This window comes from Sciurus carolinensis, chromosome 3 (genome assembly GCF_902686445.1).
Source record: "Sciurus carolinensis chromosome 3, mSciCar1.2, whole genome shotgun sequence".
In the NCBI taxonomy this organism is placed as follows: domain Eukaryota; kingdom Metazoa; phylum Chordata; class Mammalia; order Rodentia; family Sciuridae; genus Sciurus; species Sciurus carolinensis.
In genome coordinates, this window is record NC_062215.1 from 25,625,613 (window position 1) to 25,696,278 (window position 70,666).

A 70,666-nucleotide genomic window follows, 5' to 3' on the forward strand; every position below is an offset into this window, starting at 1 on the left:
TACTTGAATTTGAAATATGGTAGCTATCATTTCACTGGCAAGGGAGCATCTTAAAGGAAATTGAGGTATCTTTTAGGTAGTTTACAAATATAACTGAGGAGACCAGACACAGAAGTAAGAAAATATATAGGACACACAAAACATTGTCCCCACAATCACTAGCTAAGGTTATTACAGAATTTTCACTGATTTCTGGCCTTGGGCCTCCCTACCACTTTGCTCACTCTCCTAACAGCTGCCAGAATGAGATCTCTAAAATGCAAGTCAGATCATGGGACTTCTTTGCTTAAAGTTCTTTAGAAACTGCCCACCACCTCTGTCCACCTCCTTAGCAGGACCCTGAAGGTCCTACATGAACTGGTTCTCAACACTACCTGCTTCTTTTGGCAACCACCTCATCTCTGTCATGCCAAGTCAGTCACCCCCAGACAAAGTGTTTCACTTCTTCTGTGTAAACCTCCAAATCAAACACTTCACTTTCTCCTCTGTACCACTTCTGGACCTTCTTCATCCTTGTTTTGCCATGTAATACTCTACAGCATTTTGAAACTGAGCTTACTGGTCTGTCTTCCTTACGGGACTCAAATCTCCTTCAGTGGGAAGATGGTGTGTTTGCCCATCTTGGTGTGACTCAGTGTCTGCTGTATAATACCTGGGTAATCACTCTGTTTCTCCAGTTGAAGTGAGGTTGAACAGACTAAAGCAAACAATCATGGAGACTGTGTAAAGACACAGTCAAAAACATTAGAATGTTACAGCCATGACTAGGATAATAACAACAGTCATTTATTGGGCACTCACTCTATTTCAGTAACTGTGAAGAGTACTTTACAACGCTCGTTTCCTTCATTCCTTACAACAATCTTGTAAAGTGACCATTAGTGTTCCTACTTCACAGAAGAGGAAACTAAGGCACAGATAAATTTTAAAACTTGTCCAAGAGCAGATAGAAAGTGGCAGAGCTAGATATTACATCAAGGCCTCACACTGGACACTAGTAGAGCAGATGAATAAAACAAACAAGATTTGTGTTGCTATTGTGTGTTTGAGAAATGGAGTGGGGAATGTCATCTACCAATTGTACAAGTATAAATACAGTGATCAATAAAAATAATATATTACTATGCTCTAATACCTTACAAAGATAGATGAGGAAAAGCCTCTCTGAAGAAAGATTTAAAGCATAAAGACAGGGAGAATGTGGCAAGTGCCTGTTTGAAGTTTGGTGGATGAGGATGGCAGAGGCTTTGAAACCAATGGCTCCTGCTTATAACTGTGTCATGATGAAAATGACTCGTAAAGATTATATGTAGTTAAGGAGAAAAAGAAAAGAAAGAAAAGTAAATAAACAAAAGAAAGAAACAGCTTTTAAGATTACCCTCTCTGTTCTAAATACACATAGCTGGTCTACAGTTGTTTTCCTTATGATCATATCCTGCTGGCATTAGTTTTTTCATCTTTCCAACAGAGCAAGTACTTTCTGAGGATAAGAACCATGTCCAAATGAAATTGTAAACTCTTCACTGTCAGCTGCAATGTTAGAGAATCTAGTAAAAGAGATTAGTGCCTAATGTTGAACATCTGTAATGCTAGAAACAGTAATGATATTCTGATTAACTAGCAAGCATATACTGCAGGTAAAAACGACTGGGAACTATTAGAAAGGATGGTACAAATTGAGATATGTTCTTAATATGAGGTCCTTACCACTAATTAGGGAGCCAGAACATCCAAGGGTGACCTCAGGAACACAGCAGTTGGTGTAAAATAACAGGTTAATAATGTGAAATTAAATGCATGAGTGCTAAAGGGACACAAGGAAGAAATACGAGACATTTTCAAATAATTTCTTATGTGCAGTTCAATCCAGGTAGTTATTCTAAGATATTTATACTAAACACTAAAAGCTAAATACTAAATACTAAAAGCTGCCTGTGTCAACAATAGCCCAGTATATCCCCAAAGAGAGTACTGGCTAAGTCTGGAACTTTTAACTCTTCAGAGTCCTCTGTTTAGCACTTCAGTCAAATTGCTTTGTTTTAAGTTCTGCGCCTGGGGCAAATCATCTTAGTCCGCCTCAGGCTGAAACTGAGGTCCAAGATCCTAACTTAGTGACTGAGCTTGCTTGGATTCCACCCAGCCACTCTAAGCCAAACCATGGTCCTCTCAAGTCTTTTCCTCCGGGGAGGTTAAATCTACTCTCCACTTTCCAGCCTTTTAGCTCTCCCTTCAACTTAACATCCTTAACCAACTTCTTCTTAGACCCTTTATTATTTAAATACCCATTCCTTTTTAGACTCCAGCATCAATAAAAATATTCCTTCCTCTTCCTCCCTTCCCCCAACTCTTGACTCATGCCTCAGGATTCCAAAGGCCATTTGGGCTAAATGGGGTTCAACGTTTCTCCTACCACTCCTGCAGCACCCTCACATTCAAGTCACATTCCCACTCTTGGCCACACTGTGCTTGGCCCAACAGTGGGGAAAGGAGGTGGGTGCTCACCACAGAGCTAAATTGAGAATTCTTTGGAGTTTCAGCTTTTGGAGAATAGCTTTGCCTCCGCCTGCAATGTGAACGACTAACTTACTGCTGTTCGCTTAGGGCAAGGACAATGTCTCCTCTACCACACGGGAAACTTCCTCATGACAGACGCCACTCTTTCGTTCCTTTTTTGATTCCCTATTCCCACTCTTTTGGGACACAGAATGACTCTTAAGATTAACAGACAAGTTTCTTGTGCAAAATATTCCTTCCCAACTGGACTTCAAATGATAAATAGAATCGTCTTTTAGTCCGGCAACGAAGGGGTTAAATTTCGACAACCTGATGGATTCTGGGGATTGCCTTCTCCGACTCCAGAAATTAAAACGACCGGGAAGGGAAATTTTGCCCAAGGTAAAGATGAAAACTGTTAACTTCAAATGTCAGGCTTCTGCCCCAAAGAAGAATGGCTACCCACGACCACAAAGGGTGCCACTTCCCTAACTAAAAATGGCAGGCCAAAAATTCCACTATTAATATCACTTCCTGCCCAAAACCAAAATGGCGATCACTAGCCTCACCAAAAGAAGAGAACCTCCCAGCACCCTCTCTGGCTCATAACGTCAGGTGACGCGAGCTCCAGCCGGAAGTGAAGGAAAAAGCGCTTCAGCCCGCCGCGCCTGCGCAGAAGGCTCTAGACGCTGAGAGGCAGGAGGCACTTGGGATCGTCCGCAGGATTGGGACTGCTACAGAGGCCGCCACGGAGCCCGCCGGAGCCACCGTTCCTGCTGCTGCTGCCGCCGCTGCCCGAATCGGAACCGTCGGGCCGCAGCCGCCGGCAATGCCGCGAAGGAAGGTGAGAAACGGGAGACGAGGGATGGCGGGTTTTTAAGGACAGTCGATTGAGCAACGTGACGCAGTTGGCCACGCCTCAAAGTGGTCGGGTTCCAACTTCCCGCTCCCCCAAACCTAGCTCAGCCACCCTCTCCTCAGTCAGTACCAACAGAAAAATGTGGGCCCGACCCTGGCCTCGGCCTATGCTTGCAACTATTCCCGCCCTCTGCTTGCCCGGATCGGAGGCGTTCTTATTGTTAATTGGTCTCTGAAACGTCTCAAAGCATATTGATTGGCTGCTGACGCCGCCTATTTGGGCCCAACGGTTACCTCCCCGCGTGCGGGGGCGGTGCCTGGGCCCGGCCCCAGCGCTCTGTGACTGGCTGCGGAGAACGATCCCTCCTCTCTGGATTGGACTAGCTTGGCAGTCTGTCCCGTGGGGGCGCGGTTGAGTAGGGCCTGGATTGGGTGACCCGAGTCCCCGCCCTTCCGGGTGGGGAAGCTCATAGTTGCGGAGGCGGGGTTTGTTGTGCCGTCCTCCTTTCCAGGTGGGGGGCACAACAAAGCCAAGCGCTGAGGTGGTGGAGAACCAGCGCCCACTCCCGAGGGATCCCATTCAGGCCTGTAGCGTCTAAGCCATCATCTTCCCGTATTTGCTTAGTTTGGCACAAATGCTGTTCGTGTAATTGAATAAAAACTTGGCAGTAATTGGAATGGTCTTAGGAGGACACTTAGGAATACCCTCTTCTCTTTTTGCAACTGAGCACACAGAGACCTACTGGAGTGCCCCAAAGCTACTCATCAGACAATAGCAGAGCCAGAACTACAAAACAAATGTAGTGCGGTTCAACAGATTTGCCTTGGCTGCTTGCTGGTTGCTGGGGAGTAAAAAATTCATTAAGATTTGATCTCTGGCTTAAGGGTATAAAACTGATGGGGAAAACAGATATACAAGTAACCATAGAAGGAGGTTGCAAATTCTTTACTTGGGGGAATATACACAATGTTAGAGAAGGGAAGGGAGGCGCAATTAAGTCTACTCTGGAGTTAGGTGGGAAGTCGATTGGCAAAAACCAGAGAGAGGAGCTGAGTTCCACGGTCAAACCAGGAAGAGCTGGTCAGAAGTTAGAGATTCATATATCTGGATAATTGAAGGGTAATTGAACTAGGTGACCTTTAAGATTTCCTTTCATCCTAGTGATTTTCTGTGACTGTTTCTGGGGCCTTTGTTGATATCTGTGCGGATTACCCTTGAAATATTTGGAAAGCTGGATGGGTGGTATTCTGCTCCTTTCTGCAGAACTCTTTCTCTTCCCAAAGGCTTACCAGGTTAAATGTTTACACATTTAATGGCTCCTAAAGTGACCTAAATTGGTAGATGGTATTTATGCAGGAATACTGTCAATGCCTTGGAATAAGTCCACAGTCTCTGCAATTCCCAAATGACTTGGAATAAGTTCGCAGTCTCTGCAATTCCCAAATGCAATGAGCTCTCTAAAATGTGTTTTTTTTTGTTTTGTTTTTTTTTTTTTTTTAAAGTAACTAGTGTGGTGGCAAATCTGTCCTAAAACTATCATGAGGCTTCATGGTTTTTGTGTCCCCGTTAGCATGACTATATATTTTGTTGCAGAAATGCTAATGTGTTTGATTATGGGTTTTTTTCAAGGTATATATAAAGTATTTATTTTCTAAATATGTGAAAAATTATGAATTCCAAATGCTTGGCCCTAAAGGGCTTATTCTTTGAATAGAGAATTAGGACTTGGGGTGCATCACAATGGTAGAGTGAGTGCTTAGCATACTTGAAGCTTGGTTTAATTCCAAGCACCAAAAACAAACAAACAAACAAAACCAACCCAAACACTGGGACTTACAGTTTGAAGCTAGATAGTGCTTTTGGCAAATATTCTTCCCTTTCTGGTTTAGTAAAGGGGATAGGGATAGTGCTCAATTGATAAATGTAATCTTTATGCCTGATCACTCTTTAGGAGGCTAATTGACAAATAATTATTAACTGAAATGTGTATGTGTGTTTTTTTAAACCTTGTTCTGAATATCCATGAATCTTCAGCACAAGGATACCTTTATCAGCACTTTCGTCAGTCATGTGGAGAAACTTTAAGGACACATGACGTAAGAAAGAAAAATTTTATCTCTTTATGCTTAAGTTCTATTGGGATCAGAAGTATAGGTTATGATGGTTTGAAATGGTGTATGGCTTTTTAAAAATGCTAAGCCAGACACAGTGGTCCATGCCTGTAAATCCTTACTATCTGGGAGTCTGAGGCTGGAGCATCACAAGTCTTGTCAACATAGCACATCCCATCTCAAAAAAAAAAAAAAAAAAGAAAAAAAAAGTGATATCTATTTATAGATACTGAACAAAACTACCCTGAAAGTTAAATGGAACATAGCAACATTTTTCACAGTAGTGTGGACCCTGATTTTTGTTTGTTTGCTTTGGTATGGTTATGTCAGCCAGACCATTTCGAGTGGGTGCTTTTATTTCCAGTTTGTGATACTAATCTCCAAATGAAATTGGTTCAGAATTAGTGATGATACAGTAAGAATTCTTTCTTCATTTACTCAGCAAAGGTATCTTATTTGTAGGTCATTTCATTTAAATGTCCTAAATAAAGGGAAGTTGGCTCTGGGCAGGGAGGAGAAATACTTGTGGAGTCCTTTCTTGGTCAGAACTTGGTGTTTCCAGCTTCGTGGTTTATTTTATTTCCAGTACTTATACAAACCCACAGAGTAAATGCTTCTGTGCTAATGTCTGGATCTATGGTATTACAGAGGAATGCAGGCAGTAGTTCAGATGGAACCGAAGATTCCGATTTTTCTACAGATCTCGAGCACACAGACAGTTCAGAGAGCGATGGCACATCCCGCCGATCTGCCCGAGTCACCCGCTCCTCAGCCAGGCTAAGCCAGAGTTCTCAAGGTAAAAATCTTTGTTCTTCCAGACCACTTTTCACAGTGGACTGATTGGTCATCTTTTTATTGGGCTAGTTAATGTGGAAACTGGTCTCTTGGCTTGCTGTAGATGACAGAATCTGGTAAAATGTAGGAAAAATACAGAACTATTGGACCTTTAATAGCTTCTGTTGGGCTTAGTGCCCAGAGGCAGGTATCAGGGATGTGACACAAGTTTCCTTTGAGTTTTCTTTTTTTTTTTGGACTGTGGTGTTAATAAAGTGGGAATATTATCTCTTCACTCTGTTGAAAGGGCTTAGGGGCTTAAAATAGTCTCTTGAACTTGTTGTTACATGAGGTCCAGAGCTTCTAAAAGCTTGTTTAAGTTCTGGAATGTAGTTAGATGCACATTTGATAGATATAACTAGTTGTACCCAAATATTGGTATTTAAATACCCAGAATTTTGCTTTGGTAGTGAAAAACAAGAATCTCAGGATTGGAAGATAGTTCAAAGGTTCTCTTGTGCATGCATTTACCCATCTGGGTTTAGGTTTGAAATGAATGCCTGACCCCTCATGATTCTGCTCAGAGATTACCTGGAAATGAAAATAAGTTACAGTTAATACAGAAAGCTGCTGATCAATAGACGATAATACATAAAGGGAAAAAATTTATACTATGCCTTGAGTAATTGAATAGTGTTGATTTGACTGCTGCTACATGAGTATGTTACAAAATGAGAGAAAAACATCAGTTTTTCAAGCAAGAAAGTAGGAATATTCTCTCAAGAACTGTTCCCGCTTTTGTTAATTTAAAATTTCAACTTAAATATAACTATTTTCTCTTGATTTCTCAGTTTATCCCCCCCACCCCAAGGTACTGGGGATTGAATCTAGGATGCTCCACCGCTCATCTACACACTTAATTCTTTAATTTTTTTGAGGCAGGGTCTTGCTGAATTATCTAGCCTGGCCTTGAACTTTAGATCCTCCTGCCTCAGCCTATCGAGATGCTGAGATTTTAGGTGTACTTCACTGTGCTCTGATCAACCCCTTTTTTTTTTTTTTTTAATTTACTACAGTGGGGCTCTTGATAAATGGTTCTTATAATTTAGGCACTCTGGTATGTACTGGGATACTATAATAGAAAAATCAGTTCCTGCCCCTCAAGGAGCTTACAGTTTATTTGAGGTATAGGTAGCTGGAATGATAATGGTAATGTACTGTGGCAGGGCTGTGAGAAAGGTTTGCCCAGACTATGGAAGCCCAAGATGTGAGGCAGCCAACTGAAATTCATTCTTCCAGAAGGAATTCTTATAAAATCTAGTAGAATTAGTAAGTTGAAAGTTGGGAAAATGTTATTCTAGGAAGAGGGAGCAGTAGATGCAAAGAAAAGGGCTTATACTTTTAGAAAGCATAATTGGCCATGCCTGAGATACTGGAAGGTTAAATATTCAAAACAGCTAGGAAATGCGTGGGCTCTGGGTCTTTTTCTAGTTATTTTCCTTGGTGACCACAAAATTCCCCAGCTTGGACTGGGGATATAACTAGGTGGAAGAGCTCTTGTTTAGCAAATGTGAGGTCCTGGATTTAATCCCCAGCACCAAAAAAGATCACACAGTTCCTGGATTCACAGTGCAGTCTATTTGAACCCATTCTCTCTGAAGTGAAATATAGACTACCTTGTGAGCAGAGCCTCCTGGAGGTGTACAGACTTATAATCTTACTTGTGCTAACTTCTCATCTGAAAGTTGTGAGAATTCCATTCTTCTCTGAGGATTTTTTTTTTTGGGGGGCGGGGTGCATGGTACTTGGGCATTTAACCACTGAGCCACATCCCCAGCCTATTTTTTATATTTTATTTAGAGACAGGATCTCTCTTGAGTTGCTCAGGATCTCTCTTAAGTTACTGAGGCTAACTTTGAATTTGTGATCCTCCTGCCCCAGCCTCATGAACCACTGGGATTATTGGCTTGCACCACTGTGCCCAGCTCTCTGAGGATTCTTTACAATTTATACATTATTGTAGGATTTAGTTTGTTGTTTGAAATATGATTTAAGTTCAGCTTTGAATTTCTTTTTATTTCCCATAAGTGTCATCAGTTTAGAGATGTAAAAGGGCTGCTGAGTGCTTCAGAATAGGTTTTGCCATCCAGAAGAATTCAAGAAGTTATCTGTCTTACCTTTAGGATCTGGTATCATTTTGCATGAGAGACTGAGAGTAAACAGGTGTGATGATGCATGCCTGTGATTCCAGTGACTCGAGATGGAGGCAGGAGGATCACAGGTTTGAGGCTGGCATCAGCAACTTGGCAAGATCCCATCTTGAAATAAAAAATATTAAAAAGACTGTGGATGTGGATGGAGCTCAGTGGAAAAGTACCCTGGGATCAGTCCCTTGTACTTAAAAAAAAAAAAAAAAAAAAAAAAAAAATGTCTGAGGATAATCAGAAAGGAAAAAATAATGAAGGGGAAAATATTTGTATATTGCTATACGTAGTAGTAGAATATTTATTTTATGGTGGATTAGAGTATGGAAGGAAAGAGAGGAGGAAACCAATATATATAAAGCACTTTCTTCAAACCACACACCATATTAAGTGCTTTCTATGCAGTTTTCTCATTTACTCCTTACCACATGTTATGAGGAATGTGTTACCAGTATTTTCCTTTTTTATGGGTCAGGAGACAGACTTGGAGGGATTAACTTGACCAAAATGCCACAGCTAGTTGCTATGGTAGGGTAGAATTGAATCAAGTTCAGTCTTGATTCCAGAACCTAAGCAATTAATATTATACTACATTGTATACCTGAGCTAAACTGTTTTGCTTATATGTTTTTTAGTAAAATGGGTATTTTAAAGATTTGTTGAATTTTGTGAAGTAGGAAGAAGAGAACTATATTTTAATAAATCACATGGATAGAAAATAAAATAATTTCCTTCTTTTTTTTTAATTTTATGGTCTTTTAAAATTGGGATCAGATTCCAGCCCTGTTCGAAATTTGCAGTCTTTTGGCACCGAGGAACCTGCCTATTCTACCAGAAGAGTGACCCGTAGTCAGCAGCAGCCCACCCCAGTGACTCCGAAAAAGTACCCGCTTCGGCAGACTCGTTCATCTGGCTCGGAAACTGAACAAGTGGTTGATTTTTCAGATAGAGGTGAGTGGGTATGATGTCACTTATACAAATTACAGAGAATATGGGCAGTTTGCTTTTTTTTTTTTTTTTTTTTTGGGTGCTGGGGATCGAACCCAGGGCCTTGTGCTTGCAAGGCAAGCACTCTACCAACTGAGCTATCTCCCCAGCCCCAGGGCAGTTTGCTTTTAAAGAGGGCTTGGGGCATTGTAGGTAGATACCTAATACTGAAAAAATTCAGCCTAGTGAACTCTGCTTGACTCTTTTGTGTTGCTGAGAACAGTTTGATAACCTTGAGTCTCATTGGTGCAGAGTAACTGGAGTACATATTAGAACCTGTAATAGGAACAAGGGAGTAGGGCCTTCTCAACCATAGATGAAGACCTGACACAGGTCTTCCTGTACTCATGCTTGCCATTGTGTTTATCTCTGAATTTCTGAGTAGTAGTGACTTTTATATGACTCTTGAGGTTATGATTTACCAGCCCAAAGGCCTGAGAGCAGAGCTTGGAAGATGCTGAACTGCTTCTAACTTACCAACATGGTTGGTTGGTTACCTTGCACAGTGTTTAAATTTTAAAAAATCTGTTGCCAGTATTTGGAAATATAAAGATGTCATATAAAAACCTGGATTAATAGTTCATTTAAGAAAATGGGAAGATCTAGGAACAGTGGGTAGTCATTTACCCATAGTAATACTTGACTGGAGCTGAATGGTAGCCTTCTCCTTTTGATGGACAGTGATCTCTCTATGTGATCTTGCCTTGCCCTTGTAAGCACTTAATTTCCACTCCTTGATTTTGAGTCTGGAATTTCAAGATTAGATTGCTTGACTATCAGTAAGCTAACTCAAGAGTCGAAGTCTCTTCACACGCATATCATGCTGTTCAGTGTCATCCAGAAAGAGAATAATTTCCATTTTTCTTCTGTAAGAAAAGTGAGATGGTTATTTAAAAAAATTATTTCCATCCAGGTGTTTTTTTGTACTCCAGGCCTTGTGCATGCAAGTCAAGCACTCTACCAATTGAGCTATATCTCCAGTCCTCCAATCCAGTTTTGATTACCCAAGACTATGAACTTAGGAGAAACATAAGAGAAGTGAAATATATTAGGTAAAGCCCAAGTTTAGTTTTAATCAGAATTTAAAGTTGCGCAAAAGGAAATGTTTTGTCTTATAGCAAGTAAGTAAGAGTTACTGGTAAAGTCATAGAGAACTGGGAAGCTCTTAAATTCTTCTGAGTAGTAAACCTCTAGATGAAAGAATCCCATTCATAAGTTCTACCAATTGCTTTTGCTCTAGAAACTAAAAATACAGCTGATCATGATGAGTCACCACCTCGAACTCCAACTGGAAATGCACCTTCTTCTGAGTCTGACATAGACATCTCCAGCCCCAACGTGTCTCATGATGAGAGCATTGCCAAGGACATGTCCCTGAAGGACTCGGGCAGCGATCTCTCTCATCGACCTAAACGCCGTCGATTCCATGAAAGCTATAATTTCAATATGAAGTGTCCTACACCAGGCTGTAACTCTCTAGGTTGGTGTGCCCCAGCTTCACTACTTCTTCATTCTTTGGTTCTGTCTCTCTGAGGAATTAGGATCAGTCAGAAATGTTTTGTGTTCTGTTGTGATCTAGCTTCTTAGACTTTTCAGTGGTTACATGTCGAGAGTAAAAGTGAGTTGCTCACTCGAATGAAAGCATTTCTGCTTCTTAGCCTGTTGTCCATAACAATAGATCTAGTGCAAGGAAATTAACGATGATGAACCACTCACTTTATCAAGAGCTCTTCCCAGTGAAAAGTTCCCTTCTTTCCCAGCAAAAATAAAACAAAATGATGACCAGTTACCTCCAATTATCTCATTATGTGGCACATAGTTCACACTGAGGAGGACGAGTAGAGCTTAAACTAGTGGAGAATAGTAGTTGCATAGCCATAGTTGTTAAGGAAATGAGAAAAACAGATTTCTTATCAAAATACATGTGAGACCCTGACCTTTTGTGACTTCAGTAGTTTTAGATCTTGTGGCTTGTATACTTAATAAGTGTAAACACGACAAAGTATTTCTTCTCAGATAAATATCTCATTTTTTATTAAGACTTAATTCTTAGTAACTTTAGGTATTCTTATAGTGACTTGAAGCTTATTTGTGCTGCTTAGGTGAGCTGAGGTGCAAATATTGTGGTTAAGCCTTTGTATAAAGTTGGAACACACCACTTGGGAGATAAGGTGCCTTTCACTACAAATTTTTTGACTTCCTAGTGCGTATAACAGTTATGTCCATACTGTAGTAGGATCTAGGGATAGCTACCTCGTACAGTAGCATTAGGTCTAAAAGAAGTTCATACCTTAGTTAAAAAGTGTGCTTGCCTAATATTTACATGACCCTGGGTTTAATCCCAGATAGGGGGGAAAAATCTGAAGAATACTGTATTGTTAAAGAAGCTAATGATCATATGCGCTGTTGAAAAAAATGATGCCAGTAGTATTTTTTGTTGTAGAGTTGCCACAAGCCTTAATTTTTTTTTTAAAAGGCAATATCTGCAAAGCACAATAAAAAGAGGTAATTCCTGTATCTGAAAGCACACTTGCATAGCAGTGATAATACATTTTATAGATGATGTTTGACCACGAAAGAAGTTTTTTTTGTGTCCAAGAAATAGTCATGAGTTGCTTAATGGCAGGGATGCATTTGAAAAGAGTATACTTACACAAACCTAGATGATATAGCCTGTTATACTTCTAGACTATATTGGGGGGGGTGTGCGTATAAAACAGCCTATTGCTTCTGGGGTACTGATGAACAAAACGAGATTAAATCAAACACAAGAAAAAATGGTGCTGTTGAGAGATGTGATAAACTCAAGGTGTGTGAGACTGTTGCCAGCGTCATATGGCACACTGTTTTACAGAAAACTTTTTTTTCCCCTCCAGTATTGGGGATTGAACCCAGGGGCACTAGACCACTGAGCTGTATTCCCAGCGCTTTCTTATTTTTAATTTGAGACAGTCTTGCTGCATTGCTGAGGCTGACCTTGAAGCTTTGAACTTACTATTTTCTTGTCTCAGTCTCCTGTGTAGCTGGTATTACTGGCATGTACCACCACATGGGGCTACAATAAACATTTTTAAATAAATAGAATAACTACACTCTTAATGTGAAAGACATATTATAGTAAATTCATAAACCAATAACAGTTGTTTATTATCATTTTCAAGTATTATGTACCCTACATAATTTTATGGGCTATACTTTTTCTGTGATTGACAATGCAGTAGATTTGTTTGCATCAGCATTAGAAACACATGAGTAATGGGTCTTAATACCATGTGACAATAGCTACGATGTCTCTAGGTGATAGGAATTTTTCAGCTATATTATAATATTATGGGATTACTACCATTGTTGACTGAAAAATTGTTTCACAGTGAGTGACCTAAGTTAATAATTTAGTCCTAAGGATCTGGCAACCTAATGTCATAGAATACCACCCCACCATTCTTGAACTATTTTTGCCCTTTAAAGTGTACTCTATAAATCATGTTGTATAATTTTTAGAATTGCAGCATCTTTTTTACTGAAAATTAAATTTCTTTTTTTCCATGAAAGAAAGGTGAAGATTTTTATAGACTTAAAATTCAGCATAAGCAACTTCTCTTTTTACTTCATTAGCATTGTTTCAGTTCTTTCAATCTCTGGTTTTTATAAGCCTCTTATTAAAAAGATGTATAACAAAGAAATAATGTTCAATTTCTCCTGTGTTTTCACAAAACCACATGAAAAATAGAAGAATGAAGAAAGTCACTCTTTTAGATAAAACAAGTTTTCTGTGTTACTTTTCCTAATGTTAAAGCCCATAAAGAAGGCCTTGTAATGCTTATTTCAAGATTTAATTATAGAAGCTTAAATCTTTAAACAAAACCAGTCATTCCTCCAAACAGTGGTATATTTAATCCTATTCACAATTATCAAAATATGTTTACTTATATGTCGGAAAAGGGTATTTTCTTTATTTTTAAGTTTCTTTTGATTATTGAAGGGAGTTAAATTCAGATTGGATAGCATTGCATTATAGAAAGAATAGTACACTTATTCATTATTATGACTTCATTAATTTAACATTAGTTAAATTCCACCAGAGGAAAGTGTTCTTGTTTCTAATTTTGTGTCTTATTATAAATGTATGACTTTATGACATTTTGGGATTTGATAATATTTGTTTCATCAGAACAAAAGGAGCTGCAGTTTATATTGAACATAACAAGTATGTTCAAATATTGACAGATCCATCCTGTGGAATAAAAAAGTTTATGGTGGGTGTACATGGTCCCAACATCACTTACCTTTGGTGCATTCCATCTGAGTGACATATATTTGATAAAAGTGACATAGCAAGAAAACAGATTTGTTTTAGAGAAAAGTCTCACTTTCTAAACTTAAATCTTCTTTCTGGAGATAAAGTTTTCCATCCTTTAACAGGGCATCTTACAGGAAAACATGAGAGACATTTCTCCATCTCAGGATGCCCGCTCTATCATAACCTCTCAGCCGATGAATGCAAGGTAATTGTATTCTCATTTATTCAGCATATACTTATTGAGTGCTTACTGTTTGTGTGGCACTTTGCTAACCACTGGGGATACAGCTGTGAACATGATGAGCAAGATCCTTGTTCTTGCATTCTAGTGGAGGAAACAATAAAAACATTTTTTTTTTTTTTTTTTTTTCCTTTTTTAAAACTACGCAGGGTATGGTTGCACATGCCTGTAATCCCAGAGACTTGAGAGGTTGAGGCAAAAGGATTCCAAGTTTAAGGCCAGCCTCAGCAACTTAGTGGGACCCTGTCTTTTTTTTTAAAAAAACCCAAAACCTGGGGATGTAACCCAGGGGTAAAATTCCCCTGTGTTCTATCCCCAGTACCACAAAATGAAATAAACACTGAAACAGACAAAAGAATTTGAATATATAATGGGTGATTTGGAAGTAATTAACAAGGAGATTACCTATAGGATATTAATAGTGTGTGTGGATATTTTCCATTGCGAACTGACTTCAAAGACTGTTAGGTGCTTGCCTTGCATGCACAAGGCCCTGGGTTCAATCCCCAGCACTGCAAAAAAAAAAGACTGTTAGGGACATGCCTCTTCTTCTATGGCATAATTTGCATAGATTTTTGATCTCAGTATTTATGCATGAAATTCTTTTGATTCCAACATTGTCTTGCTTTTAAAGTTTTTTTCATAATTCTTTTCCTATGTTTATTTCTGCGGAATACTTTCCTTTTTGTTACTCTCAGTTATGCCTGCTTTTGGCTAATTCTTCTTTTAAATTTTTGAAAAATACAGCTCCTAAATAACCCTTGAGATTTTGAGAAAACATGTTTGAAAGTAGAGACTAAGGTCCTACTCTGTATGTTTCTGCATGGGTTTCTGCTGCCATGGATAGAATTAATTATGGAGAAGCAAGAATTGGAAATGTTAAATAGATTGCTCGAATATAATTTGGACAAGTTTTACAAACTAAATACTTGGTTAAATTGAAGTATTAGTGTTTTTTTCTTATTTGCTGTTGAGGCCTGGACCACAGGTTTATGCTTATTTGAGCAGGTTTCATTTTTGAGAAAAATTAGATTTCCAAACCAACATTAGTTCTCCTTGATTCAGGAACTTGTTTTCTTATTTACCAGTAGGCCACAAGGGCAAAAGTTTGTGTTTTTAGTCGTTCAGCAAAGTAGTATATTTCTGATGCTTGTATGAATTTTAAGATCAAGAACCCTGCTTGTATTTTCCTTCATTCCAAATCTTTTTGTAAGCAAGACCGCTTCTTCCCTGTGTAGATTCTTCCTGTTGTCATCCCATTCTCTTGGGCTGACACATCTTGGACTGAGTAGCTTTTCCAGCTTCTGATTCAGAAACTGAGGAGACATGGCACTTCTTGCTCTGAAAACAACGAAGCTCTGTGTTATGTGAATTGTCTACTGCTTGCCTTTAAATATAATGATCAGATAATGTGGTTGGTTTTCCATCAAAATCTTCCTAAACTATAACTTTAAAAAATGTTGGCTCGTAGCAGTATCTACACATTACTTTGAGCAACTTATTTGAGAAAAAGAAAAAATTCATCCTGAGGAATAAAATTCTGAAAAAAGGAAAACGTTTCTGTTCTGAATTTTTCCTCTTTGTTTCCTCTTCTTTACAAGGAAAGGAGGCTTAGCATAATCCATCTTTTCTACTGGACCGTGTTGCTTAGAAGATCAGGAGAATTTCTGAAAGAAAATCTTTATTGTATTTGGAATCCCAAGTAGAAAGATTAAACTGGTTCTTCACATTTACAAGAAACTATAGAGGATTTTTTTTTTTTTTTCCTTCCTTCAGCACTGGCCTTGTGAATGTTAGGCAAGCGCTCTATCACAGATCTACACACAAGCCCAGCAAAAACTCTAGAGTTTTAAAATTACCTGCTTATACATCATTATTCTGTAGTTTCTCAGTAAACCTTTGTAGTCAGCGATATTACCATTTTTATTCAGTCATATTTCTGTGACTGCATGTGGTAAACAGTGAATAAGATAAAAGGTTGTATTTGGGGAGCTTACACTGTCCTGGGAGGAGGCAACACAAACCTGTAAATTGATAAGTAAATAAAAAGTATTTACTTATGTAGAGATAAGTACTATGAGGAACAAGGACTAAAGAGAGTGACTTTTGGGGGTGAGGGTAGGGGTAATGCACTGCTTTTGCAAGGCGAGGGCATCAAGGAAGACATTCTGAGGAGTTGACATTTGATCTGGCATATGGATGATATGTCAGAGACAGTTGTGTAAAGTTCTAGGAGAAAAGATAGCTAAGTAGAAGGAGTAACAAGCAAAGACCAAGAGATGAGGGTAAACTGTCGATTTTGAGGAATTGAAAATAGGCAGTGTGGCTGAACCATCATGGGAAATGAGAAGGCAGGATTCACATCTTGAAGGCCTCGTAGGTCTTGGCACAAGGAGTATGTTTTTATTCTGATGGCAGCAGGAAGCATTTGAAGGGCCTGAGCAGGCATTTGATACAATTTCATGAACATTTTGTTTAAATGATAACTTGCTAGCATGTGGAGAATGGACTGTTAGGGGATAGTTGACATGGGATAGAGCAATTGGAAAACGACTCAGAAGTTCTGACATTAACCATACTAGATGCGCCTACTAGCTTGGCATCAGTGGAGAATCAAGCATAGGTTGGATTCAGGTTGTATTTTGGAGGCGAGCAAGCTACTAGATTCACTGATGGATTCAATGTGAGTTGTGAGAAAGAAGAATCAAAGACATCAGCTTTTGGCCTGATCAACTATTGAGATGGTGTTGCCATTTATTGGGAACATTTGGAGATGGGTGGATCAGATTTGTGAGGAATACGAGTTCTGTTTTGATCTTGCTAAGTTTTAATGGTGAAATTCAAATAGGCAGTAGGAAATAAGGTCTCAGTTCCCAAATGATGAAGCTCAAACTATTGAGAGCTGATATAATTTGTTGGAGATCACCTGACTACAGAGTTCGGTTTTCCTGTAGACTTGATCTCAAGTTTTCTTTGTCCTTCACTCTCTTGCACTTCTCACAGTTTCTTATCTATGGTACAGTGGAAAGAGTCCAGGCTCTGAGTCATCAGACTTAATTAAAATCTTAGTTTTATCATCATTTAGCTGTGATCATTTCACTTCTCTGGTTCTTAGTTAATGGCTGAGAAAGCAAAATACGAAGCTTGCCTTATCTCTTTCTTATGGAGATTGTGATAATCAGTGTACTTTTACTTTCAAAGTACAACAGATTCAAGGGATTATTATTGTATTTTTATACTCTAAGTAAACGTAGTCTTAGAATCAGGTGGATTTATTTACATTGTTGATGGTTGCAGGTGAGAGCACAGAGCCGGGATAAGCAGATAGAAGAAAGGATGCTGTCCCACAGGCAAGATGACAACAACAGGCATGCAACCAGGCACCAGGTACGGGCCTTGTGAAAGCTCTGGCTGTTCACAGCTTGAGATCCGTGTCTTGGATCTCCTTTGCCCCATAACTGTCTTTATAGTTATATCCATGCCTCTTGTTTCCCATGATGTGTCTAAATAACTGCTCTTTCAAGTATTAAACTGAGAATCGTGTTTCTTTTTCAAATAGTAAATTTTCATCAAGCAAAACTTCTGCCTCATAAGTGGAGTAATCAAGCTCTTTATAATAATACTAGCAATAATATTAAAAGGTATTCTGATTATTTGAAAGATTATCTTTGCTGTTCCAGTTCCTTATTTCCATTTTTTTAACCCGTTGTAGTTTTCCTTCAACCCCCCTCCACTTTGCTAGCACATTTGCAAGATCCCCATCGACTTTTCCTCAGCATTTGACACTTGTTGACCAAGTCATTTTCCTCTTACAATGATTTCCAGGAAGCATCTTGGCTTTGTCCTAGTTCTCCTGCCTCTGTGAACATTCAAGCCACGTTGATTACACTAAATACCTCGTTCCTTCCTAAATGACTTTGATCTTTACTCTTGCTGGTTTCCTTTTTGAAACTCTACCTGTACCAAGAAGAAGAAATATTTTCCTTGAAGGCTTTGCACAGCTCTCAGCTGTTGTAGAAATTCTTTCCAAATCCTCTCCCACCAGTAGTGAATCTCTTCCTTTTGTATTTCCATGTAGTGTTCTCAAAATGTCAGCCTTTGTCACACATTATACATAGCTCATCATCCAGGTTTCCGTTTTTGCAGTTACATTATAGGCGGATAGCAAGGGAGGCATGTTGGTGAGGAAGAAATTGGCTTTGCCAAATAGATCTGAATCTGAATACTGTGATTGTGTAATTGTGTTTTCCTGGGCAGATCAGCCAACCTTCCTAAACTTTATTTCCTTTTAACAAGGCTCACCTGTCAGGGTAGTAGCTAAATTATTTATATGAAAGTACCTATCCCCAGTGCTTGGCAGGTAAAAGCCCTCATAAGTGGTAGCTGTACTCTTTTTCATCATCTGTCTTAGGTTCTAGTCTTACTCAGTTTTTGTTTTTATTCATTTTTACATTACTTTCGATCAGCTTCGCGAGCACAAGGCCCTGAGTTCGATCCCCAGTACCAAAAAAAAAACAAAACTAAACAGCTGCAGAGGTGTACTCAGTGGTACATGTTTAGCATGTACAAGGCCCTGGGTTTCAATTCCTAGCACCAAAATGAAAACCAAGACAAAACAGTAAACATTCAATGAATGCTTATTGAGTTGAAATGATCTTTATTTTATTTTTGTTACTTTGATGGAAATTTCCATTCTTAATTTGTATTAATATTAAAATAAATTTGCATCTCTGAACCCATATTTAACTGGCAGTAAAGGTAGTGACTTGGGTAATGAGGAAACCTAGTTTAGAATTACAAAATTGTCCTATTATTTAGTGTGGCCATAATTGTTTCTAGCAGTTTTTTTGTTATTATTATTATTATTTTTTTACATGGTGCTTTTGAAACTTTACTTTCTGATTAATTTTCTAGCTAGCTTTTTAATTTTCTCCTTTTTCCTTTTAGGCACCAACAGAAAGGCAGCTGCGATACAAGGAAAAGGTTGCTGAACTCAGGAAGAAAAGAAATTCTGGACTGAGCAAAGAACAGAAAGAGAAATACATGGTAAGGAAAAGTTTAGTACTTAATTCTCATGAACTCCTGCTACGGCAGTTGATTTCCTTTTGCTTTCTAAGCTTCTGTCTGTTAGATTTGCTTGTTTGCTATTCCTGCAATTTAACATCCAGTGAAGGCTGAGTGAATGCCAAAGTGACTCTTCTCTGGCACTCAAAGCTTACTGTAGTCCCTCAAACATCTGGGCTGTTGATGGATGGCGGGTTGTGGGGTAAAGTTGTAGCTGAACACCTGACATACCAGATTGTTGGGATTTGTAGACTAGGGAGAACTTTAATAGTATGATGTATGGTACTAGGTTTTATGCCCTACTCTGTCCTGTTCAGAGTTTGTGTCTGCAAGTTGAACAGAGGTAAGATTTGAAAGTTATCTAGAACTGAATTGTTTGTGTGCTTTTAGTTTTGTATGATTTTTCTTTTTATCTTGCTTAATTTTAGTAAGACTTTTTAAAGAGGCCCACCTGTTTTTCCCTTGCATTTGCAATTGCCTCGGCAATTCAAGTCAGAGAATTTACAAAGGACTGCTTATTAGCCTGACCACCCTCTACCTGCAGATTTTCTTTTCAGTTAAAACACTTAGGCTTGGAGAATCTGTTGCCATTTTTTGAGTGGTTATGATAATCCCTGATCTTGCAGCAACCCTATATGAATGATTTCACTATTTTATGTACAGGAAAACAGAGGCTTAGAAGATGTAAACTGGCCCCAAATCATATGCTTCAGGTAGAAAGAGCATCTAATGTAAAAAAGTTCCTGAAATTTTTAACCTTACGAACGTATATTTTTCATTATTTTGGCATAGTTTATTTGAACCTAGCCTTCCTGATTAAAATCGCTGTATAGGATTTTTTTTTTACAAGTTTTTTTTTTTTTTTTTTTTTTTTTTTTTTTAATGTTCATGAAACTAGAAGTAGTTTATACTTAGAATCTAAATCTTAGGTGACATAGTTCAAATATCAGAAAGGTGTACAGTAGATGAAACCAAATTAACCAGGTGTATTTATGTGTTGGGGATGGATCCCAGGGCCCCAGGGCCTTATTTTTGCTAGGCAAGCACTCTGCTATTGAGCTACATCCCCAGCTCCCAGAAGAAATTTTTTAAAGGGGTAAAGGTACAGGTGAATGGTTTCTTCAAATGCTAATGTATGTGGGAAACCTGGAAAGTTCTTCCTGGGATGAGCCATCCACTTAATTTAACTACCATTGTCTCCTCTGGGGGGAGAGGTGGAGTCTAAAGCAGAGAGGGAAGGGCTAGAATCAGAGATTTAAAAGAGAAGTTTCCATTGTCTGGTTTCTCTCCAGAGAATGGGTACTTGTAGCCATGGTAAGATTTCAAAGTTATCTAGAACTGAATTGTTTGTGTGCTTTTAGTTTTGTATGATTTTTCTTTTAATCTTGCTTAATTTTAGTAAGACTTTTTAAAGAGGCCCACCTGTTTTTTTTCCCTTGCATTTGCAATTGTTGCAGCAATTGAAGTCAAAGAATTTACAAAGGACTGCTTATTAGCCTGACCACCCTCTCTACCTGCAGATTTTCTTTTCAGTTAAAACACTTAGGCTTGGAGAATCTGTTTTGTTTGTTTTAAGTCAGGGAAAAATCTAGATCTCGGGACTCTAGGATTTGTAGTGCCTTTGGGTTTGTTGTACTTCATATGTTGCACTGTGCTGCTCATGTAGAAATAGCACTCCATCCTGGAGCTGTAGAAGCATCTCCAGATTGGGTAGTAGGTGTCCTTTGGTAGTACCTTACTAAAGAGTCTGTGTTTAGTCCCTAGCACCTAGTAGGTGCTGAGTACACAGCTTAATGACTGGTCAACATCCATTAAAATTAGACGAACTAACTTCTTAGTCGCAGAGAGTATTCCACTCTGGTTCTTTTCTTAGGAACATAGACAGACCTATGGGAACACTCGGGAACCTCTCTTGGAAAACCTGACAAGCGAGTATGACTTGGATCTTTTCCGAAGAGCACAAGCCCGGGCTTCAGAGGATTTGGTGAGTATTAAAACCTCCAAACTGAGAACCCTTGTGAAAAGCATTTAGAACAGCCAGGAAAAATGATTAGCCTTCAGTCTAATGGCCATGATATGTACCGTGCTGCTTAAGTCTCTTCCCTCTCCCCAGCTGGCCGCCTTTTGTGACTGCCCTTCCCATTCATATTTAAAACAAACTATCCCTCCTCTCTTCCCTATTCTTACACTAGTTCCCTCCTTTCCACCTCTGCTGGAAGTTCCAGTTTGACTTGAGGTGGTGAGACTGGATAAAACAGTAGGTACTCCTTTGTCTCAGTTGGGTAATTTGTAATTCTGAGGGCGTGGGGGAGGGGGTCCTCTTAGCTCCAGCTTGTTCCTTTAGCTCTAGTGGGACCTTCCCATTTGTAAGGTTTCCTCACTGTACTGGAATAGTTATTCTGAAAGCAAGGAAATAAAAGTGAAGGGGAAAAGGCAGCGGTCAGATTTTTTATTTATTTTTTGAGACAGAAGTCTTACTATGTTGCCTAGGCTGGTCTTGAACTCTGGGTTCACATGATCCTCCTCCCCTCAGCTTCCCCAGTGCTGGGACTACAGGTGTATGCCATTCAGCCACCACTTCTGTCAGATGTTTTAGAATCAAGCTTGACACATATAAGATATACATATGTATATGATACATATAAGATGGTTTCCTTTTGGTTTATATTTACAATTAGTTTGTAGTTAGGTTTGATGCCTGAGGCAGAATTTTAAACAAATAAGAATCAAAAAAATTCTGGGAATTGATTTAACAGATAAATGTGTTCCGGAAAAGCTTGTAAAGTGAATCTCATCTCCACTCTTCCCTTTTTTTCATTGTATCAAAATTAGATTGAAAACTTGCAGGAGGTTTGATGACTGCCCTGTGCTGGGAGAGGCTGCTACCACTGCTGCTGCTTTTCTGTTCTGGAAAAGCATTACCTGGTTGTGCTAACAGACTACTTTCATAGTCAGTTCACAGACACTGGAGGAAGCTGGGGATCCAGAGCTATTTTCTCCTTGCTTACACTCCAAAATTAAATTGTCCACATTTCAAATATATTTTTTAAGGTTGGGCACAGTGGCACACACCTGTAATCCCAGGGACTCCAGAGACTGAGGTAGGAGGATTCCAAGTTCCAGGCCAGCCTGAGCAACTTAGCTCTGTCTCAAAATAAAAGATACAAAGGACTAGAGATGTAGGGCAATGGTGAAGTACCCCTGGGTTCAATCCCTAGTGCTCAAAAAAAAAAAATTTAAGGCCCACCGTTTTTAAAATTGACTCTTGTGAATATATATCACTGAGATTTACACGGCTTTGTGAAAAAAACAACTTTCGCACATTAAAGGAGACATTCTAAATAATCTTACTTGTTTAGTTACTTACTTAGTTTTAGAATATTTTGGAAGAACAGACAGTTTGAATCTGTGGTAGATTATAATTCTGTTTGGTTTAGACCAGTAAAAATGCATCCAAGGACTCATTCTGATAAGACCCAGAATGTTGTAGGGAGTAGAGAAGCCATTTTGCTGAAACCTGTGCTCTGAGCAATTTAGATAAATAGGTAGTTGTTTCTTCCTTTATTCTTTGCAGCATTAGGGTTCAAACTCAGGGCCTCCTGTCTGCCAGGCAAGTGTTCTACTGAGCTACATCTCCAGCCCCATGTAGTAAATATTCTATAAGCCTGCCTGATTTTTCCATGCCCCTGTTACCTTCTGTAGTATGAGTATCTCATAGATAGATGCCAAATCTTTTTATTTTTTCATAGTCTAGCACGATGGCCTGCACACAAACTTACTACTACAGGTTTTTGAAAATAAAGACAGTAAATTCTAATCCTCCTTTGACTTTTGATTTCTTCTTGGCAATAGGAGAAATTAAGGCTACAAGGCCAAATCACAGAAGGAAGCAACATGATTAAAACAATTGCTTTTGGTCGCTACGAGCTTGATACTTGGTACCATTCTCCCTATCCTGAAGAATACGCACGACTGGGACGTCTCTACATGTGTGAATTCTGTTTAAAATATATGAAGAGCCAAACTATACTCCGCCGGCACATGGTAAGTTGTCTTGGGTTCCTTTGCCTTGACCGTGATAGCATTGTTATAAGAATTTTGCCCTAGGGATGACATCTGTTCAAGCAACTCAGCAGTGGTACAAAGGCATAGGGAATTGAAAGCTACTTTTCAGGGCGAGGCGGACAGCCTGTGGCCTAGCTTGTGCTGGTTCTATCGAGAACCGCTGAAGGCCCTTAACCACATCCTATCATAGGCATTGCTTTGTCTGCTTTTCTTCCTACTCTTCTGCACTTGTTCCTCAGAATATGAATTGCCTCTGCCCAGGGTTTTTTTGTGTGTCTCAAACTAGATGAAAATCCATGGACTTCATTAGACAGGGTAGAGACAAGAGTAGCTCATCTTTTGGGCAGTGGGTATCTGGAAAAAATGTATGTTGAATGGAAACCTGTAGTAGTAAGCTTGTGTGCAGGCCATCGTGCTAGGCTATGAAAAAAAAAGAGATTTGGCATCTATCTATGAGATACTCATACTACAGAAGGCCAGACTGACAGATTATGAAATTAACAGAATGTGTCCTTGGGTGCCTCACGTTGTGCTTTCTGGCTTCTGAAATTCTTCCTGTTAAAATAGGAATAAGAATTTGAATCTGGTTTTATTGTTGACGTATATGCTTACTAGATTTTCTGCAGCTTGAAGCCAGTTTTCCTTCCCTAGTTGTGGAACAAAAACCCTTGTCTTAAAGGGGATTTCTGCCGTGGAGCAGGAAAAGAAAGGGGAAAGGGTAGAGATTTATCTTTAGAGAAACACTTTTGTTCCTATAGTCACAACATATTTTGGCTTTAAAGTCTTTCAGGGTAACTCTCCTTCCTTCCCCATCCATCTTTATTTTCCAGGATTCTGTGTGCTAAGCATCTACAACCCAGGCCTTCTATGATTCCTGTCATGTACTTCTCCCTAGTTTGGTGATACTACTTTTTTGTGTTCCCACCTCTGGAGCAGATGGTCTGTAGCTTTGTGGTTCAGTCCTGCCATGTTGAATTAAGCCCTCCAGACTTCAGCACCGTTGCCTTGCGTGGGGATGGAATAATGGAGGGCGGGTAATGGGTGAGGACTGATGTGGACAGTAGGGCACAGGGATGTCAGAGAACTGATCACTGACACAGATGGTAGATCATGGAGATAAATAAAACTGATAATTTTAATGATATGAACTACTTACGTTTCTACTTTTTTCTTCCTTGTTATTTAGTAACACTCACTAGTGAAGGTAACCAAAAGGACAAGACAAGAAATACAGAAAACAAAGTATCTAAATAAATCTGGGAATCAAATAAATATTCTGCATATTTGGGGGCCTACTATATTATATGAGTTGTAAAAGCCAAATTTGAGGAATCGTAAACCGATTTTACTCCATGCCTATTCTGATTCCCATTGCATCAGATGTAAATGGTCTTTCTTTGACTTGGCTTTTATTGCAAAGCAAATAATTGTTGTGTTAGTTATTGTTGGAAAGAACCAGCATGAATAATGGGATAGAGATGGGAGCAAACTATAGGTGGTGCTCTGAAGCAATTCCATTTAATAGTATCTGGATTTACGTGTGACAGAATTAGAACATGATTCCTTTTTTTTAGTACTGGGGAATTGAACCCAGGGGTGTTCAACCATTGAGCCACATCTCGAGCCCTTTTTTATATTTTATCTAGAGACAGGGTCTCAAGTTGTGCAGTACCTCGCTAAGTTGTGGAAGTTGGCTTTGAACTTGTGATTTTCCTGCCTCAGCCTCCTGAGTGCTGGGAGGAACATGATTCTTGAGTTGACAGAGAGTCAAAATAAAATTGTTTAATTAAGAAATGTTCCCAGGCTGGGGATGTGGCTCCATGGTAGAGCACTTAAAAAATATTCCATATACATAGTTTTTTTAAACAATATTTTAAAATATTTTTACATAAAATCTTTACAGAATTCACCTGTTTATGCCAATAGTGGTTATATTAAAACTGTTGGCAGGGCTGAGATGTAGCTCTGGGGTAAAACACTTCCTAGCATGCACAAGGCTCTGGATTCCATCCCCAACAACTCAAAACAAAAACAGCAACAGATCTATTGGCAATTGAGTGTGAGAAAAGGGAGTGCCTTGTGCCCCCTTGTGGCCAAGTACCCCCATCTTCCTGCAACTTGCCTGATTTTTAAGCCATGGGACTTTCTCTTTGATGGTTACATAACAAGGAGAATGCATTTGCCTGGAGCTGGGGCAAATGGTAGTGGTTCATATGGTTTTGATCATTGTGGGTCAATTTTCTAATCTGGAAAAAGAAGGTAATGGTTAAGTGGTAATGAGAAGTTACTGGTAAAGGTGAGAGTGAAGTACTTAGCAACTCTAAGCTCCTGCAGATAAGCTGCTTAAGAGTTTCCTGTTGGCATGAGGCGTTTTATACTAAGTAAGGATATTCTTATTTATCTGGCTTTTACGTAGTAGATGATTTTAATCTCCTGGACTGAGACACTGCCAGAATACAATCTGTAAAACTTGTTTCAAATGGTTATAATGACTTTAGAAGCTTTTCTTTTGTTTTACTGGAAAAAAAAATGTGTAATGTGTTCTCAAGTAAGTGTATCCAACTGTCCCTCATCTCAGCCAGATTTGACCTAGGATTCCTCTTCTCTTTGAGAGCCCTTGATTCCTTGATGTGAATTCCATTCTCTTGCAGGCCAAGTGTGTGTGGAAACACCCCCCTGGTGATGAGATATATCGCAAAGGCTCAATCTCTGTGTTTGAAGTAGATGGCAAGAAAAATAAGGTAAAAAGTGGCAACTTAAGAAAGAGGGGCAGAAATGTGTGTTTGTAGGTTTCTGAAGGAGGTTTTTTTTTGTCTTTACCACACCTTGTAAACATCAACATTTTGTATACTTTGGCAGTAGAAGAATTATTACATGCACAATAATGATAAGATTTTTTTTTTTTTTAGGCCTTTATCTGATAAGTTTGGAATTCACTGGCCCATTCATAGAATCTCTTCCTCTCTTCCAGATTTACTGCCAAAATCTGTGCCTGCTGGCCAAGCTTTTTCTGGACCATAAGACATTATATTATGATGTGGAACCCTTTCTCTTCTATGTTATGACAGAAGCGGACAACACTGGCTGTCACCTGATTGGATATTTTTCCAAGGTCAGTAGGATCTGGGGATTAAGAAGCTAATGGCCAGAGCAGGGGTGAGGGGTGTTGGCATCTTGGGGCTCAGGTCCCTGATGGGGAAGAGACCATACCCCAGGCAATGATGACAGTCCTTCCTTTAAGAAAAACAAAGGTAAATGTATATATCAAAGGTGGTTTAATGAAAATGTTCAGTTTATTAAAAGCTTCTGGTTTATTCATTTCTGGACTTGCAGGCTAGAGCTGCCTAGTAATTGCTGGCCTCGGCCTCCCTGCTAATCCACAAGTACTCATCTTGTAGACAAGCCAGCTGTTCTGTTCTCCTCAATGTTATTAGTTTAAAACCAGGAATATATTCCATTTGCCTGGTTGGTTAACTGGCTCCTTCTAACATAGTCTTATCAATGATAATGCCTCTGTGCCTTTACCAACAAAGGCTGGATTTGGCCTATTTTTAGTATAGCAACTTAATTGAAATAAAATTTACATACCTTCAGAAACCATACAGTTCACCCACTGAAAGTATACAATTCAGGAATGGGGTATGTAGGAATGGGCTTAGTGGTAGAGTGCTAGTCAATGTGCAAGGCCCTGGATTGAATTCCAGCACCAGGAGGGAAAAAAAGTACGATTCAGTGTTTTTTTTTTTTTTTTTTTTTTTAATGTATTCACAGCTATGTAAACCACTATGCAGTCATCACAGCCTTCATTGTCTCAGAAAGAAACTCTGTACACCTTGGCCGTCAGTCCCCATTTCTAGTCAACCCCTTCCAGTCTTTCTGTGTAAATTTGCCTGTTCTGGCCATTTCATATAAATGGAATCATACAATATGTGATTTGGTCATTTTTTGATCACCTTCCAGAATGCATATTTATATTTATTTTCTTCCCTTCCAGTGGTAGTCTCCATTTGAAAAATTGCTTTTTATAAAGAGAGTGCTGTAGGGCTGGGGTTGTAGCTCAGTCATAGAGCACTTGCCTATCATGTATGAAGCATTGGATTTGGTTCTCAGCACTGCATATAAGCAAGTAAAATAAAGGTTCAGTGACAACTAAAAAAATATTTAAAAAAAAAGGGGGGGTGCTGTAGACTTGACCCTCTTGACCTATATTCTAGCTGTTAAGAATCCAGAATCAGGACTGGGGCTATAGCTCAGTGGCGGAGTACTTGCCTAGCATGCGTGAAGCACTGAGTTCGATCCTTAGCACCACATACAAATAAAATAAAGGCATGCTGTCCATCTACAACTGAGGGAAAAAAAGTAAGACTGGAGGTCTTAGAGCTGAGAGACTCTGGGATTAATACGTCAGGCATCATAAAGGGTATGGATGTAATAACTGAGCTTGATAGCCACTCCTTGGGACTGGTTAGCCAGATATTTTGCAGGCAGTTCTATTTTGTATCTGTAGGAGTGTATCTTTGGTTGCAAACTCTCAGTGACCTGCTCATTTGTTTGCTCTTTTTAGGAAAAGAATTCATTCCTGAACTACAACGTATCCTGTATCCTTACCATGCCACAGTACATGAGACAGGGCTATGGCAAGATGCTCATTGATTTCAGTAAGTGGGACTGCTAAGCCATCAGCTTCATAAGGCAGGGACCCTGTGACTGTTGTCTGTCTGTCTGTCTGTCTTGTGGTCTCTGTAATTCCTAGGAGGTAGTAGAAGTATACTGCTATTTAGTAAATGAATTTAACCAGTGGAAAAAACCTGAACACTCTCAGTCTGCTGATAACTCAGTTAACACTCAATGAACACAGGGCCCTGAGTTGGTACTTAATTAGGAGATACAGAGAATAAAAAAGTAAACTCTTGAGGATTATCCCAGTTTGAGACTTAAACGGAGCATAGACTTGAATAAGGCTTAAAATCTGTTTCTTTGATGTTTGGGATTTCATTTTTCAAGGACTTGTCTAGAGGTAATCCATGTACCTGATACAGACTTTGAGTATTACACTCTGTTCTCATTAATCGTGAATTCCATATTTGTGAATTTGTCTACTCACTAAAATTTAATTGAAACCCTAAAACTTGGTGCCTTTGTGGTTGTTCATGGACATGCACAGAGCAGGAAAAGTAAGGGTCATTGGATGCACATATACCCAGTCACATTCAAATAAATTGCCCTGTTTCAGTGCTCATACTGTGAACAAGTGTCATTGTCAGTCTATTAGGGCCATTTTTCCACATTTTTGTGCTTTCTTTTGGTACTTTTAAATGACCCTAAATGTGCTGAGTGCTGTTACTAAGTGCAGGAAGACCAGTGATCTGTTGGCTGGGATGAAATGTCTTTGAATCAACAGCATACATTAGATAAGGTGTATTTACCTGGGTTTTGGGCTTGGTTTTTTTTTTTTTTTTTTTTAACTGTGGTATGGGAGGTTCAATCCAGGGGTGCCCTGGTCTTTTTTTTTTTAATTTCGAGACAGGGTCTCTCTGTGTTCTGAGGTCACATTGAGCTGCTCAGACTGACCTTGAACTTGTGATCCAGCTGCCTCAATGTCCTGAGTCATTGAGATTACAGGCATGTGCAACCTGGGCTGGCCTGTCATTCACTATTTTTTTTTTTTTTTTTTTTTTCTTTTTTGCCATGCTTGCGAGGCAAGCACTCTACCAACAGAGCTATCTCCCCAGCCCCTGTCATTCACTTTGAATCTAAAAGTGCCAGCTCTGTGTCTTTTTTTGCTGCCTGCTGTTTCTTTTGTTGATGAAAGTTTAGTTGTCTAGTAGGGTTTCACAGATTATGTATCTTGCTGACCACATTCCCATGTATATTTTGTATAAGTTGAATGTTAGATGTTAAAACTGGAGGTATCTTCATTTGCATTTTCCCATCCCCTACTACTTCATGAGTGGTGCCAAGATAATCTGTTCAAAAATTTGAAAAATGTAAAAAGCTATATAATGAAATGGCTTCTCCTCTCTTTTTTTAACCTGTTTGCAACACATCACGACATAGAATCATTGTTAAAATTCCTACTAAAGGCTTCCAGAGTTTTTTTTTAGTGTTTATTATAAGTAACTGCTAATACACCTTCTTCCCATTTTGTTTATACAAAGGCAGCATGTTATACTTAATAACCATACAGTACATATTCCATTGAATGACTGAACCCTAATTGATACTGCAAAGCAAACTGTACTTCTTAAGCCTTCTTCCATGTTGGCACTGTTCTTTGCTATTAAGGTGAAATGTAGTGTTGCTAGAAAAAGTCTGTATTTGTTCCCTGACAGGTTATTTACTTTCTAAAGTGGAAGAAAAAGTTGGGTCTCCAGAACGTCCACTCTCAGATCTGGGGCTCATAAGTTATCGTAGTTACTGGAAAGAAGTGCTTCTCCGTTATCTGCATAATTTTCAAGGCAAAGAGATTTCTATCAAAGGTTGGTTTTTAACTCTTTAATGTTTCATTGTTAGTTCCACTTGACCCCTGTTCATGCTTTTTGTTAACCTGCAAAGCTATACCCCATTCTGTGTTTCATCCGAATATGAAGATAAGACCACTGATTATGGGTCATTATAGAGAGCCTCACCAGAATGCCTAGGATTCTAAGCAGTTGACCCCTAGGAATGGTTATGAACTGGTTTCCTAAAAATCAAGAAGAAAAACAAGTATTTTGACACATGTAAGAGCTTCTAAGACATCCCTACCTTTTATGCAAAGGTAGAATTTATTTTGGTCTGTTTGACCTTGATAACCTCTGATTAACCAAGAGTAGCTTATGATGATATCATTCTTCACTATTATTTGGACTGGTCAGACAAATACTTTGTAAACTTTTCTGAACAGGTAGGGTTGAATCAGAGATTCTAGCTGATTGGATTTCTAAGAGAAAGGAAACCTCAGAAAGGGTGGGGATGTATGCTTTGACCAGGTTCTCAGTGACTCTTCTGTTTCAGAAATTAGCCAGGAGACAGCCGTGAATCCTGTGGACATTGTCAGCACTCTGCAAGCCCTTCAAATGCTCAAGTATTGGAAAGGAAAACACCTAGTTTTAAAGAGACAGGTGAGGTTTTTATCAGCTGCTTGCTCCTTGCTTTATGTCCCTTGAGCAGAGACCAGTAGGAGTCTTACCACCTACAAGGTAACTTCCTTTCATAGAAGGGCTCAACTGTAAGTGCCTTCCACCAGCTTCCTTTCTTTTTTTAATTTTTAGATATTGATAGACCTTTATTTTATTCATTTATTTATATGTGGTACAAAGAGTCAAACCCAGTGCCGCCACATGCTAAGCAAGTGCTCTCCCACTGAGCCAAAACTCCATTCTCCTGGCCGTGAGGCTCAAGTGACCTTTGGTATTAAGCTTATTTCCTACCTTGTCCTTATCAGGAGCTTTTGTTAAGCTCCTGTCTCAAATTTGGATGACACCAGTTAAGCAGCTTTTATGTTGCATAGCACTCTTATCATTTAATGATTTTCTTAGATAAAGAAGAATGGCCTAGCTGTAGAGGGGAATCTTCACAGACTCTAGGCCTTGCAGAAATGGTTTTAAATACCATCTCAACTAATGACTACTTTTAATTTTTTTAGTTGACTTACACATGTAATAAAGGTAGATGAATAATGATTTTTGGTTCTTAACTGAGGGCAAAAATAGGAAGAAACTGATTAGGTAAGAAAGCAGTTTGCAGATCAGAAAAGATATTTTCTTATACCTTAATACATTATTAACCTTTGATGATTCCTTCTTGGCTAGTAGTTATTTTAAAATCTGTATGTCAAGGTGTGCTGATTGAATGTAACAGTTGTTCCCATTGTTTTTCCCAGGACCTGATTGATGAGTGGATAGCCAAAGAGGCCAAAAGGTCCAACTCCAATAAAACCATGGATCCAAGCTGCTTAAAATGGACCCCTCCCAAGGGCACTTAAAGTGACCTGTCATTCCGAGCCAGCGAACCCCAGCAGTAGGAATCCGTACCCTAGGGATCTGTCTGTCATTTCTGTTGCTCTTGTGATTGGCAAGTACAGTATCCTTTGGGAAGGCCATCCCCCTCAGGACTGTCCTGGCTCTGACCTTCATTTACACTGCAGACGCTGGTTCTGAGGAACTGTTGTTTCGGCCTCAGTGAGGTTGCCTGGATGGGATCTGTGTTAGACTCAAGTGCAGATCCCTCATAGCACTGACCCAAGGAGTTCTGTTATGGTACTGTACCTGTCCAGTCACTGGTTCCCTCCTCATGTTCTCTAGCCCCATGAGGTGTGTCTTGTCCTCTGAACTTTGTACTAGTGCTTCTTGCCACCTGGTCACCAGACCTCCAAATATGGTTGCCACTACCAGGACCTTTCCAGTTACTCCTTACAAGTGTTTTTGTGGAGGGGCAGGGAAGAGGCAGCACTTTGAGGGTTTGTGTGTTTGTGTACTAGGAGGGGTTCATTCACATGGGATTTCATCTCGCTTTACCTTTTTTTCCTCTGTTTTTATTGGAAGACTTGTTTTTTGATCAGTATTGGGCTGCCCAGAGCCAAATACTTCTTAAGAGTTTCCCAGAGATTAGTTTTGGTAACAGCACATAATCCATCCAAATGAGATGGTGAGAGGAATAAGAAAGAGGTGGTGATTTTGTATTTTGGTTTGAGTTCACCTGTGGGCAATGGGCAGTGTCTTGGTGGAAGGGAATGGATAATTCTTTTGCCTCACCACAAAGTGCCCAGCAGTAAATATTTTCTTCTCTCTTTACTCCCTGCCTCTTTTTACATCTGCAGGTGCCAAAATAATTTCCAGTTCTCCCTTTTATGCTCCATGTTGACTGGTTAATAGTACTGCAAAACCCTTTCGCTTGTGCCAGTCTGGTATAGGACCACCTGTACTTCCACATAAGTTGCACTGACTTTGTCCAGAGCATCCTGGGAGAAGTTGAAAGTGATTGAAAATGACTTCCTGTCTTAGCCCATGCCTCTCAGCGAGGCAGAGTGGCTACCTGCCAAGGTTTGCTACTCTTTTCAACAGTTTCTTACCCTCCTCTAGAACTGAAGTGCTTCTGCCCTTCCAAGAACTCCTCCTCCATTTCCTTTTTGGGATTTGACACCATCCTCCTCTTCTCTGGTGTCCTATTTTTGGTGTTATTCAAGTGAAGGAAGAGATGTTCCCTCTAATTTCTCCCTAGCCCTTTATAACCTGCTATCTTGGGGCAGCTTTTGATGTCTGACATGTCACTCTTCCCAACTTGGTCTCCTACAACACTGCTGTCTTCATGTGGCGCCCTTACCACAATCCCGACTCTGGTCATTTGTGCCTTTTTCTTGTCATCTCTGTACACTACTTATATTCACTGTGGGTTGGGGGGAGCTGATTTTAAGCATGTTCAGTGGCAGCTCCCCTCCAGTTTCAGTGTCACTGTTAAAATTTATCCAAAAGCAACTTCACTGGGGGTTTTCTTAAGGGGTAAAGGCCTTTTACAGATGCTAAACCCTTCCCCACATGTGGTAGAATGTGCTCTTCTATATCTATTCCTCAATAAAGCATGTTCTCTGCTCAAGTCCGTTTTATCTGGGACTCTCATTTGTGTATGAAAATGACACAGCTGACCTGCTACTAATAGTAAGTGCAGTGGGGACTTGTTTTCTCTAGCAGTAAACTGTTGAGGGATGTGGTTTGTGGCTATGGAATTGTTTTTCCCTGTGATGCTAGTCATAGAGGGAGCGCTTAGTCTGAACTTGTGTAGTTAGGATGAATTCAGACTGCCTTCTTTGGGTGCCAGCAGTGGCTACTTGGTATTTCACATTCTTTTTTCATCTGATTTTAGAGGCAAAGGAACCAGCAGGAAGGGAGTATAGGTAGGATATGATGAATACTTAAGAGAGGCAGAAACAGGTATCTCTTGTCTCCAAGCACATTCGCCAGTAGTGAGCTGTGTCACCTCTAATCCTTCCTTCTCTTCCATATTGTTTCTGAAAGCAGCTACATTTTCCTGCAGCTTTTATCCAGTGCAGGAAAAGGAGGACGGTGGGAGTTGTGTTGCTGGGATGGTTTTGTTCACTGTGGCTGGGAATGCTGAGACCCTACACCCCTGGGTACACTTAAGAGTCTTTTGCAAGGCTGGAGTCCTTGTGCACCACTTATTGGGGGTAGGGATGGGGTGGGGAGAAGCTGAAGGTTATAAAAAGACCCTTCCCGTCTCATCTTTTCCCAGAATGATGCTTGCCCAAATCTCCCTGTTGTAAATGTTTGTATCAAAGGGAAATTTTGCTCTTCCTCACATTTTGAAAAAAATTGACATAGGTAATATAAACCATGGGGGTGAAATGCTCAGAGGTAAATGTGCTTGAAGTTTTGTGCACAGTCCTGATCCCAGTCTTCTAAACTCGTTGCCACCCCTAAAAGTAAAACATTTCTGGTTTGAACCTTTTACAAGTATGGGATCAGAGTATTTACTTTCCTTGGCAACATCAAATGGGACTCTCTATATCCCCCGTGCCTTTCTCTATTCCCTTTGCATAAAAGAAGCTCAACTGCTCAGGATCCTTCATTAGAAGTCAACAGTCCTGGATCTAACTCCTGAAGTCCACTCAATGGAGTCATCTACTCCATCTTGGGAGGAAGAGAGCTGTAGCATGTGCTTCCTGTATGCAGGTGGCATTGTCACCTCTGACCCTCATATTAACCCTGTGTAGCTCTTGTTCACATCGATTTTGCAGAAGGAAACCTGGAACCCAAGGTGGCACCATAAGCAGTAAAGGCAAAAGTCTCATTCTGGCCCATTCCACTTGAGAACCCACACCTTTCTTCTAGTTTTTTTTTTTTTTTTTTTTTTTTTTTTAATGCCTTTATTTATGTGGTGCTAAGGATGGAACCCAGTGCGTCGTATGTGCTAGGCAAATGCTCTACCACTGAGCCACAACCCTGGCCCTCTTCTAGTTTTTTGATTCCTTAATGATTAATCATCATCTCTCTGCTTAGTTAGATGTCCTGGTTACAGGCACCCATGTTTCCAGAACTTCCATTATAGAAAGAATAAGGAAGCTAGCGAAAACTTTCAGAGTTGATTTTGGCTGATTTTACAAGTAGCATGTTGGACCAGAGAGGGAAATCAGGAAGCAGAAGATATGGTTCACTTGGGACTGCTGCTGATTTAGGGACAAACTGTCCCTTTGCCTATACAGTTGCCTTACAGCACTGGAAGATGGGTATTAGATGCTTCTTCCAGAAGAGAAGGTTTGAGGTTCATACAGTTCTGTTAATAGCAACAAGATGAGAGTCTTGCTCCTCTAGTTCCAAATCCCATATTTTGACAATGCTGTCATGAGGTCTGGTCACCTGATGCCTCTGCATCATATCAAGTAATTTTTAGCATATAGGATACTCTTCATATTGACAAGGTGATGCTTTTGACTTGCTTGACTTTTTTTAGTCCCTTTAGTTCTGGGCAGGTTATGTGGCTGGGGTTAAGAAGGACCTGGAATGGAGTTAACCATGTCAAGCCAGTTGGTTGAGATGAAGGTGGGGGCTACATAACATCTAAAACCAGTGTGTTAAAAAGCCACAGCTTGCTTACAGGACACATTCCTTCTGGAATATGAAGCAAATGAAAACCAGCCTTTTCTGGATGTATATTAGTAACTTTCCAAGGGCAGTCTTTATCTCCCTGCTTTTTCCTCCTTTGATGAGCAATTGATGTCAAACAGCATTAAAACAGTAGTTTTATGAGGTGAAGGATCAAGCAGCAGAGTTTTTAGCTGTATCTTTACTCCCTATTGTTTTTTTCTGACATTTGGGAATCTGATCAAAGCACTGGATTCCCCCCGCCCCACCCCTTTAAGGCAACTGTGTAGACTGCACACACTTATCTACCACTCAGAAAATCACCTTTGAAGACCATACCTGGACCTGGGGTTAAGAAAGCCTGGTTTGAGAAGCCCCAGTGAGAATAGGAATCTTGCTGTCTGCCTGCCTTTGCTTTTACTCCAGGGCCCTAAGCTGGTTCTTGAGTGTGCTTGGACTCCAAAAACCAATTCCATCTAGTGTGGTGAAATGGCTTGGCAAAGGCATGACTCACTGTCTCTCAACATTGGCTTCCCTCTTCCCTTTCAGTCTCACAGGTGCATAGATGTACAAAATATAGAATTGTACTTGTCATGAGAATAAAATATGAAGACTCCTTTGCTAAGTAATAGTATGTGATGTGTGCTAAAAATTTAGAAAGAGCCCTGCTGTTCACCTGGATCGTGAAATTCTAGAATTGGACCTCAACCTGGTTTTGCTCCAGCACTTACTGCCACAGACATGTAAGACAGCCTCTTCCAGGCTATTTCCTGCTGATGGGGGCAGTATAATTGCTCACTTCCTTTGTGGTGTCTTCAACAATGCCAATGAATGTCACTAAGAAGGAAACAAAAGGATTGCCCAGTGGTGAAAAATGCCTCTGGTGCCGAAGTATCAGTCTGCCTCTTCACTCTTGTGCAATATCTTTAGAGACAGGTCCTGCTGTCTCCATTTAGGGGCTTGGAAGTTTGTTTACTTGTGCCCAAGAGTGGAGAAAATAACCTGTGCTGTTGTACAACTCTAGCTTCATTGTTCCTCCCAGTTGTTCCATGTGAGATATAAACACCATTTTTCTTGACCAAGTCATGTTCATTCCAAGAAGCCAGTCTTTGTGCTTAATTGTTATTTTTTTTGGAAACAGCTTGCTTTATGTTTATTTCAAAGTTATCAGAAACTTATACTCAGATATCTCCAAAGATGGCCACTGACCGTTGCTCCCATCCCTGTGTGTATGTTGCTCCTTCCTATCAGTGGTCTACTTTTTCCTCTTATTGCATGTGGGCTGCATTTGTGACTTATTTTGACTGGCTGATAAAATGATATGGAAGTGTTTCTGGTAGCTTCCACCTTTGCTGTTGGAAATGTGCTGACATGGCTTCCAAACCAGAAGCTTGCACTTAACTACCAAGGAAAGGGGAGACCTTGTAAGAGAGACCACATGAAGGACAACAGAGGTGCTTTAGCTGGTAACTCCACAAACCTGCACGTGGGTTTCTTGAAAGTTTCAATTCCAGACAAACTTTTCACTGCAGCTTTGTGAGTGATCCGTGCTGTCACCACAGGAAACTAACAAAACATCTAGCTTTAATCCGCCAACCCAGAGAAATATTCTAAGCCATGTTTTGGAATGGTTTGACACAGCAAAGAATAAGTGAGCCAAGGACTTCTGAGGGCTGGGGGCATATCTTAGTTGTAAAAGCACTTGCCTAGCATGTGTAAGGCCTTGGGTTCCATCCCCAGTACTGGGGAGAAAGAAAAAAACAGGATTTCTGAAACTAGCTTTTTGGCTAGAATTCGTTGTGATCCTGTAGCTTCTGCTAACTGCCTTCCTGTTATTGGAAGGTACACAGGGGAAGACCACCACCTTGGGCACCCTCAGTCAGTTCAGCGCCAGTGTGGTCATTCAGCACATCTCAGCTGTCAGGCAAATTGTTTCTGAGGCCTCTAACTGGCTTTAGAATTCTCAGCCACTTCCTTACAAGTGGATTCATATACTCTTACTGCCAACACATGGCCCGTCACTTCCCTGTTTAAGAACTCACGTGACCTCCCGTGCTCCTTGGATTAAGTTCATGTTTATCCTGGCTTTCAAGTCTTTCCATGACCTGACAGCCCACATAGCCTTCATCATTCCCTTCCATATAGCCTCAGCTTACAGTTTGGATTAGTCCATTATCCCCTTCTCTTTGTTTACTGGGAAAGCCTCTACTTCAATATTCCCCAAATGTGATCCATTAAATACAAAAGTATGAACAAAAAGAGTGCTGTGGTCAAATAAATTTGGAAAACACTGAGGTAAGTACCAGTATATGTCTTGACTTCTGGGCTTCTCAAAACCCAGCAAGCTAATTAATGCATGCTGGGGTTTTCCAAAGAGAAGGGAGAATGTAACATTTCTGAAAATGATTTGATCTGGAAGGAGCCCCGTGAGATACTGGTATGCTGGGGTCAGACTTATTTGGAATTTTTTTCCCCTACCCAATTGAGGCCCCACTGACTTGTACATATTGGGGTTGAGCATGTGGAGTGAAGCCACCTTGGCCCAGGTCCTGGCTCTGCCATTTCCTGTGTAACTTCAAGCAAGTGGCTTATACTCATCTGCAGACCAGGATAGTGGTTGCGACGGTGAATTGTCTTGCAAAGTGACAGACATATTTATTCAGTCCCCAAGTATTCTTGAGTGCCATCAGGCCCTGGGACAAGTGACTTGCAATCTCCTTGATGAGGCAGATAATTTCCAACTGTGGTCAGTGTAACAGGAAAAGGACAAGGTATTGTGAAAACATAACAGAAGAGAATTGGTTGAACTTGGGAACTAAGAAGCCCTGTCTTAAAAAGGGCCTTTGTCCTAGAACCTGAAAGATGAATTACCTAGGGGAGGAGTAGAGGAACTGGGGCAGTGTCCAGATGGGGCAGCCTTTGCCCAGACCCCAGTGCAGGAAGCATTTGGTGTGTGAGAACCTGGTAATAAGTTTGACAATTGAGAGGAGAGAACAGAGAGCACAGGACCTTGGAGGCATTGACAATGTGCTTATCCCAGGACAGCACCGATCTGGTCAGTGAGGGATGGGCACAATCCATTTTCCTTTTTTAAAAGGTGATGGGGAAGTGGATGGCAGTAAGATGGAAAGCAGAGACCTGTAGGGAGGCCATTCCCTTCCAACAGGGTTAAAGTGGTTTATGTTAATGGAGATAGTGAAGATGGCCAGCAGTGGAGGAATTTGACATCCTCAACAGCTAGAGGACGCATCAGAGGTGAGGAGTGGGTACTCCCAGCTTTCTAGGGCAGCTGGGTATACCGTCATGGAGAGATGCAGATCGGAGGGTAAGGGTTGGGACATGCAGAGTTCAGGAACTTCTGACTGATTACCAAGCAGTGGCTACTATTATTTGCTTCAGTTACGTGCATTAAGTTTGGCTCTCTCGAGACAGACTCCTTGTGGACAGGAAACATGAGCCCTTCAGACCACTCCCCAAGGACCACTTATGGATCAAGCACTATTGTTGAGGTGAGGGTACAAAGACAATTACGATGAGGTCCCTGACCTTGAAGTAAACTGTTAATTAGAGCAACACATTTTCTATTGAGTGCTGAATGGAAGAAAGTGTGTAAGGTGCTTTGGGAATGCTAGCAGGCAATGAATGGGTGGTTCCCAAAGGGGGAACCTTTACAGATAAATCAACCTGTGAATAAGAACTCACAAAATGGAAAGAGAATGGAACTGGAGCTTGAGGGAGCATAGTAGGTTTGAAAGAGGTGATTGGAAAGAAGGATGTGGGCTTTCCAGAGTGAGTGCATCTTGGCCCTCATGAGGAGGATCTTAGGTCATCAGGGCACATTCCAAACTCACTTCTTTCACATTCCCAGTCCTATCTCAGGTCCCAGGGAAGTGCTAGTGTATAGAGGAAACTCACGAAATGTTTGGCAGGTCTAGTTTTTCCTAAACCTCCCAAACTTCAAACACAAGGGTAAAGTCTTAAGCCCTTTTGCTGGTCCTTGAGTTGGGTTACTGCAGCAGCCCACCCCTTGGGACCAAGCACCGGATCGGGGACTGGGGTGCTGGGAAGCACCTCGACAGGAGTCAGTGTCAGTCTCCTGGGACACCTGCACTGCCCCTCGCTCCCATATTCATCACTGGACATGAGGTAGGGTATAAGATATGGATCCAGCGTTTATGATGAGCAGGCAGTCTTAGGACAGTCACTCACTACAGGTCAGGTGGAAGGAGCCACAGGTTGTGCTGGCACCATTTGGCCTCAGCAGCCTCTGCTGTCACTTCCTGGCATCTAGACGAAGGTCCTGCCCTCCACACGCCTGCTTTCCCCTCTTAAATATAGCTTACTCCCCTCCCCATTCCCTGACAAGAATCAGATGACCAGAAAAACTAACTTTTTTTTTTTTTTTTTTTTTTTTTTTTTTTTTTTTTGAGAAAGCGACAGAGAAGCTTAATGTCTGTGGCCTGGTGAATGAATGGACTTCCTTTACAGCTGAACCTGCCCACATAACTCCCAACTGACTCCTGATTCAGAACCTCTTATTGCTTAGGTTTCCCCTGGGGTTTCCTTCTGGCTAACAGGCTTCTTTCTAGGCATTTTGGGTTCCTCTCCTCTGTGTCCCACCAGCCTATTAGGTCAAGGACAGGGGTCTCCCCATTACACTGGGGGCCTCCTGAGACTGGAAGCTGCTCTTCCCAAGGCTCAGGAATGGGATCACTGTCCTAAAAGCAAAGGGGCCACCTTATATGAAGAATTGATGAGTGACCTGCAACTCAGTTCTCCAAATCAGGAGGTGTGTGGGTTTGAACCCTTGAGGTCATGGCTGTTGGTGGAAGAGGATGTTTTCTTTCAGAGGGACTTTAGAGGAGCCTTAAGGGGAAAAGTCTTCTTTGTCCTCAATCCCTCCCACTCCAAATAGCTACTGCATTTCCCACCCTGTGGTCTCTCCCCTGTTGCTATGTGCAGGTCCTTGTGACCTGTGTCCCAAGCCTGAGAACAGAACCTGGGCTGGGTAACCTTTCTTTGCAATTCTGATGGGGCCTGCGGACATCATGCCCTCTACCCCCCCCCCCCCCACACCACTGGGAAGGCCATTCAGTGGTAATTCATTTATTGAGTCCCTTCTATGTACTGTGGCTGGCCCTGGTGATGCACAACCTGCAGGGGAGGGCAGGACCACTCCTGATCAGCAGGGTGACCACAGTGCATCTGTACCATCACAGCTTGTTCCTGGGAGTCCTCGAAGAAGCCCAGTGAGTTCAGTGCGGAGCTGGTGTGGCTTGCCAGCATGGAGGACAGGAGACCCAAGGAGAGAGCTGGTCAGCAGTGACATCCAGTGAAGAGGGTTGGCGTCCTCTGGGGGCTCACTCTGAACCTGGGTCCTCGTCCTCTGTGCCTGGGGAGAGTTCTGTACATAGATGGTGGTTAGGGGAGCTCTTACGTCTCCCAGGCCTTCCCTAGTCACTGCTCAGGGCCCTCCATTTCCCTCTCATTTCTTTCTAAAGCTATCTAGGGCTTCAGAATTACAGGCTCAGCTGCCATGTCTTCCATTATTCAATCATAAGTGCCTCCAGAACAGGATGGAGCCAATCCTTGGTTATCCTCTCTAAAGAAGAGGAAGTGGCATTCAAAAAAGTCCCAAAGGCCTGCCTGGGGACATGGGAGGTACCGTGTATCAGGAAACTGGAGACACAGCTTTCAGTCTCAGCTCTGTTATTAGCTTACTTGTGACTTGGAACAAATTGTTTTCCATCTCCAAAAAACAACAGCTTCTATGCTTCCTGTGCACAGCATGCATGAGTGGCACTTGTACTATTTGGTGTTGGGGTGACTTCCAGGGTCCTTTGAATGGAATGGCTCAAACACATCGAGAAAATCTCAGGGGAAAATAGAGATCTTTCCCAATTTCATTCCCAAGAGCCAATGTCAGAATAAGCAGATGTTCTATTTGGGGAGTAAGGGAGAGACTCCGAAGTCTGCAGCTCAGGGGAAGAGGTTAGGGACTAGAGTATCTTTGGTCACCCATTGCCCTTCCTCTTGTGTGGGCTCTCTGAATCTGTGACTTTTCCCCACCTGGTTCACTTACCTACTTCCATGTCTGGCACCTGCCAGAGGTGTTAGCTGATAACTGTTTAGGATAGTACCCATCTCGGGGTGATGTGCACTCAATTACAATTGATGAAGGCAGTGAATTTCTTAAGACCAGACACCACCCTCTAAATTGGAAGGACCAGGACTTTATGGACAGTGAGGGAATAAGGGGATGTTTCAGGATGGAGAACACACATCATTCTCTATGGGTTCAGCTGGCCCTGGGGGGCAGAGCAGTGTGTGCTGGGGCAAGTTGGGGTGGGGAAGGGTGCAGTTTCAGGGCCATGGCTAATTCTGGATCATCAGGGGTGACCTCCCTGCACCCCTCTCCCAAGGGGCCACTACTGGTGGCTTGTAGAAGCCTGTTATGTTTGATTGGCAGCAAAAGGCATGGCCACTTTCCCATAATGTCCTAGTGGCCCACCAGAGGCTCTCACTTACCTTCTGTGGATGATCCTCTCCTGTCCAGGAGGGCCTGGACCATTTGTCCCAGCTGATACCCTGGTGATGGAGAAAGATGAGGTAGGAAAGAGAGAGGCAACAGAGGACAGTTGCCTTGGATACCAGTGAAGGGCAGGACCACAACCAAAGCTGGGGCCATGGAAATGGAGTCACTTCTCAATCATCTTGGAGTCATTCTTTCATGTCTTCCTTGATTTCTTGTTCTTCCATTCTCCCATCTGTTCTTCCTAGCACCTAGTGGGTTCTTATGGAAGAAACTAGACTGGTATCTGGGATACAGAAGGATGGCAGGCCTGGAGCCTGTATACTGGAGAATTCCGGGCGGGGAACACCAGCTGTGTGACCTGGCAGGACAGCACAGTGCAGTGTGCCAAGGAAAGTCTAGTGCCCAGGCTGCGGAGACTGCACTGACTGGGCAGGGCAGGTGGTCAGGGAGGACAGCAGCCAGGAAAGGCCAGAGTCAAGTCAGCGAGGCCCCAAAAGTATGTGGGGATTGAGCTTGATCCCGAGAGTGCCCAGGGGTCATGGATATAGGCTGGTTTGCTTTCTTTTGATTTTGTTTTTCCCTTTCAGCTGGAAGGTTTTAGCAGGGTAATGGCTAATCAGATTTGTACTTTTAAGATCCTCCAGTATGCAGGGGATTGAAGCTTTGAGCACTTCTGATCTTTGATTCACTTTTCCAACTCCAGACTTCAGATCCAAAGTAATTTTTGAAACTTTGGCAGAACCAGACACACCCCTGTTTCCTCCTAGCCCTGCAAGCACTCCTGAGGCATGCATGGATCACCCTCTACGGAAACGACCAGAAAGCCCAACTCTTGGCCAAAACACACTGGCCCCACCCCCTACACTGGAATGCCAGCCTTGCATTTCTGATTTACTAGTGTATGGGACAACCTTCCCGTCCCCAGACAGCATGCTGAGGGAAGGCCTGGGCAACACTTACCTGCTCTCCCTGGCTGGATGGGAGGTATTCCTGGGGGAAGGAGAAAGAAGGGCTGAAGACTGTGCTGCCCCTTTAAGGACTTGGTGAGGTTGTGGGGTCTTCGTTGGAGCTATAGTCACTCCTTTGGTGTCCTCATGTGACAGCAGGAGTGTGCTGGGCAGGAGGCAGTGAGGAGTAATGGGACACATACTTTGACCTCATTAGTGCTGGGCACCAGCTGGGTGGGCATCTTTGGGAAAAGGACTTCCCCCACTGGATCCTGAGTCACTACTGGTGATAGTGCAAGCATCTGTCATGCTCAGGAAATCTTTCTTTTCTGTCCCCTGCTCCTCACGGGCTGTTGGACTGGGAAGAGAACTTTGAAATGGCCCATTCCCAAACTCATTTGTAGAGGAGGAAACCAAGACCAAAACTGGTCACTAGTTGGTTTTCTCTATTTTTATATGCATACTTTTTTTTTTTATTACAAAAGTAGTCCTTGAATACTCACCCACTATTTTAAAACTGAAGCCATGTAAAGATTTGTACAGTAAAAAGTAAAGTTCCTCTTCATTCTCTCTCCCTCATCTCCACTTCCTGCCCTAGGTATAACCACTATTTCCAGTTTGATGTTTATTCTTCTAGAACTTTTCCTATGAGTTTGCATGTGTACTTACGTAATTTTTCAAACAAGTAGGCTTCTATCGTGTACTTTTTTTCTGTAACTTGCTTCCTTTTAGCCATATATTTATATATCTTAGCACTCTTTCCATAGTCCACAGATCTGCCTTTTTTTTTTTTTTTTTTTTTTTTTTTTGGTACTGGGGATTGAATCCAGGGGCTACTGAGCCATATCACCAACCCTTTTTATATTTTTTAATTTAGAGACAGGGTCTCACTAAATTGCTTAGGGCCTCACTAAGTTGCTGAGGCTGACTTTGAACTTGCAATCCTCCTGCCTCAGCCTTTCAAGCCACTGGAATTACAGATGTGGACCATTGTGCCCAGCAGCCTCATCTTTTTAAATGTCTTTGAGGTTATGTATATGCCTAGTATATTTCAGTCTTTCCCCCATGGTGGTCTGTATGTTATTTCTAGATTCATCCTATTATAAGAGAGTTAACAATGAATACTTTGATCAGTGGCATGCACATTTCTGACTTTGATGGATATGAACAGTGAATAAAAGTGCCAGTTTTCTCACACCCTCACCAACACTGAGCATGACCACTTAAGAAAATAGAATGTGGAGGATAAGCAAAGAGAAAACAGCTTTACTCCTGACTGGTTTCTCCTTTGCCCCCAGGTAGAACTCCCACGTTGACAGTGCCCTTGGGGAACAGAAGTTCATTTTAGTAATTCTGTTTGAACCAAAGAAACGACAGAAAGCTCCCCATGGCTTTGCTCATGTATTGACTTTGGCCTCTAGCTTTACTGCCTCTCACCAAAGTCACCAGGGAATGGAAGGCAGGGGCACCAGACAGAGTGCAAAGTGTTTTTCCCACCATTAAGGTGGTCGTACTCCCCATGTGCCTTGACATTCTCTGTTTACACCTGTTATCTGTTGTCGTTAACACTCCCCAAGGATGATAATTTATGTGGATGGTCTACCCCACCTCATCTCAGGAGTGACCTTTTTTGGACTGGAGTAAGTGACCTAAGCTCCAGGACTTTAACCTAGGACCCTTGCTCGGTTTTCAAGGCCTACTTACAACCATGCTTTAGTGGGCTCCTGCCTGTGTTTGTCACTCACCTTCCACCTGCTTCCCCATCAGTCCAAAGAACTGGTTCGCCTTGCTCCTCTTCCCCTCCTGCAGCTGGAGCTGAATGCTGGGGACAGCGTCCTCCTGAAGAAGCAGAGAGTTAGCAGTGGGGGGGCGGGTGTGTGTGCTGTTGAGACAGGGAGGGAATCCTCAGTGGTAACAATCTCAGTAACAGCAGCTCAGTCACAGGACACTTGCTCTGTGCTGGCACTGAGTTCATTTGCGTTTTTACATCATATTGTGTGTTATAATATTTGCCAGTTAACATGTTACCTACTATGTTCTTGACACTGTTCTGAGCGCTTTAATATAGCAACTCATTAATCCTCACCCAAACCCTATGAAAAGAGTACCCAATACTTCTACTGTCACCATTTTACAAATGAAAACAGAGGTACAGAGAAATTAAGTAGTCCAAGGTTGCCCAGCTAGAAGTGAGAGATGAACCCAGCCCATCTAAGATGTAAGGTGATTAAGTGACTTGTCCAAGGTCACACAAGTGGTTGAACCAGAATTCAAAAGTCTGACTCCCAGGGTTCTGCTCTGGGAAATGTCTCCAACACAGGCAAGGAGGGGACCACCAGTAAAGGAGGCAGGGTGGGACTGCTTCTACTCTTAACTCTGGCTATCTTCCTTGCCCTGGGCACTTCCCCTACTGTCCCAGATTTACCTACCCTGGGGTCCCGGGAGCATGTGATCTGGGGTGGAGGCTGTTACCCTGGGCAAAGTCGTTTTAATCCTTGAACTGACAGGATAAACATGGGTTTAAATTCTCAGTCCTTCATTACCTTCGTGACCTTGGCTAAAGTCCTCTCCCATCTTAGCCTGAGCCCCAGAAGTGGGGGGTCCTTTCTACAGTCAAGAATAGGGTCCTTCTGGGATAGGGAAAGAGATGAGATCTCCTTTAAGATAGGTAGACAGGGCCCTAGAGTAACGCAGGTACCTGCTCAGAGGCTGGGAGCTGGGGTTGGATCAGGGACTCTTCTATCCTTTTTTCCACAAGGGCAGTGCTGGAGTCCCCACCCCTGTGGGACCAACAAGGACCCGTCTGGGGGTAATGGAAACCAACATGCCTTTCACAGTCTTTCTTGTCCCAACTTTTGGGATCAAGAGTGGATTGTTTTCTAAACCGTGGACTAATTCAGTCACTTCCCATCTGTCTCCTCCCTGGGACGTCAGTGGCTGGAGCAGCTGTCTCAGGCTGGAGTCGCCCAGCCTGGCCAGAAACCAGAGAAGTCTCTTTGGAGATTTGGACCCATTTCTGAAAAGCTCATGAAAACCACTTTGCCTTGGTAAAAGGCAGCCTTCAAATGCAAGTTGGAGAGAATGGCCCTTTATAGACTAAAGAGGACTGACCCTTTTTCCTACCCACTGTGTTTTGCTGGGGGCAAGAGCAAAGGAGGGACATTAGAAGCATCCATTCCTTTTCACTCAGGAAGGTCTCTTCCCTCACTCCAATCCCCAACTCCAGAGATGACTGTTACTGAACTAGGGAGCCAGCAGATCCTTGGGAAGGTGTCTCCAAGCACCAGTCATTTCGTTTGTAGTAATGCTCAGCAACCCACAGTGTTTGGAAGTTTTTCCAGCCTCCTAACCTGAATCCCAAGGCCTGCATCTTGGGAGGCAGAGGAAAGTAGGAGGAGACTAAGGACAGGAACAGCTGCAGATGAGTTGCAGGTGGGAAGAAAGCCCACAGAACTTGCTGGAGTTTCTGATAACCGTCCCCGTATGACTGCATCCAGGGTGCCCCATCACACAGCTGGGCTCCTCCTATGGCCAGGTACCCCAACATTTGGCATGGATTCCATAAAGCAGTCCCAGTTCAAGGAAAAGCTCTGGTATCACCCCTACTCCCCACTTTGCAGGCAAAGAAACAGGTCTAGAGAGAAGCAGGAGCCTGTGGAGAAGCTGACTTGAGCCCAGGTCTCTTAGGCCTGCTGCCTTCTTACTACGCCACTTCCATGTTCAAACCAGAAAGGAGACGATCACTATGGTTGCCCAAGTCATGGCTCTTCCTCTAGCTCCACTTCTAGAACCACAAGCCAAGCCAGTCCCAGCATCCTTACAATCCCAGGGCCATGAGCAGAAAGGCTCAGTCTTGTCCTCCTGCAAGCTTTCCCCGAGTGCTAGTTGGTTTTATTTTTTTGGTACTGGGAATTGGACCCCAGGGGTGCTCTACAATTGAGTCACATCCCCAGTCCTTTGTATTTTTTATTTTGAGATAAGGGCTTGCTAAATTGCTTAGGGCCTCACCAAGTTGCCCTCGCTGAGGCTGGCCTTGAACTTGTGATCCTCCTGCCTCAGCTCCCTGCCTCGCTGGGATGATAGGTGTGCTCCACCACACCCAGCTCTGAGCATTAGTCTCTTATTTACCTGTTTGTTCTCTTCCTGGTTGGATTGGGATTTATTCCCTGAATCCTGAATCTTTGTCTCCTGAATCAGATTTAATCAGATTTGATCAGATTTGGGTTGAGATTGGGGGTGGTAGCAATGCTGGGTCTCCAATTTTTAGATTTCTCTCCAGTGACAATACTCAGGGGAGTTCAGCAGACAAGACCACTAACATATCAGTACTTATCAAGAAATAAAAATGTTTCTATACACAAGACAAAATAGTAATTTTGCCCCAAGTTGATCCCCTAGAAAGGAAATTCTGGAAAATTTCTGATATACAAAATCAGATCTTGGACAAGTTGTGCAGTTGTGCTTTTAAAGCTAAGCAACTTTGGACAGACTACTTGACCTCTCCGTCTCAGCTTGCTTATCTGTGAAATAGGGATGGTAATGGTACTTTCCCCATGAGATCAAAATATGGATTAAAAGTGTTTAATGTTTATAACACACTTAGTACCAGGAGCACAATGTGTTAAATAAGTGTTTACACACACACATAAACACACACACACATATACACGCTGCTGCTGCTCTCATGCATGAGCCGTGACCTCTCTGGTCATTGCCTTGAACCTAGCCACAGAGAGGAGTCAGTTGACCTGCCTTGCCTTACAGAGTACAGTGTAGAGCTGTGGAAGGGATCTTCTTCCTCCCCTCCCCATGGGTCACCGCATGCCCTGCACAGAGTCTCTCCCCAAAGTTACCTCTAAGATCAGGGTCACCCAGGGCCTTGCTTCAGCGCTGAGTGCCAGTTCCTCTCCACTGTCCCCTGTTGCGGAGGACACAGACGGCCCTACCAGGAGAAGCAGGGTGAGGCAGGGCAGCATGGTGAGCATGCTCGGACTGAGGACCCTCTGGGAGCCCCTCTCAGCCTGAAGACACCGCCTCCAGCAGCTCCTGGCTGCCTTTGGCTGCTTGAGTATAGGTGAGGGAAGCTGCCGTCCTCTGGTCCTTCCAGTTATTCTGCTTCCTTCCTTTAGCTTATCTGACCCCTGAGACATCTCCTGTGACACCCCTGGTCTGGGAAGGCCAACGATAGGCCGAGCTGCTCGGGAGGAGGGATCAGACCACCCCCGGCTGTGCCCCCAACGTTTGATCCCAGGGCTTAACACTCTGATGCAACACCAGCCTCACCTCTAGCCACCTCCCTCCGGTGGCAGTGCACAATGGCACAGTGTGTGGGGTGTGGGGCTTCCGCTCCCAGGCTGGCAACCCAGGGGACCACCTGCTGGAAATAGGAAGAGGCGGGCAGGTGGACCCTAGGGCTCCTCCCTCTTTGGTGCTCCGCTCCCCTGTACAGAGAGGCCTCTTCCCAGAACTCAGCCAGCACCCCACCATCTAGCTCCCCTTCCTGTCTCTGAGCCCCTCTCCCTCACTCCCCATCATTAGTTCCTGTGTGGACTTAAAAACTTGTGTCTTGCCTAGAAGAAATAAGTGTTTAAAGAAGGGAGGCTCCTCACAAATTAGGCTCCTTACAAGTGGGAACTTGGATTTGCCTGGAAAATGGCCCGCTACTCAAGTGTCATTAACCCTAAGCCACCTTGCTACTCTTGTCAAAATTCTTTCTCTATATCCCTATCTTCACCCATCTCTCCTGCTTCCAACCTTCCAATGTCTCCCCGTCACCCTTGCACAAAATTCAACCTCCCTGTTCATTTCCTCCCGTTCACCCAGGTATGCATTCATCCATCGGTCTACCCATCCATCAATCTAGAATGAGGGCTCTGTTCAGAGACCTGAATTCCAATTCTAGCCTCACCTCTGAATGGTTGTGTGACCTTAGAACCCTCATGTAAAACAGGATTAATAAGAGCAGTCTTTCCAAAATTTGATGAAATGAGATAATGCATGTGGAACACTAAGCACAGTGCTTAATGGTAAATATTTAATGCCTGTTAACTATTATTATTGTTACTATTATTGACACTGGGGCACGGAAGAAGACTAAGACACTGTCCCTGTCCTGCAGTATTGCAAAGTCCAGGCGAGGAGACTTCCAGTGGCAGATAAGCTAAGTTCTATTTGGCATGTGCCAGCCCCTCTTGCCTTGCCCTGCCCTGACACACCGACCCACCACCTGCTCCAAGGACAGGACGAGACCTCCCACCCTCATGGTCTAGCCTGTCATTGCCTCTGCCTGGATGTCCCTTTCCACCTGGTAAACTCCCACTCATCCTTAAAGTTTGATCCCACTTACTGTGCACCCCCTTTTTAGGGTTTTTCTGTCTCCACTCCTGTCTCCAGCAAGAATTCATTGGCCTCTTTTCTAATACATCTCTTATGGTTCTCCAGAGACTGCTGTGAGAGGCTGTCCAGGTTGTGTACTGCACAAGGGTGTCTCCTGAGGGGAAAAGTAGAACTCAGCCCTTGCTTTGATCACTGAGCAATAGAGTCTGGACTGAGGCTGCACATCCCTAAAGAAGGGACTTGGCTCCAGTTCTCCAAATGGGCCAGTGGGGCACAGGGAAGCTCTGCTAGTTGGCCATGTGGTAGCTGATTGTGCTAGGAGCTCTTTGAGAAGAGGGCTATGGAAGACTGTCCTTGGCATGCAGTTGGTCCATAATAACTGTACAGTCACTCTGAGTCAAGGTCAACCAAGGCAGAGCTAAGTACTGGCTAGCATGGAGTATTTGGAGGGGACTCCCCTTTCCCAGGAATCTCTTTGGTGGGTTCCGGCCAGGATGGTTTCAGAATCCCAGAATTTGCTAAAATTCTCTGATTCAGTCTAATTCCCCAGAGCCTGTCCTGGCCTGTGATCCCTCTCAGCACTCCAGAGAGGTATCCCGCGGCTGTCACTCAAGTCTAAGGGCAGGATGCCTAATGCCTCATTCTCTTTTGGGTTTTCCACTGTTAGCAAGTTCTTCCTTACAAATGGAGTTTTGCTTTTTATTCTCTTCAATTTACCGAAATTAGGTAGGCTGGACTTGCTCTAGGTTACACTGAGAATTAGTGGGGGACCAGCTTCCCCACCTTCCAGTCAGTCCCTTTCCCATCTTCCCTGGGGCCTGACGCCTGGGCTGCAGGCAGACGCAGCATGGGGTCGGCCTTCCATCGGCAGAGGTAAAGGGGGGTCACCTTATCCCCAAAGAGTAAGCCAGTCTCAGTTTCACCATCTGTAAATTGAAGCTGCCACTCAAAGGGCATGGTGTAAATTTCATGCATTCCTGCTAGAAAAGTGCTCGGCACAGCGCCTGGCACGCAGCACGTGTTCAATTAATTCTAACTTATTGTGACTATTAGACCTCCGGAGTCCTGGACCGTGGTGCAGGTCTCCTGGCTCCGGTGCCAGTCCCGTCCCCGAGGGCGCAGGAACCACCCCGCGTGGGGCAGGATGTGGTGGGCGCCCAGCAGGGACGAGGCAGGAGGCATCGGGCAGAGAGGAGCGGGCGGCGGAAAGCAGGGAGAGAAAACCCCAAAGGCCCGGAAGGCCGGGAGGCAGGCAGGGCACCGACTGGAAACCGCGGCTATTTGCAGCATCGCCCTCGGGCTGCGGTCAGGTTGGGGCTGGCAGTCCTGCAGGCCGAGCCCGCCGCCCCGCCCGGTGCCCTCGGCCACCCGGGCACGGCCTTGGCTGCTGCGTCCCGCTTCGCTCGTCCTCGTGGCCGGGGCGACAGCTGGGGCTGGGCGCCGCTGCCAGCGGGAGGGCGAGGATGGGGAGCAGGGCAGGACGCGGGATGGCGGGGTGGGTGTGACCCGCGGGTGGACAGGGTGGGTCGAGGTGGGGCGCGACCTCGGGTGAGCCGGGCCGGGCCAGGTTCGGCTTCGGTGTGACCCGGGAAGCGGCCGGGGGTGGCGCGGGGGGCGGTCTGGCCGCGGGGCGGGTGGCGGCCGCGCAGAGGCTCCCTGGGCGCCGGGTGGGCGCGCAGGATTGCTAAAGGCTGCGGTTTGGCTAGCACTGCAGAGCCCAGAAGAAAAAGGGCGCAGGAGGGAGGGACTGGAATAAAAAGGAAAAGAACGGCGGGGAGAGAGGAGGAAACGGGAGCCGAGGGCGGGATGCGGGGAAGCCGCCAAGCGCCCGCTCCGGCCCGAGGAGGTGGGGTGATAGGCCCACTGTACAGGCAGCTTGGGGGATCGAGAGCCGTGGGTCAGGCCCCCACTGCTGCCTGGCAGAGGAGGGATTCGAACCGGGATCTGCTCGCCCCTCGCGTGCTTTTCACTTTGGGGAGCCCCAAAGAGGAATAGAGGGGAAGTGGAAGGGGACTGCCTGCGGGGAAGGGGTCCCGGCCGCCTCGTGGGGGCCCCCAGGGGAGGAGAATCTTTCAGGGAACAATCTGGGTTTTGCCATCGGGGCGACGCCTCTGGGCGCTGCTTGCATCTCTCCTGCGCTCTTCCAGCACCCCCAAGTGGAAGCTTCTGCCTCTCATGCCTTCCTAGAGAAGGTTCAAGAGCTGGGTCCTGGGCTCCCTCCCATGGCCCGTCCTTTGCCCAGAGGGACAGGAGGTAAATGAGGGACTGGGGTGCCAGAGGCGGGCAGTGCAATCCTTCCATTAGCAGGGAGGGTGGTGGGTCAAGGCACCCCAGAGATCAGGGCTGCGAGAATAGTCTGTATCCTGAGCTTGGACCCTTCCAGCTGTCATGGCTTGGACACTTTGGGGGAGCTCTTTGGGGTTACATTGGGACTCTCAGTCATTGGTTATGGATTTACCGAGCACCAGGCAAGATGAGAGTTGTCAGAGAACTGAGGTCACACATGACAGTTTTAACAGTGTGGAGAGTGCCATGCAGTCGCCTGGGGTAGGGGGAATGAGAATCCCCCGGCAACTTGAATTGGTTCCTGATGCACTACACTCACACACTGGTCCCAGACAGAACGCTGGGGGTTTAGACGTGGGACTCTACGCCCACAGCATAGATGGAGCAAACCCTGGTCCCCTAGGCCCAGAGGTTGTGTGGGCAGATTTCTTTGCCCACACTGGTGGCAAGCTTGCCTGGTTTGTTGGCATTTCCAGTGCCTCAGTTATGTCCCTAGGAAGGGCCTGAAGGTATCACCCTGTTTCAGAAAGAGATTGTCACTGCTAGCGGGTCAGAGTTCTGAGGTCCATGAGAACAGTCCCTGTCCCCACCTTAATGCCAGACCCCGCCCCTGCCATCAAAGGCACAGCTGGCCCAGGGGTGCAGGGACCTGGGGGCTGCTCACCCTGGCTCCTTCCTTCTCTATCACCTTTCTCTAAAAGGCCCACCCACCCACTTCTTTAGCAATCAGGCTCCATAGGGAAAAACAAACATGACCAGCCAGCGGATTACTTGTCCACATAAAGGTTTCAAGTCAAGAGAAGCAAAGTAGAGCAGAGTGGTGAAGAATATTCTGGGGCCGCGTTTGTGGCTCAGTGGTAAAGCGCTCGCCTAACCTGCATGAGGCCCTGGGTTCGATCCTCAGCACCACATGGAAATAAAATAAAGGTATTGTGTCCACCCACAACTAAAACAAAATATTAAAGGAAAAGAGAATGTTGTGGATGGGGGGCTGGAGATTGTAGCTCTGCGACAGACCACACAGGAGGCCCAGAGTTCATTCCCCAGCACTGGGGGGGAAAACTGGATTGGAATTCTGGCCCCACCAATCACCATCCTCGACCTTGGGCAAGTTATTTAACCATTCCGAACTCCCTAAACACCTTCACCTGATTCATAAAATGGGGGCAATAATATACAGAGCAGAGCAAGGGGGGAAGAGGGGATGGGAAGGGATGGGGGATGAGACAGACGAAGGTGAGTTATGTGTGTGTGTGAATATGGCAACACGAATTCCATGTATGCTTACGATGCACCAAAAATTAAATTTTTTTAAAAAAAGACATGACAGGGTAAGGGTGTATATTTAAGTTTTAATATTTAGTGTTCATTTCATAGAGTTGTCAGATTGAAAATAATAAATGTAGAATATTTGAAAAGAAAACATAAAATCTTATTTTCCATATTCACTTAAAATGTCATCAGAAAAATACAAACATTTTTCAGTGGAAAAAAATCATCATATACAGGGCCCATGGCAAAGGGTTGTTGGGATTCAATAAGATAATGCATAAAAGAAGTTCCTGCAGCATCTGGCACATTATAAGCACTTAATAAATGACATAATTATTACTGCTGTTAATAATATAATTAAATGATAACATCCGTCCACGTTCAATGGGAAAGCCCAGATTGAGGAAAGTCGTGTTAGGTATTCCCTGATATTTTCCCATCGGGACAAGTTTCCTAAGGACAGGAACTAGGTGTCTCCCATCAGATTAGGAGCTACCCGTGGCTGTAGCCAAGGTCTGAGGTGCCAGACCTTAGCAGTGAGTTTAGAAGCCTTGGGCTGAGGCTGAGGGAGGCTGGTGCAGCCCTTTTTGGGGACTGGATCCCAGCCCTGCCCCTTGCCTCGAATGCGACACTGAAGAAGTCTCCCTGGGGTGCTTGCTTCTCCCCGAGCCTGTGTGTAACAATGGCACCTGAGTCTGACCCCATTAATGAATGCAGAGAAACTCATGATTAAAATCGGCCTTTCCTTCCTGGCTCTGGGTTAGTGAGTGCAGGAGAAAAGTGAAGGGCTAATTGAAGATATAATTATAATGCATCGTCTTTTGTCTACCGAGTGGAGCCTCCAGACCCCACTGTCTGCAGAACAGTTTGTTCCTCCCGTCGGGGAGGACTCTGGAGACCGCTGCCGGAGACAGTGCCTGCGGGCGGGGAACCTGGCTGGTTGGCCGGGCTGGAGGGGCGCGTGGAGCTGCCCTTGCAGGTGATTCCGCTCTTCTGGCCACTGTCTGGGATCCCTGAGCTGACCGAACTGCGGGGGGCAGTTGGGGAGGCTGAGGGGCTGCCCATGCCCTCCATTCCCCTCCCCAGAGGTGCCCAAGTTCCCTTGTGGTCTGGGTAGAACAGGGGTCAGTCTTGGGGGAGGGGGAACTCCAGTCCCCTTTTGGCCTGATTGTGAGCAGCAGAGCTGCGTAGAAGGCAAGTTAAAGATCCTGAGTGCCCTGGGCCAGCGCCATCCAGGAAGAGCCCAGTCTGCAGTCAGCTCCCTGTTCCTGCAGTGTGATCCTGCAGAGGAAAAGAGCAAAGTCGGAGGGCACACTTGATCTATGCCTAGCACCAGAGGTGACAATTAAGGAACTTCCCCTCAGGAACTGTGCCGTCTTTCTTCCTTGGTACTCACTCTCCACTGGTCTCCAGACTCCTCACGTTTCTCTCACTGATTTCTGTTTCTCCTTCTGCTCTGAGTGATCCTGGGAAAGATCCTTTTCTCTGAGACTCATCTGAAAATCAGACAAGTTTGTTGAATGGGAAGATCTGAGATTCTCAGTGAGTGGACAGAGATGCCATTTGCAGGATGTGTACATGTATCTGCACAGTGAGTGAGGATGGGGGTGAGGGATGAGAGGAATAGTCCGAGTTCTACCTGAATGGTGAAGTACACCATCCCAGACAGGGCTGCCCTGTGCAGTGGTGCAGGCTGAGTACTGCACAAGGATACCTTGGTGAGGCTGAAGGTGGAAGCTGAAATTCAGTCCCTGCTCACTACACCAAACAAACCTCTTGGGCTTGGCTGCACCCCCTGGGCAGGGCTTTCTCCAGTTCTCACAGAGATGCCTCTGGGCTAGCATAGGCCTGGGTAAAGCCAAAGAGGAAGATGAAATATATACCTCAGAGCACACTCTGTCCCTAAGAAGGCATGGAAAGCCTGCACCAGGCATGGGAACTTCAGATAAAAATAAGCTGTGACACAGCCCCGAGGAAGCTTAAATTGAGTCTGGGGAGAGAGACGAGCGGCCGAGATGAAGCACTGTGGCATCATGGCTTCATCTGTAGTGATCATCGGAACACAGCGTGGGGCGGTGTAAGTGGCATCCGGGGCTTGTGAAGAAGGAACTTTGCCGTCGGGGGTTTCTGGTCGACCGGGGCCCTCCACCTTCAGCAGTTAGAGCAGAACTGTGTGCTGTGCACGGTGGATGCACAGAGGCGGGAGTGTGGCTGGGAGGATCAGGAAAAGTCTCAAGAGATGTGGACCAGTGCACTCGGCGCAGCAGTGATGGGGGTGGCCTGGTGGTGGGGATGGCGCAGAGGCACGGAGGCTGGAGACAGGGCTGTGTTCACAGGGAGGCTGCTGGGCTCTGCGCGGGAAGATGGCGAGGCTTCAGGTGCCCTCTGGGGACCGTGGGTGTTCCCAGCAGGCGTCAGGTCTCCAAGGACAGGGGACTTTGGTGGGATTTATCTTCCCCTTCGAGTCTCTTGAGCCCTCTTCTTCTTCAAGTGGCACTGAGGAGGAGGGTGGACGCGAGAGGGGCTGGAGACAGGGAGTCTTTTCGGAGGTCGTTGTAACCTTCCAGGGGAGGCCAAAGCTGAGACTGGGGCGGAGAGGGCTGGGTTCCAGGACAGCAGAGGGAGTCCCAGGTGTGAGGCCTGGCAAAGGAGAGTTGAGGCCCTGGGATGCCAAAGAGGAAGGCTCTGGGGCAAGGAACTGAGCATGGCTTTGGATAATGTGATGGTTTGAGAGGCTCGTGACTATCCAAGGGAGAGGCCAGAAGGTGCACCGAGCTCAGGGGGCGAGGGCCTGGAGTTTACGGAGATCGGGGTGCAAAGCTGGTGAATTCTGGGGAGACTAAATGGACTGAAGCTGGAGACCTGGGCAGGCTATGGGTAAGGGGGTGGGCTGAGGGAGTCTAGGAGACAGCAGAAAGAGGGGTGCAGCAGAAGAGCAGAGGGGTGCAGCAGGAGAGTGGTGAGGTGCAGGTATCAGGGAGAGGGATGTGGTGGAAGGTCCCTATATGTGAGAACAGACACATACATGGAAGTTTCTAGAAACAGGACTGGGAGGAAACTCTAGAGTGATCGATTGGGGTTACTTCTGAGATGAGCAGTAGGTCCAGGGAAACTTCCATCTTCTATTCCATATCCTGCATTATTTGAATATTTTACAATGAGAATATGTGCATGTGTCACTGCACAATTAAAACAAAAGAGATAGAAGTCGATGAAAGGTTGCCTAGCATGTGCCTTGCATTCAGGATCTAGCACCACATTCAGGGAAGAAAAACAAAAAGAAAGAAGGAGGAGGAGGAGGAGGAGAAAGCTAGATGTTCATTAACAGGCGAACAGGTAAATCATTGTGACAGTGGATTATTACACGGTCGTGACAATGGATGAATCAGAGTACTTGCAATCAACATGGATAAAACTCACAAAATGTTGAGCAAAAAATGCAAAGAACAGGAGCTGGAGATGCATCTCAGTGGTAGAGCACTTGCCTAGCATGCTTGAAGCACTGGGTTCCATCTCAAAAATTCTAGTAGAATTTGAAAATATGAAAAACATTCATCTGTATTTTAAATGGATACGTACATAGGTCACAAAAGTATAAGATACTCCTGGGAATAATTAATCATTTCAAAAGGGAACTTACTTCTGGGGAAGGAAAGAGGAAGGGAAGGAGGAGGGGCTCAGGAGGGGACACAGTTGTTTTCTGTTTTCTCTGTAACTATTCATTCTTTATTTTATTTATTTTTTTTTGCAGTACTGGGGATTGGACTCAGGGGTGCTTTACCACTGAGCTACATCCCCAGCCCTTTTAATAAATGATCAATTTTATAAATAATAAATTTATTTATAAATAAAAAATTTTGAGACAGACTCTCTCTAAGTTGCAGAGGCTGTCCTCCAATTTGGGATCCTCCTGCCTCAGCCTCCCATGTTGCTGGGATTACAGCACCACTTCCGGCTTGTTATCCATACTTTTCCATGTGCCTTTCCCACTTTGAAAAAGACTGGAAGAGAACTCTGGGAAATCGTGGGAAGAGGGTTTTAAGAAGGAAGATAGGGCAGCACTGTGGAATGAAGAAGAAGGGTTCCAAGTGAAGTAGGGGGTGGGCAGGTGCTGGACCACCCTGGAGTAGCGGTGCCACCAGGGGCCTGGGCCTCAGGCGGGGGGTGTGCTTGCAGTTTTCCTCCCAGCTGGAGAGCCCTGAAATGCCACCATCAGCCAACAGCCCACTTGGGGCTTTCCCAGTGCTGCTGGGACTCACGGAGAAGCACCAAGCTGGAAGTTATTGACAGCGATGCAGACTTGTCCTCTGCCATCTCCACCCTGTCGTCACCCTGCCCTCGACTCCCTCCAGGACCCGAGGGCGTGACAGCGGGCCTCCCAGACGCTGCGGCTGGAGGTGGAGGTTGACCCCGAGGCAGGCAGATGACCATTCTGACTTTTGCAGGAGCCAGTGAGTCTCCAGAGCCCGGGGATGGGTGGGCGAGGACAGTGTTGAGGCTTGAAGATTTGGGGAGGCCGAAGCCAAACTCCGGTGCCCAGGCATGGAGAGTGGGTGATGGCCAGGCTTGGCAGACAGCAGGCTGAAAGATGCAGTGCCAAGCTGGGGCAAGGGGCCGCCAGGGCAGAAGATCAGAGGAGCCGGTGGGGGCAGGGCGCCGTCGGGGCTTGAATCAGAGGCCGCGGGGTGGAGTGTGGGGGATCCCTGAAGCCAGGGGGAAGCCGGCAGGAAGCGGCACTGCCAGAGAAGCAATGGGAAAGCGTCAGTGCCAGCTCAGGCCTGGGGCAGGGGGCAGGAGGAAGGAGCCCTGGCACCTGGTTTCTCCCCAGGTCTCCTTTGTTGCCCGGTGTTGGAACACACGCAGATGCATCTGCTCACATCTGTAAAACCCTGGAGTTGCTTTGCTCAGGAGCTCTGGGGGTCCGATTTTCCAGTCCCCTCTCATACACATGGGGCAGTCGTGCCCCTAGGCGGGGGATTGAGTTGAGCAAGGACCACCGGTGTGCCTGGTGACAGGACCCACCGAGCCACCACATCTGTACCCACACCTGTCGTTGGAGGGCTGGGGCTGGGGTGAGGCAGGCCCAGAGTGAAGGGCTCCAGTCTTGACCACCAGGAACCATGAGTCCCGTTGGGGAGGGAAGTGAGGCCCCACCCCACCCAAAGGTGGAAGGTCAGGGCTGGAAGGTCAGGGGCACCACCGGGGGATGTCCCGGGGCAGAGCCTGTGAGCGGGGGCCTGGGGGACCCAGGGCCACAGCCTCACTGGTAACACGCCACGTAACGGGAGGGTTTCCACTCCACCAAGCAGGGCTGCTCAGTGGGAAAACTTTGAAAGACAAAGATATATTACCAAGGAGAGATCACGGCTGTGTCTCAGGCTGACCTTGGTTGCTTATCCTGGGGACAGCCAGGGCCTCAGTCTCTAGCCAGCAAATAACCTGGAGGGCCCCCGTCTGCAGGAGACAGGTGAGGACCTCCTTGTGGCTTTCGTCAGCCAGAGCGCTACTGGGCAAGGGCAGAAGTCACCCCAGTTGTGTCCCTGGAGAATGTCAGGCCTCCTCCGTGTATCATCACAGAGCAGACCGAAGCCCAGAGAGAATTCACCTAACGTCAACATTTCACTTATTTCCAAGATGAATTTGGAGCCTTGCATGTGACTAAAGGAGCGTGTGACATTCTAAGAGGGCGGTGACCTGAGCCAGGATGCCCCAGAGGGCAGTGAATGGCTCTGGGATGGGTACTCGGGGGAGCGGGAGCAGGCCTGGTTGGGTAGACGTGGCTCTGCCCTGTTGTTCTCTGGTCAGGGGAGGGGCAGGCAGTGAACTTTGAACCCTCTCCGCCCTCTCTTTGGCCTGGGAGTGCCTGACCCCTTTGGAAGGGTGGGGTGTCCCGCAGCTCCCGGGGGCTGCAGGATGGGACCCATTTAGCTTCTGCAGTCATCTGACCCCCATGACTCAGGCCTGGCCCTGCCCGTGGAGGGCACGGGGCCAGTCTGAGCTCATCACCACTGCCCGGAGCAGGAGTGGTAAACAAGTTCACACTGTGCCTTCCACCCCTGCGAGGGAGCAGAGAGCAGGGCGAGGGGGGATCCCACAAACACTCCCCAGCCAGGCCCTCTGCACAGCACAGGTGCACGTCTTGGGTCTCCCTGGGGGCCAGCTGCGTGTGCTCTGGGCCCTTGCTTGTGGGTGACATGTGTAGAATACGCTCCATGCTGGAACCTGTAGCCAGTCTTTCCAGGGACTGGGACCGAGCTCATGGGGATGGCCTGGGCTCATGGGAATGATTTGACCCCATCCCTGGTCAATCTGAGGTCCCCGTGGAGCAACACCTGATTTTGCCTGCTGCACCCCCGCCCTGTTCTTTGGGCCTTGAGGCTCACAGCCACATACTACAGGTCCCCTGTGGCCTCTGGGAGCCACTGAAACACCACAGAGAAATAGCCTGGTACATGGCTCTGGCCTGCCTGGCCCACAGTAACTTCTGAGGGCTCAGCCTTCTTTATTGTCCCTCCTGCTGAGCCCTCTGGACCTCCCTCCTCCCATGTCCTCTGGTCCTTCTCTCCTTGGGGCCTTTCTCTGTCTTCCTCCTTTCCTTTCACACCCTCTCCCCATCTCTTCCTCCTCCCACTCTCCCTAGGGAGCAGTCGTTGCTATTTATAGCCACCAGATGGCGCCAGCGCACCATGTGTCCCCTCCTTGCTGGGGGCGCTCCCCCAACCACGCTCACCCCACGCCAATGAACCGTCCCATCACCTCAACACTGGCACCTTGCCAGAGCCTCCGGGACTGTGCACGAGGAGGAAAACAAGCAGCAGAGTTCCTTCAGGGCAAGGGTTCAGGCAACAGCCCCAGCTCCCTTGGCCAGAGGTCTGCGTCCCCTCCAGGTGACACCTGCCAAGGGGGTCACGGCACTCACTCCTCACAGCCCTGTGAGGTATGGTTATTGTCCCCACTTACATACAAAGGGAGCAAAACGAAGAGATGGAGTCCCTTGCTGAAGGTGGGACAGCAACTGTATAGCAGGAGGGACTTCAAGGCCAGGATGGGCAGGTTCCAAACTCTGGGGGTCCCTGGGTAGGGGTGGGGGAGTACTAAAGTCTCCAGAGCAGATCACAGTCTGCCATGGCTCAGTCCCTGCCACCACATTTCTGTCTCCGGGGTCGTTTTCTTCCAACCTGGCTCAAGATGCTCCTTCGCCCAGGGACCTCAGACCCTTAGACCTTAAATCTTCCAGGAGCAGACTTCTGCACAGGAACGGTTTCTCTTGTGCCCTTTGGTGTCCCTATCTTCCCTGATGCTAATTAGGCTGAAAAGTAGAGGAGGCAGCTCATGCGCTCTGGGAACCCCGCTGACAGGGAAACAGCCCTGTCCCAGGGCCAGCTGGACAGCAGGGACAGAGGTGCAGCCTTCTGGGAGGGACCCCTGTTGGTGCCAGCTTGAGCTAGGGGGAGTATTGGAGGAGACAGGGGACTGGAGGGACGAGGGGAAGGTGGGCTGAGTGAGGGATGCACCCTCTGCGGTCCTCTCAAGCCAGGAGTTGCTCAATGACCCTCGTGTGGGGGCAAAGGTGAGGGGGCTGTCACAGTCCTGTAGTCAGGGCAGGGCACTGCATGGGCCCTAACTTGGTCTAACTACCTACTGGCCCACCCCCACCCCCTCTCTCCTTGTCCCACTGGGAGGCTGGCTGTGGGCTGGGGCCAGGGGAGCCAGGGTGGGGTCCCTTCCCCAGGGCCTGAGCAGGATCCTGAGCAGGCTGTGGCAGTGCCCAGGAGCCAGAGAGGAGCCGCCACCCCCCACCCCCTTGGGCCCCTCTGTAATTAGGGCTATTTTTAGGCCCCTCTTCCTTCCTATTTCAGGCCTCTGGACTGGGCCAGAGAGTGGGCTGTCCTGGGGCCGAGGGCTGGAGCCGCTAAACTGGGCCGCGGCGTGGGAGCTGCAGCCACAGGACAGACCACAGCCCGGGGCGGAGACCTGGCGGGGGAGGGGAGCCAGGACGTGGCCAGGCCAGGCCAGGGCTGGGGGTGGGGGTGTGTCTTGGCTCATGGACCCCTCCCTGGGTTTCTGGCTGGTGTGCTCTACACTGGCCATCCCTGTGTGTGTGTGTGTGTGCGTGTGGCGGGGACAGCCCGGCTGATGTGAGCAGAGAGCCTGGACCTGCATCTCTGTGTGTCTAAGATTGGGCAACCAGCAACTTTAGGACAGTGTCAGCCCCAGGAGAGATTCTCAGAATGGTCACAGAGATGACCAGCATTTACTGAGCACTTACTGTGTGCCAGGTCCCACCCGGACACTGCCTATATTTACTCACATTTATAACACTCTGAGGTCAGGGGTACTTTATCCGTTTTTTACAGTTTAGGAAAACTGAGGCTCCAAGGTACTTCGTTGTCACATGCCAAGCTTGGTGTCCCATGACCTGCTCTGAGGGAGCACCCTGGTCCTTAGTGGGGTTTGGAGGAAAGGGGTGCTGAGATGTGGTCTCCTTTGGTCTGTTGCTGGCCTCTGGCCTCGGGTCCGAGGCTGCCTGGCATGACTCCCAGGCAGCTGTCTGCAGATGGCCTGCCTGTCCATCAAGTGACGGTCCACGGCCTGTCCTGCAGGCGGAAGGGTGGGTCTTGCCCAGCTGGTTCCAGTTAGGCACAAGAAAGCAGGCGAGGGGTATATTTAGCCCTGGTTTCTGGAGGAGCCAGAGGTCTTTCATCCTTGGAGGCGCCGGCCGCAGGGGGACTCTGCTTGCCAACGCTGGGCTCCTGGGCTGCAGGGCAGACAGGCTTCAGGCAGGGAGGAGAAGGGGCACATGTGATCCTGCCCATCCCTGGGGCTGGGCTGGGGGTTGGCAAATGTTGATGCCAGTCAGGGCAACTGAGTCTTGACTGCAATAGTCAAAATACGTCCCTGAAGTCCCAAGGCTCCTGCAGGTGTCGGGATGCCGACACCTGTTTCCTGTGCCTGCCAGCCCAGGCCCAGGCTAGGCCTAGCACCTCCCTGACTTGGACTTATTCTCTGGTGCTTAGCCCTGGCCAGGGAGTCCAGGGTCCTGTCCTTAGGTGAGGTGGATAGGGGGCAGAGTTCAGGGAGCAGGAAGGAAGTGGCCTTTTTATGCTTTCCAGGGAGACTGACAGATGCTTGGGTATTTATTTATGTTTGGAGAATGTTAGAGGGTGGGGAAGCAGGTAAATGCATGCAGGGGGAAAAGAAGCCACCAGGAGAGGCCATAACACGTGTGTGTGCATTGGGGTCTGTGAAAGGCCCCAGCGTTTGGTCTGCACCCTGCACTGTGGCCTCCTGGAGTCTGAACACGGCAGCGGGGAGCTGGGAGGCTGGAGCCCTGGGGGAGTGGGGGATTGCATTGCTGGCTTCTGGTGCTGTGCGGGTGTGAGGTGACCCACAGGGACTGTGGCTTTGCCCGCCGAGGGCAACTAGGATGGCGGCGACTCCATCGTGGTGTTCCTGGGGGGCGGCCTGTGAGCAGAGCAGCAGAGGAGGGATGAGGGCTGTTTGAAACGGCGCACTGTGATCTTGTGGGGCTGTGTAATTACCCGCTGGATGCTGGCCTCTGCGTGTGAGGCTGTCAGTAAACACATGTATGGAGGCAGCTTGGGGCTCGGCCGTGCGTGTGTGATTCTGAGTGTGACCGTGCAGTGGATGTGCGGCCGCATCTCGGCCTCCCAGTGCAAACCAGGCCTGCTCCCTGCTGAGGTTCATGCCCCATTGCCCTTCCGGGGACCCCCCACCCCAAAGCCACAGGGCCCCTGGGCCTGGGGGAGGGAACCCTAGGAGTTGTAAGCGCCTGTCTCTCCCCTAATCCTTTCACCCCACTCCCTCGACCCGTCCCCACTGAAGGCAGGCTTCTACCTGCCCCGGGCGGAGGCAGGGGAGAGAAAGAGGAGCCGGCTGCCTGCCTGCCTGCCCGCCGCCCTCTGTCGTCTCCGCATGCAGACAAAGAGCTCACCCTGGTCTCTGTGGGCGTCTGGGAGACGCTGGGGGGATTAGCTCCCCGCGCCGCCCTCTCCCCACCTCGTGCCAGCCCACCCGGCTGGCACCGACACCTGGAGCCCTGGGCGGTGCCCTCACCCCTCACCGCAGCCTCTCCAGCAGGGAGTGTGTGTGTGTGTGCGTGTGTGTGTGTGTGTGTCCCCTGCCCAGCTCCCCTGGAGGCAGGGGTGCAGGCCCACGCCTTTGTGGCCCTGTGATGTCTGAGTCCATCCGTGTCCCCCTCTCCCGTGACTGTGACCGTAGCTCAGACCTCCCATTCTTTCCCCTGCATTCCTCGGGGAGACCATGATCCTGCCAGGAAGCTTGGAGCAGAGGGAGAAGGGAGTGGCTTCCCCCCTGAGGGCGGGGCTGTGCACCCCAGAGAGGCAAGGCTGTGTCCACTTGGGTCTGGAGGGATGGAGTTCCATGAGGAGACTTGGCAATGACGTTGGGTCTGGGTGGTTCATTGGGTTTCTGGAGAGCTCCGTGTGGCTTCCAGCATCTGGAGATGACGAGGATGGCTAGAGTGACTGCCCCTGACTTTGAGGCCGTAAGTCTAGCACTTCCTTGGTCTTGTGCAAAGCTAGAAACGGTTCTCAAGTCCTTTCATGTGTACTCATCGGATTTTGCAAGATAGGGCAGGGCTTGCTGCTGTTCCCATTTCGCAGGGGTTTGAACCAAGGCCCCGAGGAGCTAAAGATTTATTCACAGTCGCACGACTGGTGAGCAACCGAGGCACGCCGGAGCCCAGGTCTTGCGCTCAGTGTCAGGAAGAGAGATGCTCCTAATTCCTGATGCCTGGCCTTTGCCTCTTCCATGCCCGTTCCTTCCCCCCCTGACAAGCCTGCTGTTTTGAGAAACTGGAATGGAGACAGGCCAGGGGGAGCTGGGTGAGATGGCTGGCCCATCCCTGAGTCACACCCTGGCCTTAAGCAATCAGGGGCCCATTCCGTTCTTGCCATCCGTCCATGCTTTGGGGATATTGATGGGAATCTTCTTCCTGCCTAATGGGTTGGCATCTCCTCTGTTCCTAATACCCTTCCATATTCTTCTCTTCTATGCAAATGTCAGTGCGTAGTGAACACACACTCGCACACACACGCAGGCGCGCACACTGATGCTGCAGACTTGTCCTGCCCATTTGTTTGGCCTTCAGTGGAAGTGGTGAGGTGCCAGCCCCAGTCCTTCAGGGGTGTGTGCTGCCGAGGAGGCTGGGATTTCCCAGTGCCTGGGAGGCTGCGGGTTAGGATCCGGCTCAGCGTCTGGGATAGAAGAGAGAAGAGCAGATAGGGGCGAGTGGGTGGGTGAATAGGTAGAAGCAGGTGCTGGACAGGTAGGTGAGTGTGGGGAGCAAGCACACAGGGGTGGGTCAGTGAGTGGATGGATGGATGAGTAAGTGGGTGGGGTGTGTGGATGGGGGTGTGTGGGCCCCGGATGGCTGGGTGGGTACATGGGTGAGAGTGGTGAACCCGAACCCGTGGGTGAGTAGATTTGTGGCAGAGATTGAAGAACCCGGCGAAGTCTTTGGAAGGCAGGCTACCTGTAGGGAAGGAGTTTTTCATAACTTCCTCAGTTTTTGTCAGCTGTCAATCATCTGGACTGATGGAGAGAAACCATATGGAAAAATTGAGAAGATGCTGGCTGGTTCCAACCTGATTTGTATCCCATTCAGGAGTGAGTTTTGGCCCTGGCCTGTGAGTTCTGCAGCCCTGGTTCTCTGGCTCGCTTTGGGAATCTGCTCCCTGCTCTGACACCCCCAGTGCCTGCCACCACCCACTGCCTCCCTCACTGGGAGGACAGCTTCTGCCCAGACAGAGCAGGTGTGATTCTCCTGCATACCCCACCATGTCCCTAGGGAAGCATGAGTGCCCCTCTGAGCATTTGAGGCTGCTCCTTTGGGTGTCCCTGAGCAGGGGAGGGTGCAGGGTAACAGAGACTGACCCAGCACCTGCAGAGCGGTGTGATGCTGACAGAACATCAAGGTGGCAAAGCCGCCTTGGCAACAGAGGGTGGACATGGGCAAGAACACTCTGCCCTTCCTCCCCCATGGAGGGGGCAAGTGGAAGCTGTAACAAGACATGGGGAGGTTAGCTACGGGGGCGTGGGAGTGCTGGTGGGGGTGCGTGGGGTGGCCTGTGGAGTCACTTCTCAGTCCTTCCTGGGAGTAGCCTCCCTGGCTTTCTGCTCGGCTCAGTTTTCTAGACAATTGTAGAAGCCATCACGCACTGAGCCCTGATGGATGCTGCGCACCTCGTATGCCTTACTGTATTTAATTTTTACTACCCTCCCTTGGAGGTTAGGGAGGCGCCCCCCTTACAGATAAGGAAACCGAGGCTCGGAAAGATTAAAGTGTGCCCAGTATTACCCATAGAGGAAGTGGGGGAACCCGGATTCCTACTCAAGTTGACCAGGTTCCTCTGCCTCATGCCACCACTCAGTTTTGAACCCATCACCCCTCTTGGCTGCCCTAGGTCTAGTCACAGAGAATGGGGCTGAGGAGCAGCAGCTGGAAGGACACATCGAAGAGGTGTAGTGAGGCCTCCAGAGAATGACAAGTTCAGAGGACAAGGACATAGGCTTTAGTGGAACTCTTCAAGATTTCCAGGGCTGTTATGCAGAGGCCAATTAACCTCTATCTGAAATAAGGGGCAGCATGAAGAATTTGGGTGAGATCATCAGAAGGACTTTCTGGCTTAGAGGGATATAAAACTCTAGAGACAGAAGGGAGAGGCCGTAAAGACCAATTCCTTGGAGAAGCATCATCTGGTGCTTGTGATGAGGCTGACTTGCTGACCTGAGTCGGCGATTACCAGGGGTCATCTTGGGACATCCCTTTGCTACCAAAAGAAGTTGGCATTCCCCACCTGGGTGGGAGTTGAAGATCTTGAGAGTTGGGGTGTTCTGGATCCAAGGAAGGCAAATCCTGGGGACCAGTTCTAGGGTGCTGAAGCTGGAATGAGTTGGAACCCACCCCATGACCCCAAGTGTGGGGACTGGAAGATGCCAGGACATATTTTCTGGGAGACAGGGAGGTGGTGGTTGCAGGAACTATGAGAGAAGTCCGTCTGCATCCCCAGCCCCTGGCTGACCCTGAGCCACAGTCTGCCCTGCTGCTGGGGAGGACAGCTTCACCCAGAGCCCAGGTCTCTGCACATGACCAGGTGGCTCTGGACCTCTGGCCACAGTGAGCAGCTGGGCAGACTGTGAGGCCCGGGTGGCCCTCCCGCGTCTCTCCTGCCTCTGGCCGCCTCCAGGCCCTTTGATGCTCTCTCGCCACAGACTTCAAACAGGCTGCCCTCTGCTCTGCCACCGCCCTGCCCGCCTGCAGTAATTACACCGTCCAGCCCCTCTCAGCCCCTGCTCCCCTCCAGCGCCCGCGCTCCCCGCTCCCGCCTGCTCTTCTCGGCACCTCTCTCCTCTCTATCTCTGTCTGCATCAGGAACCAGCTCTGGACTGGTCCCTGGGCCTCCCTGGGCTGCAGTTTCTCCAGGATGCTGGGCAGGGGGCGGCATGATAATAAGACGTGACTAACACTTTGGTTGGACACGATGTTTTCCAGTTAATGTCACATGGGAACCTCATGACGTCCGTCCATCATGAGCATGGAATGAATGACCACATCCTTGTTACAGCTGGGGACACTGAGGCATGAGGCAGGCCAGGGCTCCTCCTGGAGGGGGACGGCAGGCTGCCCGAGCAGGGGCTCAGCACCCCGTGGGAGTCTGGGCTCCAGACAGTGTGCGCCAGGCAGGACACGTCCCCCGACTGGGACCTCACTGGCCCTCAGGCTCAGGTAGTTCTGGCTGGTTCTAGGGGGCAAAAATGGCTGCTCGTTGTGTAGGTGGGGGCTGAGACGTTGAGGAGGGCAGCAGGGACCCCGATTTTTGCTGGGCACTTCTGGATGAGCCCAGAGACCACGCCTGGGGGATGCCCAGGAGATCAGGAGCCAGACAGGCTGTGGGAGCGTCCTCTCTAAGTTGGCTGGAGCTGGGGCGGAGAGGACTCAGCCTGGCTGCCCAAAGAAAAAGTCTAAGGCCAGGTATGGTGGCGCACACCTGTAATCCCAGCAGCTTGGGAGGCTGAGGCAGGAGGATCACAAGTTCAAAGTCAGCCTCAGCAACTTGGTGAGACCCTAAGAAATTCAGCAAGACCCAGTTTCTAAATAAAATATTAGAAAAAGGCTGATGATGTGGCTCAGTGGTTAAGCGCTCCTGAGTTCAATCCCCGGAACCACCCCCGCCTCACAAAAAAAGAAAAAAGACAAAGAAAGCGTGTGTGTGTGTGTGTGCACATGATTGTGAAGGATGTGTGTGCAGGCCTGAGAGACTGAGTGTGCTGTGCCTGTGTGCACATGCGGGTGAGCGCTGGCGACTGGGTAAGTGTGTGGGGGTGTGGTTATGTAATTGAATGGCTTGTGTGTCAGCATCTGAGCCTTGAGTGTGCATGACTCTGTGTGTGTGTGTGTGTGTGTGTGTGTGTGTGTGTGTGTGTGTGTGTGTGTGAATGGGCTTGAACCTCTGCAGTAAACACAAAGGCATGTGAGCACGAGACAGCAGCGGGACAGCGGGGTGAGGGTGTGGAGCCGTGCGGCGCGGGGTGTGGCGTGTGCGTGGCGTGTGCGTGCCCGGGGTCTCCTCCTCATCGTTAAGCTCCGCAGCATCCCGCCTTCTCCCGCCCTTCCTCCCTCTCCCTTTCTTTCTTTTTCCCCTTCCTGCTCGGCCACCACTGTGGACTAGGTCCCAGGACCATTCCTCAATTCTGAAAGCACCGCTCTTTCTCCCTTTGCTGGCAGGAGGGCGGCCCTGAGCCCAGGTCGGGGAGGTTGGTTCAGGACAGAGGGTCCTGAGACATCAGTTTGTGGGGACTGAGGGCTTTAGGGCTCAGGGTGGGGTGCAGAAGAGGAGCGGGGAATGTGGCCTCCGGTCTTCCTCTCCTCCCACCACCTTGGGACCCAGCGTCAGGACACTGTCAGCCTCTGGGGCTTGAGACTATGACCATGTCCAGTCAGAGATGTAGCTGCCCTGTGGCCTGGAGCAAGCCGCTGTCTCTCTGGGCCCTGTCCCTCACCTGTGAGGGCTGCTTCTTCCGCTTCTAACACCTGGCTGCCTGTCTCTCCCCCTCTTCTCCACCTCAACAACACTGGCCTGTTTTCCTGCCTCTGCCAACTTGGCGGGGCTGTGGTCTGAGGTTCTTGGCTGAGGAGAAGGCCTGGAGGGGTGAGGGAGTTTATTTTGCCTTTGGAAAAGAGGGATTTGGGTTGAGGTCGCTCCCTCACTGCAGACAGACTTGTGGGAGCACACCTCTGCTGCAGGGAGGGACAGGTTCCTGTGTGCAGGAACCACCCCTCCTGCCGCCGACTGGGGGCGGCCATCCCAGGGGACACACAACACATGCTCTGGGGAACCGTTGTCTGAGGCCCGAGGCACAGCCTGGCCTGAGGACTCCTTACTTTGGTGGGAGAGACCAGATATGCTGGATACCCAGGGAGCTGGACACAGTGAAACAAGGATGTAGCTCCTAGTCAGACGGAACCACCATGGTGTTTAGCTCAGGGCTGGACAGAAAGTAGACTCCATTCTTTGAATCAATGAGTAAATGAAGAAAAAAGGAAGGCAGGGAGGGAGGCCATCAGAGCCGCAGGAAGGAGCATACAGAAGGCCTGGAGCTGAGCCAGGACCTGGCAGCTTCTAGAGGGTACCAGACGCAGGGATGACTAAATCCCTTCCCTGAGACTGCACAGTTAAGGCCTCTGCTTCTGACCCAGGGTCTGTCCAGCACCCTGGAGGGGCCTCAGGGGATCCCCTGCTTGGTTCTCCTTCTGCCTCTGTCTCCCACTAATATTCTGGGGGAAACCCTCTTCTCAGCAGCTCAGAGAGCACGTGAAGGGATTTCCTCAGCACGCCCTTGGAGAGACTGCCCGACTTTTGAGGAGGAACCATGGTCCTCGGCAGCAGAAGACTCCTGCTTTTTTCAGCATCCTGGGACTCCTGGGACTCCCGCTTTTCTCAGCATCTGGTTCGTGTCCCTCTCCAGATCCTGGACATCACTGGCTCTTCTCTGGCACCATCCTGCCTCCTGGGCAGCAGGGGGAGTGCAGAGTTGGGACCGGACTGGATTTTGGCTGGAAGGACCACTAGGCCCTCTCTGTGCCCAGCCGTGGACACTGGGCTAAAGGGCTGCTGTGGGAAAGATCAGGAGGACAGGAGATGCTGGAGGCGTCAGGGAGCTGCCCGTGCCAGGAAACCAGCAGGGCTGCACCTTCAAAAGTCAGTCTTGCTGGGCACATTGACAGGCCTGTAAACCCAGTGACTCAGGAGGCTGAGGCAGGAAGATTACAAGTTCGAGGACAACTTCAGCAACTTAGTGAGAGCCCGTCTTAAAATAAAAAAATAAAAAGGACTGGGGATGTAGCTCAGTGGGAAAGCACCCCTGGGCTCAATCCTCAGTGCCAAAAAATGAAGAAAAAAAAAAATCATGCTCAAAGAAACTCAGAGGAGAGTGGATGGCTGGAATCAGTTCCAGACCCGTCTCTTCTTCCATATTCTGATCCCCACATGTGGACTGCTGTGTCTCCCTGAGCCCTGGTCTGTCTCCAGAATCAGGAGAGGGCAGGTGCAGAGGGTCCTGGGACCTGAGGCTGGTGTCTCTCATTAGCTGAGGGGCGCTTGGGAGCAGGGGTGCGTATCCAAACCCGACTGCTTTCAGCCTCAAGGCAGAGAGATGCTGGGTATGATCAAGAATAGATGGATCTAGAGTTAAATCCCAATGATAGGACCCCTTTTCCTGGGGGAACTTCCCTCTTTGGTAGAAGACTGAGGTTCTGGAGGGTCAAGAGTGGGCCACCTTTTCAATGGGAATTGAACAATCCATCGGACACAAACCATCCTGCTTAGCAATTGCTCTAATAGCTCTGTTTAAAACCGGTGGACAGGAACACATCTCAGGTAAGGACTGCTGAGTTCTTGAGCACTTCTCAGTTTGCACATTCACATACGTGTTCTCACCTGGAGTCCCCCCGCCATTGCCAGGAGCAGGCAGGCTGGGGTCAAGCATTTCCTTCATTCACACATGAGGAAACAGGAAGAGCCGCACCTGCTGTTCAGAAGTGAGTGAGGACACTGGACCGCAGCCCGGATTCCAGGACCTGGCCCCTTCTCTACCACTCTGCCTGGTTGTCTGTCACATTCGCAGGACAATTTTATTCTCCTAGATTCCTCCTGGGTAACTGCGTTTTGTTCAGACCAAGGTGAGAGGCCCGTGAGGAACGGATGGGCTGATTTTGCTGAGTTTAGAGCCTGTCCCATCCCAACTCAGCTGGGGGCCCCTCCATGCCAGGCCATGGGGAAGTTCCACAAGGTCCCTGCCTTCCTTTCCCCCAGGGACGGGCCTGGCAGGGGCGGCCAATATCTTGTGGGCTACACCATGGCTCTGGGGTGAGCTGGGGGCTGATAGGAGGCATGGGATCTGGTCTGACCCCGGACAGGGCTGTCCCTCCATGCATGGGCGGGAGATAAGTGTGGGAGCCTTTTGATCTGGGGTCGAGTTACCCCAGGAGCTTGAGTGCTGATTGTGTAACCTCTGCTGACAAGTGGCAAGACCACTCCAGAGGGCATTTGTCTCTGGGTAACAACCCCTCCCTACCATGGACCCTGGCAAGGGACCCCTTCCCTCATGCCCATCCATCAAGCCGGATAGCTCCCCTCACCATGTCAGAATCCCTCCCCCGCCCTTCCTGCTCTGTACTAGGCAGTTCCTATGAGCTCACAGCCGCTTGACCCAGGCGGTCTCATTGAATCTGCCTAAGAGTAGGTATCATTAGCCCCCATTTTATTTATTTTTTTAAAAATTTTTAAAAAATATTTTTAGATGGACACAATATCTTTATTTCATTTATTTTTTTACATGGTGCTGAGAATCTAACCCAGTGCCTCAAGCAGAGGAGGCGAGTGCTCTACCACTGAGCCACAACCCCAGTCCATTATCCCCCATTTTTGGGATGAGGAGCTGAGGCCCAGGAAGCTAGAGCAACCAGGTTCATGCAGCTAGGAATTCCTGGGGATTCAGTCTATGGGGCTTCAAGTAGGGCATGGTCAAGGGGGAGGCTGCAGAGGGAGCCGGCAGCTTGGGAAGGGCTTTGCGTGTCTTCTGGAGGGGAGACCCTCAGCTGGGTTTTGTAGATGAGGGGTTTTTCAGGCAAGAAATTCACACAGTGAGAACTGAGAACCAGACTGCATGGGTTTAAACTCTGTTTGAATACCTAGCTGTGTGATCTCGGGCAAGTTACTAAACCTCTCCGTACCTCTTTCTCATCTGCGGAAGGGGAATGGTACAGAGTCTACCTCAGAGGCTTGCTATGAGGAGTGAGTGAGTAACGAGCCTTAGACACTTTGGACAGGGCAACGTGAGGCACACCCTAGTGCTGTGTGTGCACAGGCGTTGGTGGCTCCTAACTGGGCCCGTCCCTTCTCCCGTCTCCCTTTCTTGCCAACTCCCACCCCTGCCCACCCTCTTCTCCTTGAGGCCTGTGACCTGTGTGGGCAGGGACCCCGTGTGCTTTGCAAAAACTTCCTGAAGCCCTTGCCCGGGTCCTGCTGCAGCTGGGGGGCACCTGGTGGGGGAGGATGTGCAACTGAGGGAG

At 46.5% G+C, this 70,666-nt stretch overlaps 2 protein-coding genes across 3 annotated transcripts; one reads left to right on the forward strand and one right to left on the reverse strand.

The window, feature by feature from the left end:
* Window positions 1–3,178: 3,178 nt before the first annotated feature.
* On the forward strand, window positions 3,179–33,250 carry Kat7 (lysine acetyltransferase 7). Of its 2 annotated transcripts, XM_047545868.1 has the most exons (15): window positions 3,179–3,337; window positions 6,112–6,259; window positions 9,216–9,392; window positions 10,669–10,908; window positions 13,851–13,933; window positions 17,267–17,356; window positions 18,917–19,015; window positions 20,907–21,017; window positions 22,886–23,077; window positions 25,750–25,839; window positions 26,070–26,210; window positions 27,663–27,756; window positions 29,431–29,577; window positions 30,095–30,201; window positions 30,963–33,250. In XM_047545868.1, the coding sequence occupies exons 1-15, from the start codon at window positions 3,323–3,325 to the stop codon at window positions 31,062–31,064; spliced, it is 1,836 nt and encodes a 611-aa protein (XP_047401824.1). In that variant the 5' UTR covers window positions 3,179–3,322; the 3' UTR covers window positions 31,065–33,250. The 2 variants fall into 2 exon arrangements, with proteins under 2 accessions (XP_047401824.1, XP_047401825.1); XM_047545869.1 differs by lacking the exon at window positions 17,267–17,356.
* A 10,643-nt stretch (window positions 33,251–43,893) lies between these two features.
* On the reverse strand, window positions 43,894–47,132 carry Tac4 (tachykinin precursor 4). The gene is made up of 2 exons (XM_047543794.1): window positions 47,010–47,132; window positions 43,894–43,995 (listed from the first exon to the last, which is right to left on the reverse strand). Exons 1-2 carry the CDS (start codon window positions 47,130–47,132, stop codon window positions 43,894–43,896), a joined length of 225 nt encoding a protein of 74 aa, XP_047399750.1.
* Window positions 47,133–70,666: the final 23,534 nt, after the last annotated feature.

Bases quoted from the DNA above. Each gene is read 5' to 3' on its own strand.
- Kat7 (XM_047545868.1), top strand. The intron at 25,840-26,069 runs GTAAAAAGTGGC...CCTCTCTTCCAG, and splicing joins TAGATGGCAAGAAAAATAAG to ATTTACTGCCAAAATCTGTG. The intron at 27,757-29,430 runs GTAAGTGGGACT...GTTCCCTGACAG, and splicing joins CAAGATGCTCATTGATTTCA to GTTATTTACTTTCTAAAGTG.
- Tac4 (XM_047543794.1), bottom strand. From the start codon at position 47,132: ATGCTGCCCTGCCTCACCCTGCTTCTCCTGGTAGGGCCGTCTGTGTCC. The intron at 43,996-47,009 runs GTAACTTTGGGG...CTGCTTCTTCAG, and splicing joins GGGTGACCCTGATCTTAGAG to GAGGACGCTGTCCCCAGCAT.